Source organism: Ischnura elegans, chromosome 9, assembly GCF_921293095.1.
Source record: "Ischnura elegans chromosome 9, ioIscEleg1.1, whole genome shotgun sequence".
In the NCBI taxonomy this organism is placed as follows: domain Eukaryota; kingdom Metazoa; phylum Arthropoda; class Insecta; order Odonata; family Coenagrionidae; genus Ischnura; species Ischnura elegans.
The window spans coordinates 103,246,624-103,307,571 of NC_060254.1; the positions used below are offsets into that span (position 1 = coordinate 103,246,624).

A 60,948-nucleotide genomic window follows, 5' to 3' on the forward strand; every position below is an offset into this window, starting at 1 on the left:
TAACAGACGAATTCTATGCAAACTTGTGGAGTATCGTAATCTTTTTACTTCCAACAGAAGATAATACGTAAATTATGGCTGTATCAGATGAAGAATAATGCTAACCGTACCGGGGTTAGAAGTTACCGGCATTAATGGTCCTCATTTTATGAGATTATAAATTATAACATCAGCTATTGGGACATATTGATCAAATTAATGCCCAATGCTGTCGCATCTCGCTTTAAAATGTATACAAATGATGAATCAAAAAGGTTAAAGCCAATTCTTTTAATTAATTTCGAGCTTAAAACAACAGTGATATCATTCTCATTTCATGCTAAGCTTTTTTCCTACCTCTACCCTTTCTACTTTCCTACCTACGTGCTACATCCACCCCGAAAAATACTCATCGTAAATATTATCCTACCTCTGGTTGTAATATTTATAATTCCCTATCGTTATATAGGTACTAAAAAACACTCCTATTCTATGTCTTTTTTCATTATTACCTCAGTAGGTAAGCACTCACGTCAATGAATTAAATTTATTTTTATGGTATATCATTTTAAATGATCTCGGAATTTTTTTCTGATTTTTATCCTTCTCCTAATTATTTCTGTATGTTCCATTGTGTACTTAGCTTAATTTTTCTTGGGCGTAGTATTTTTGCTCCTTATTGCCAAGAGAAGTGCGCCAGGTATATTTTACTGCTTCAACAGAATTTCCATGTGTATTTGTGTTTGCTCTTTTTGGGAAACAGAGTATAATCTTCATTCATTCATGAAAGCTTCGTCCAATGTCAAAATATTTGCATAGGATTAAATGTATGATTTTATCGGAAAATCCATCCCTATGAGAAAGATATTTTAATTTCATCCTTATCAAATATATTTACATTTGCATGAACTTTTGGTTAGCCCACAGTCGTTTGCAGAAATTTTCTCCAAGCTTAAAGCTATTTCAGGACCACCAGGATAACATGATATCCCCAGGGATGATGAGACATCCCATCACTTAAAACCCTGCGGAGCAAAAAGCAATCAATCATTTCGGGACACCCTGGCCCTTCGATACCCTTGAGGGTGTCATCGCCTCGAAAAGATGACACTCTATCGGCGAAAGAGGTCGGTGACCCGGAAAGAAAACTCCGGTGGCGATGAAGTAATGATAGAAAGAAATACAGATAAATTACCCCCGAGATGACCCCATACTTTGCTTTCTAACGAGTCTTGACTATTGGAAGGAAGGCGTGGCTCGCATGAACATGACTATGATATGCATGATATCTGTTTCCTGGCTTATATTTTAGAAATATACATATCTTTTAAGTTGGGACTTTTTATTGGTGAATCACTCACTCATACAGCGAATCAACCCGAAGGTTGGCTTGGATAGCTAAGGCTAGAGCTTTCCCTGAACTAAGCCGCAGGGTGTGAATTTTTTACGTTAAGATTGAAAGAAAATTAGCCCGTTTTTGACTCCACGGAGGACATTGTAATTTTGTTGCTAACTAGGATTATAATACTGATAGTGGATTCAGATAGTTTCAAACTCTGATTTTCAGTAGTTTGTTAGTTATAAATTAATTATAAAACAACTTTATCTCATGTATACGTAAAAAACCAATCGTAAGAGTGGAGCGATTTTATATTTACCGAGTTCTAATATTCAGCTGAGAAGACTTAAGATGATCAACTCAGGATTATTTAAATTTATAAAACTACGACATACGGAGACAGCTTTTGTCCACGGAAGTGGGCCCTCTCGGCCTGCTGTGCAGGTCTTTTTCTGCAGAAAAAGCACTGGATTGGCATGGCGACATAGAGAAATAGGTCAGTTCCATTCCCTGGGTCACCTCACACAATGATGATTTTGTTTGGGGTTGTCCGGAGGCTTTACCCGGGATATGAAGCCGGGAGCCCTCGATCAGAAGTCAAGCGCTATACCCACTGGGCTACCAAGCACCCCTCCTGGTGAATAACCTGGTTCAAATCACAACGCAGCCATCTATAGCGCTATTTTTTCAAAAAACATTACGAGCGATAAGTTTATCATAGAAACGATGAAACTTAAAAAACAGAAATGTAAATCAATTTTGATATCATTCTACTTGAATAAATGGTAAAATAATGTTGTCGCTATGTACTAGGCTTGCTCTGGTAGTTTCCAATATCTAATCTAAATCACGTCGGAAAACGATATTTATTACGCAAATGACGTTAATTAAAACATTTCTACTTACTTCTGCTAACAAGTGCGCGTTTTTTTGTTAAGAGAGATTAGTAGGGAGCTCCTACGAACCCAAATTCAAAGCGCTGGGCTAGTGGTACATACTTGCGCAATTGAGTTGCGTCGTTTGGATCAAAAGAGGAATCCATTTTGGACGTACATATTATTTTAAAATTGTCCAAAAGTCTCACCTTCCTCTGCATCGGTCGTAATTTGTCTTATTTGGTACGCATTAATGAGTTATGGCTTAGGCTTTCATCACGAAATTTCAGGGTTTAGACGACCTTGATCAAAATTTGCCTTTTTATAGAATATCTTTGCTTAACTTTAGCAACAGTGGTGTAGCCGGGGGTTCGAACCTCCCCCTCCCACCCGGAAAAAAAACATGATTACTTTGCTTCAGAAAATATTACAAAATATTGAAAAATCATGAATTTACAAAATAATTCTTTGAAAAAAGAATTTTTTCAAATATGGAAAGTTTTACATTTTGTTGAAAACCCTCTACTTAGTACCCTGTTTTCCAAAACTTTCCTCCTTGGTTTTACCCCCTTCCTCCCGAACAAAATTCCTCGCTACACCACGGTCTAGAAACAAATAAACGTTAGAGAAATCAGTGGCATAAAATTTTCAATTTGACATGACAAAAATATCGACAGGGGTAAAAAAATTAAACGTTCATAGCATTAGATTTAACCGAGTTAAGGCTTAGTCAGACGAATATTTTTTCCGTCGCTTCGGAGCAATAGCTGCAGTCATCATTCCAATAATGGCGGAAAAATGACAACTTTCCGCGATCATTATCCGTGATGGCTTCAGGGATAGAAATTCATCACTGTTTCATTCACATGGCACGTCCCTTTTATCGTCCATGAACTCAACGCGGGCACCGTCCTTCAGCAAATAGGGTGGTTTCCTATTATTTTTTTTATTGCCTAAATCGAAAGAGTATTACTCCTGGAGTATTTCACGCTTTCAGATCTTTTAATGACGACATCTATTTTTCGCGATTAAATGAAAAGTGAAAATTTTCAAGCGCGCGAAAACGCGACGGCTAAGTATGGATGCAGAAAAAACTCCGTGAGACGCCATTCTGGTTCCCGCTGTCGCCGTGTGAGGTGACCTTGGGGCAAGGACGTGTGCACCGCTAGGCGCAGGTTGCTGATGCAGGCTGCTAGCAGGTAGCAGAGTACCCTGCTACCTGCTAGTCGGGCTGCTGTTACATACCATGCATATACCAGGCCTTTAGAGGACTCAGGAGGCCTTCCGCTTGATCAGTCTCTTTCCGTGATGCATTAAGCCTGAATCACTATAATTTTTTCTGTTCCTCAGAATGATAGCTCCAGCGATAGGTTTTCAGGAACCAAAAGAGGGATCGCTCAACCCATATATTTCTATATCAGATAGTCATTCCCACCGTCCCTTTTTCCATCGCCTATTCCCTCACTTTCCGCGTTTATAGCTGTCGTTCAAGAGAAAGCCAAGCGTGGCGTTACAATCGCTTCCTCCATCAAAGAAAACGAAAGGCATTGATTGCAATTAGTTACCCACCATTAGTGTATTCATAATATACAAATTATTTGGTTGAAGAAATCCCAGTTTAGACGAATGGCAATCGTCAATTTTACCCTCATTTATAAAAGGCCAGATTGGCGCCCATGCGATGCCGCTCCACGTGACGTCATAGGGACCTAGTTTCTATACGAGTAGATAGGAGTTTTACATCGTCTGAGATTGCCAATGCATGCATCAGGCACAGAGCTCAGGGAAACATGCCTTAAACATAAATAATCAAAATATGAACGTGTGATTGTCTATTTGTCACAAGAAAGAAACTGGGAAAGGAAAAAGGGTATTTTTTCAACGAATTTACGAGTCAAAAATTCTTTTCGTAAAATTGGACGTAAAGTTTTCAGATATTATCGCGGAGGATGTAGAGGGTGTGGCCACAGGCGGATCTATGACCCTTAAAACCCCAAAACCCCTTACCCTTAAAAATGTGCTATATTTTTATTACAGTCCCTTTATCATTGCGTTCGTTTTGTATTACGAGGTATCCTTGAGCCCCCCCCCCCCCCCCAGAAAAAAATCCTGGATACGGCCTTGCTTGTGCCCCTCCAGAAAGAAATTGACTGGCTCCACCCCTGGGTCTGGCCATTTATATTTCCAACTTCCTCATAAGCAGCACATAACGGCCTTTTACAACGCGGTTTTCAACAGTAACGATGCACAACGCAAACACCCATGCCCTCGTTAAGGACGACCTACACAGACGAGTCTCGAACCCGTGACCTTCGGCGGTAAGCGAAGAATCTACCAAACCACCACCGAGGCCGGAAATTAAAAATGTATACTTTTATTCATTAAGCCAGCATTTAAATATTATTTCTCACTATTCCGCTTTCAAGCTCTCAAAATGTGCTATGAGGTGTGCAATTTATATGCTAAAATAATTGGCCGATTTTTCAAACACATAGAGGTCGCTCAAGAGCCCTAAACGCAGTAACAATTAATTCTCTCGAACAAAATACACTAACTCAGTATTAGATTTGTGTTATGCCATTATAAGTTTTCTTGGATATTACACTATCACTTATACAACTGCTTTTTTACATAACGCAACCCAAAATAATAATAATAATTTAAAATTGCATAATATTTTCAAATTATGCAACGACCGCCGTGAATTAGACTCCAGAGAGCAGTTGGAAATTTTAAAAATTATTGAAAGTCAGGGCAGCACTCTGATAAACGAATATCTTTACCCATCCTTGTCCCCTATTCTGGCGTCCGTTTTAAAATTCATCTCTCCCTCCGTTAGGTGACTAGGTAACACTAATAAGATAAATAGATCATAATTTACGCCTGAAGATGATGATAATTCATCGAAACCGGGATCGCGTTATGGGAAAAGCAGTGGTATAAATAATTGTGTAATATGCAAGAAAACTTTTAAGTCTCTCGAGTTGAAAAAGAGTCCTCTCATAAAGATCACGTCAATCGGTTTTCTCTCTCATCAAAACATCACTCCGCTATAACGTCCAAATCACTGGAATGTACAATTTTGTCGTGAAATACAGCCACGCGATACGCCCCAAACGCCGCACCCGCCGTGTGCCCTCGGATTGCGGTCACGGTCAGCTGATATCGCCTTAACATCCAACTCGCAACGCCCCTAAAGAGCCGAAAGTAGGAATGGACGGATTCAGGATTTTTTCCGGATCCGGATTCGGATCCTTGGTTATCGGAGCCGGATCCTTCGGATCGGATATTTTCGGATCTAAATGCATTTTCAAATTACTGCTATTAAACGAAGTCATTATTCAAGTTTCTTCTGGGTAGGTACAACCGAAGGAATGATTTTTAGATTTTCATTCACATTTTAATATTTTTATAAATTAAAAATCATTCTTATAGGCTTTCAAGTTGTTTTTTCAAACATCTTTACATGCTGAGGACCTAAACTGTTACGCTTGGGTGTCGAAATGAAAATAGGAAAAATATTCGGATAAACTACTGACCAGTGGCGTCGGGCAAGAATCGCATGCGAAGGCACATTCGAAGAGAGAATCGGAACTCTTTCCACCCTTATGTGAAAGCACCCTCATGCATGCACTGGTAACGGAAAAAGGGTATTTTTTCAGCGAATTTACGAGCCAAAAATTCTTTTCGTAAAATTGGACGTAAAGTTTTCAGATATTATTGCGGAGGATGTGGAGGGTGTTGCCACAGGCGGATCTAGGGCCCTTAAAACCCCAACACCCCTGATTGCGTTGGCATGCGGGGCGTTGCATTCACTGAAGCTATTATTTAAAATTTCGGATCCAGATCCGATGTCCTCCGCGACTTTGGATCCGATGTATCCGATGAAGGGCAATATCCGCGGATATTTGGATCCGAAGTATCCGATCCGATCATCCCTAGCCGAAGGTACAAGTTCCCGAAAGCAGCACTAGCACTAGATATTTTATTATTTGCACGAACCTAAAGCCTAAACGAACCATCAAACAAAATTGTCGAAAATCTGTACTTGTAAATGTACAGGAAATAATGAAAAAGCGCGGCCGACTCATTGAACAACTTTCATCCATTGAAAAAATCATTGAAAAACTTTCGTTAATTTCACGTAAGACATTAAAAAAAAATTATCGCTGAAAGCCCCTCTATCCACAATCCACGATGAGCTTTAGGAGGTTGGGAAACGGGTACGCCTGCTTATTAAACTAATGCTTACCAACCACTTACCTGTATTTTCACTTTTGGATACTGTGTTTACATCCAACATCTCTCAGTTTCCCTGGGGAATACATTTTTCATCGGCCGACAGGTTATCCCCGCTTTCCTCCTCTAAGCAGATGAAATTGGTGCACAGAGAAGGCGGTAATTCAATTTGCATTTCTGTGAGAAGGTATAATTGCTTACTGATTGGTAAATAGCCGATATAGATAATCAACCATAGCGCTATTTCAGTCAGGCGCGTACATTTTGAAGAGGATGCTTGATATGGATTTGTGTTCGGAGTTGGCTGGGAAACCTAACACACATTAACCGAAGTTTTATGGAAACCGGAAAAGATGCTGCAGCTTAACGTCTCATTCAATGGACGGTGTGCTGCAAGGAGAGGTACCCTCTTTGTTCCACCACACGGAAAATTGACAATTCACTAAAATGTCTGAAAATGGGAATACCTACTCGACCTAGGGCAGTCAGAACAAACCACCATTCTTGCACGACATCGAAGGACACCACGAGCTGAAGGAAAAGGTCAAACAACACCAAGTTCACTTGCACTCGAGCAAACATGCATTGACGATACATCGAGGCCTCAATTTTTCCTAAAATCAGTCGATGCAGTGTTCACAAATGGCTATAGAAGTACCGTAAAGCTTCCAACAACACTTATCCGGAGTACTTCAGTGTGGAAAGATATTGCTGCAGCCAACAATAGAACACAATATAATCGTTCGTCATCACAGATAGGTTAAAATGAGGTCATGCTACACATAGTATTATTTTATAAGCATGTGATACGACAACAATCCATGCTCAACACCTATGGGACATGTCAAACTTATCAGAGAACAAAAGGCACCATCGCGTATTTAGGGAGCTGCCAGATCTCCAAAATTCCTCTTATATCACTCAATGAAATTGATCACGGGTCTTGAGCATGGCGGGATATTGTTGGCTGTTCACCTCTTCGATTAGATCACACTTATCACGAATAGGATGACAAGATGCAATGCGACAGATGCACACTTGTTTTAGTGACACATGAAATGACAGCCCCCCACCTGCGACACTGATGCCTATGCAATGCACGTCGGAGCGAAGAAGAAATGGACTATTGCTTGTTCGAATCACACTGTCGTACCTCCAAAAATTACCGGAAATTATTCACAAAGATCAATGCTGGGTTCCTCTTTTGGAGAATATTATGCACACTACTTCGATGAGTTATCAGTCGGGCTGGCGGAAATCACACCATGCCACAGATTCACTATCATTTGTAAAATAACGTAATCCGTATGATACAACAACGCTCCTTATGCAGCACAAAGCACTAGTGAGGAATATAACTCTCTTTTCGCAGGAACTTGTACCACACTGCCTGAGAAACGAGTCAAGGATTTCTTCGTACCCTAGAGCTCACTTCACACACCACTGTCTACAGAACGCAAAGCAATTTGGACAGCTAGCCAGTCGGAGTAGAAGTGACGGAAGAATGCTGCATTGCTGCAAATCGTCTGTTATCAAAATTCTTTTGGGCGACGATTGTATCTAATGGGACGCAGCAAGCCCCACCAGTCGTCAAACAGAACGTTGAGGCATAAGCCGGATAGTGGGAAAGTCCATGCGGATTAACTTGTTGAATGGGTCGAGCAAAGTGAATGGGTCCAGCAAAGGCCGCGGTCGGCCGTCGTCAACCCTGTTTCATTTCGCGGCGGCTCGAATAGGGTGGTTTACTATTATTTTTTTATTGCCTAAATCGAAAGATTGTTACTCCTGAAGTATGTATTTCACGATTTTAGATTTTTTTAATGATGATATCTATTTTTCGCCATTAAATGAAAAGTGAAAAATTTCAAGCGCGTGAAAACGCGACGCCTACGTATGAATGCTGGGAAAACCCCGTGTGACGTCATTCTGGTTCCGGCTGTCGCCATGTGAGGTCACCTTAGGGCGAGACTTTGAGCGCTGATACGATACAGGCTGCTTGCAGGTAGCAGAGTACTTACCCTCCTATCAGGTAGCGCTTGGCTTAAATAAGGATTATTATTATCCTATCAAAAGAAGGAAACTTTCCGACCATAGGCAGTTTTAATAGGTGATTATTAAGACATGTTTCCCTGAGCTCTGTGACTCATGAATGCATTGGTAATATCAGACGATGTAAAATTCCTATCTACTCATATAGAAACTAGGTCCCTGTGACGTCACGTGGAGTGTCATCGCATGGGCGCCAATCTGGCCTTTTTCGGTTAAAATTGACGATTGCCATTCGTCTGAACTGGGATTTCTAAAACCAAATAATTTGTATATTATGAATACAGTAATGGTGGGTAACGAATCGCAATCAATGCCTTTCGTTTTCTTTGATGAAGGAAACTACTCTATTCGGGACGTGAGTTGTGGCGTAGCGAGGGGGAGGTCCGGGAGATCCGGACCCCCCCAGCCCGAAAAATAAAAACAAAATTTATTTCCTTCATGAAAGAAATCAAAATATTGAGAAAATCACGAATTTACAAAATATTACTTTGACAAATGAAGTTTTATCGATTATGAATAGCGTTAAAGCTGGTTTAAAACCCTTTACTTAGTACCCTGTTTTTCAAAAAAATTTCCACCATGGTTATGGACCCCTCCGAACGAAATTCTTGGTTACCCAACTGGACGTGAGGTGTATATCGGTGTACCGGCAGGCACATCGCTGAGGGGGGATTGGATTTGTGGGCCGAAAATTCCCGAAAAGTCTTCACAATATCGATCCCGGGTCCCTCGTACAGCATGATATTGCCACACGAATTTATTTAGTTTTCAGTCTTTCTTGCTGGAGGGGACACGCGATGCCTTCGATGGACTAACTATCATTTATACATGATGATATAACCAGTATTAGACAACAATCGCTACGCAGAACAAAGCACTGGTAAGGTATGTAGATAAATAAATAAATATATTAGCAATATTTCACGATGACTGTCGTTTTTCAAAGAATTAATCATGCATAACGAGCTCCTTTCACCTTAGGTTTTATTACTGAGTATTGAACTACATTAGGCTCAACAAGCTTGTCTGGATTCCTCTGACAACTCGCTTCTACTTCGCTTTTTAGCATTCGAGGATCGAGTTCGATTAACGAAAGATAGCATGAAATCGGTTCAAGCAGAGAGCAAATACCAGAAAAATGTTAAAATTGTACAACCTGCAATTAGTACCGATATACGGGTAGTGCGTTTATTTAGATACATTTTTTTAAATGTCGGATTTCTATTCATAAGTAGATAGCATATTTTTAAATAGCGCGTGAGCTTACGAAAATATTTTTCTGTCATTTTGGTGTCTTTAAAAAGTATAATGGAAGAAAATGCTGGTGAGGAGCAGTTTGGTTTAAGGGAAGGAAGAGGAACGAGAGATGCCATAGGACTACTGAGGATGGTTAGTGAGAGATATATGGAAAGAGGAAAAGGAATAAGTCTTTGTTTTGTAGACTTGGAAAAGGCTTTCGATAGGGTAAATTGGAAGAAACTGATGGAAAAAATGAAGATGAAGAAAGTTGACTGGAAGGAAATAAGACTAACAAGTGAATTGTATTTGGGACAAAAGGCAGCAGTGAGAGTGAAGGTGAAATACAGAATGTGAGAACCTACAGCTACTTGGGAACTTTGTTAACTGAAGACTGGAAAAGTGTAGGAGAAATAAAAAGAAGGATAGGAATGGCAAAAGAAGTATTCAAGAAGAAGAAAAGAGCATTTTGTAAAAAGGCACTGGAATTAAAATTAAGGAAGAGATTGGTGAAATGCTATGTGTGGAGTGTGTTTATGCATGGATGTGAGACTTGGAGGATGGGGAAGAGAGACAGGGACAGGATTGGGGCGTTTGAGATGTGGTTTTGCAGGAAGATGGAGGGAATACGGTGGACGGATCGAGTTAGGAATGAGCAAGTGTTAAATAGGATAGATGAGAAAAGAACGTTGATGGACAAATAAATCAAAGGAAGGGTAACTGGCTGGGACATTTGATGAGAGGGTATGGACTTTTGAAAGTAGCTTTGAAGGGAACGGTGGAAGCGGTCAGAAGAAGGGGAAGGAGAAGGCTAAAGTTCATTGACAACATAAAAACTGGAGGATATGGAGACTTGAAGGAGATGGCCGGAGACAGGAGGGAATGGAGACAGCATTGGCGCGGGGGACCTGCCGACGGGGAGAACACCACAAGATGATGACACGATATTGTTAATTACATACGTGTGCATACGTGTGCATATCCTTATGTCGTCGAAAGTTACGTGCGGAACCTTACGGAAGGACAGTCTTAGGTCTTTAGGATCTAATATTCGAGTTATTCTGAGCATTTAAAATTTGATTGCAGAAGTATCCAAAAATGAATTTACTAAAATTTTAATAATGTAGTATGTTTATTTCTGTTCACATACACTATTTTTTACCATCTTCAATAGCTTCATAAACCAATTTGGGTCTCGTTGTCTCTAGTCTGGACAATTCATCCGTCTGTAGGAATAAAAAGTATAACTTAGAAGATCTCGGCTTCGGCCAACAAACATGCTTAGGAATAGCATCTAAAAATAAGTAAAGAAGCAATACAAATAGCAGAAAAATGAAACAATATGTGCAGAGTCGACAGTAAAACTGCAATGCAGCCCCGCTAATCCGAACATCAGCTTATTCCAAACAGCTCCGAGACAAGATAAAAAAATACCTTTAGTTATTTACAATACAGAATTTTTTCTTGAATATTTAGGCCTGTACAACAGTGCAATTATTCCATTGTGTGCAAAGTTTAAAAATGAGAACACAATGTAAACAATAAACTACATGCAAATCCAATACCGTTTTTAATGTAAATTAAAGTATTGAAATAAATACTTGCAATTTTCCACGATTATAAAATTTATTCCGACTTAGGTATCAATTTTACCACATGATTTTCAAGGCACAAATGGAGTGTGGTGCGTTTAATTTTCACAAATTTTAAGGTCGTTTTTTGTTTTACAAGGTCTTTTTATTGAAATAATATCAAAAATTTGAAGTGAAATAGCATCAATAAATAGTACTCCGCTTCCTTTATGTCTCTCATTTTAGAATAATACCAAAATTGGAATATTTTGCCATCAACCACGCCTGAGATTCAAGAGGAAGGTGGAAAACAGCTTACAAATAGTATATTCAAGCGCATGTACAGAATATGCAATGTATAGAGTATGATACAAGCGGCGCTCGGCACTTGGAAACACTGCTAGATCAGGAAATGATAAAAACTAGATGTATCATTGATGATACCTTGGGACTTAAGAGGATAAGGGACATTGACAGTACGTGACGGGGACACTGTCACGCGCGGCACCCTGGGAAGGATTCGGGTGCTCGTAACCCTGGGAAAGGCACCGCGTCCGCTATAAACAACTCCAAGTATAGTGAGTAACTTAAGTGACGTACCTACCATGGGACAAGGCGAAATGGCGATCGATACGAGAATATTGCTCCCAGCGAAGACATAAAAGATGATGAGTGATGATGACCGGATCGCTGCGATGAAATGGTAGCAGACACGATATCACTGGAAAGATCGCTACGGACGAGCCAATATGCAAAATACATGGGGAGCGTGCAATGAAGCCAGTTTACCATGTGCAAAATAGATTGAGCTTAATGCTTCTGATATCAAGAGACCCATTCCAGATGTCTATAACTATTCAACCCGAAACAAAAATTGGAATAGCTCCATTTCTTTAGTTTCATTACTTCAGAGTAGTCCACTTTTTCTCCTTTATTCCTCTTTGCAGAAAAGTTTTCCTTCCAAATACCAATTTTCTGCTCCTTGCAGAGGCGCAGCAAGGAATTAAGGCTGGGGGGCGTTAAGGTGCAACTAATACCGGTGTGTGTGGGGGTATGGAATACCCTCCAGGATAAGCGGTATGTGCGAGATTAATAAATTGCGGAATTTTAAGATAAACGGTTCAAAATGGTGAGGTTTACGGCTTTCTCAGGGATATTTAATTAATCCTTACACTATTCTATTAGTATTATCAATCCAAATAAGTAAAATGGATTAAACTTAAAAATTTCTCTAAGCTCTGGGGGAGGGGATTTAACCCCCAAAACCCACCCCTCGCTGCGCCACTGACTCCTTGAACTTAATTTTGAATTTGTAATCGTTCCTCCCTAAGTGCACCTTGAATCAAGCCTTTCCAGACACATTTCCTTTCCAGCCCGCTCTTTTTTAAACGTTTAGTGTACCCCACATAACCTATTTATGGATCTCCCTAATTTCCATCATAGACATCCTAACATAACCATGACTCTGTCACCATTTTTATACCTCCATGTATAGAGTATACCTGGATGCCTTTCTTTGTGCATTGTCAAGCTTTGAAACATCCGTTTTACTTTCAGGACCTACACTGACGTCGACTATGGTAACACAGGACAAACCGTGGTCACGTAGGCCACATCTTTGGTTTCTTTCGTACTTACTCCAGTATTTCTCATGACCTAATGAAGCTTTTTTTATGATTTTCCCACCATATAATTAATATGCATTCCCATTCCAGTTTGGTTGTAAAATAACCCCCAAATTTTTACAATCGTTATAACTACAAATATTCTCCCCGATCCAGAAGTACAACCTATTACCCTTGCTTCTTTTTCTCGTGAACGTTTTTTGTTTGCATTTTCTCGTATTGACATCAATTTTATTGGCCATTATCCATGAGGATATTGAGGTAATTTTGAAGTGTACACCGGTCTTTACTGCATTTGATCATGCAGTAGATTATGTAATCATCCGCAAAAAAACATAATGGAGGAATCGAAAAGAGAAAATATGGATTTGAGAGTTCTATTGAAGGTTTAAAAAAACAGGAATGTATGAGGTAGAATGAAGAGGAAAGTATTTTAACGATAAATTCAAAATGATGAGGCAAATATAATTTTAATGAGTCCCACCGATAGCCTTTTAGAGCCGTTAGACAGTAATGTAAAATATCTTCATGATTATGGGAAATAAAAGATTATTTCTTTTTAAGGTTACCCATTGATTTTCAAACGTCACGAACCGGTTTTCATTGCATAGTTCCACATTTCACTGCATTCAAATACATATGAAACCAAAGTTGTGACTGATGAAGCTAAGTTAACATTATAAATTGCAATTATTTTGTATTCCACTATGGAAAGATTCCACACACTAATGACTGAATTTATTTATTATATATACGTTAAAAATATCTGAATTTTTGGACGTTACAAACGTACTTTTAAAAATAAATGGAAGCAGCCATAAAATTCCAATAAAATAAAATAAGTAAAAATAAAAACTATTCCAAAATATTTGTTTATTAGACACGATTCTACCTGAATAAATAGATAAATAAATAAATAAATTGTTTTAATACTAAAAAAATTCCCCATCAAGTTATTTCTCGAGTTAAATGCACAAATATAAGACGTGTTTTCACTGAATGGAAGCGTCTATTTTAATTCGCCAACGGAAATATAAAGCAGCGTGCGTAATTTTCTTTGAGGTGATGTGAAATAAGGTTTGCTTGGCTGCATTTTCATGTTCACGCTAAATCTTCCAAAACAATCCTCAGGATGGATTCAATTTTTTTCAGCTGATTCAAATGAGTATTCACAAAATGTCTTTATAAGTTAACAAAAACAACAGCCGACGATTGTCAATATTTTCTAACGCGTATAATCATGTCACACGGCCCTGATTGCATCAAATTGTTTATGCCTAAAAGCATTCTTTCAAGAATGGCCTCAACTATCGCTGTCTTCTCATTAGCGAACAATCCACCCAAGAGCTTCCTACGAATTTTCGTAAATAGAGTCGAAATGTGCGATTTGTCGAATACATTACCAGAATCACCTGCATCGGGTGGAAATAAAAACTAACACGTTCGACTTTTGAGCTATAATTTTAATCACAATAAATCATTTGTTCATTCATTTGTCATTTCGGCGCTTGTGCGATGTGTCCGCTTTAATTTTTATTTTTATTTTAGAACTCTAGCCTCGAGTCTGGTGGACAAACATGAGGGATGCATAATACTGGATGGCCAGAGGTAGTGGTCGCTCATCGTCGGAAGAAGTCAGGAGGACTCTCTCAGGTTTGTGGTTGTGTGCTTGCCTTCTTCACCTTCTTCTTGCGGATCCTCCGGCCCAACTGTTCGGCTTCCTTGACGGTGTCCGGCAGGTTCTGGTTGAGCGTCTCCGGGAGCACGAGCGATGAGAAGCCCGCAATCAGTGCCATGAGACCGAATACTATGTACGGAAGACTCGGGCCGTACACAGCCTGTAAGGAGGATAAAAAACGATGAAGATTAAGAAGAGAACGCATCACTCCTAGGGATAGTCGGATCGGATACCTTTACGCTGCTATTATAGCGTATGGGAACCTTACGAAGTAGGACTAATAGCTGAAATCAATCGAGTACAGGGCAGGGCGGCCATATTTGTGATGAGCTGTTACGACAATAAGTGCAGCGTTTCCAGTATGTTACACGAGTTAGGATGGGAATCTTTAGAGGAGCGTCGTATAGATCGAAGTATAGGCTTAACTTACTTAGGAAATTCGAGGAAGATATTTTCTCAGACGACGTGAATCACATCCTTCGTTTACCATCGCACTATAGTAGACGTAATCATGAGAAGAAAATAAAAGAAATAGACTGCAAAACCGAGAGATTTAAAATGTCATACTTCCTTCGTACTACTAAGGAAAGCAACGTTGTCTCAATTGATAGGAGTAATGGGGTCGCTCGCTAGGGTCACTCATTGCATGTTTTTTCATAGATCTAACCTTGCGTGTATTTTCTCTAGGAATTACTAACCATTAGCAAGTTTTTTTATGAATAAGGATGTATATTTTTCTATTTTGCGTAATATTTCTATGACCGTGCGGTGTGCATGCGGCGGTCCTCTTGCATGCTGCATGTTGGTGATTTGTCACCCCTGCCAAACATCCTAGAGGTGGCTTGCAGGGTAGGAGCCGGATCCGAGAGATCCGGCTCCGAAAATCAAGGATCCAATCCGAATCCGGATCCGAAAAAAATCCTGGATCCGTCCATCCCTAATCACTCCCTCTCGGCCAACCTTCTTCCATGCCAATTGATGAAACTTTAACCCTCGTCTGGCGTATTACGTAGATAGATAGACAGGATCCAAATATCCGCGGATATTGCCCTTCATCGGATACATCGGATCCAAAGTCGAGGAAGACATCGGATCTAGATCCGAAATTTTAAATAATAGCTTCAGTGAATAAGGGTGAAAAGAGTTCCGATTCTATATTCGAATGCGCCGTCGCATGCGATTTTGTCCTACTCATGAACCGTTTTGTTTGAAAGCTCTCGCAGAGGTTGCAAGTAGAATTTCAGCCGTGGAAAATAAAAAAAAGGCAAAATACGACTGGCACATAGTGCGACTCTTCCCAAGAGATTGAACAACCATCGGGGGAATCTCAGCGTCAGGAATTTGAAAATGCATTGGAATCCTAAACTCATAAATACTCTACTCAGGATTCTTCACTCCCATGGTTCCATCGATTCCCACCATTCGCAATTAATAGAGGCGTTCCAGTCGTTACGATCAGGGGCGCAGTCAGGAATTAAGGCTAGGGGTGGTTTTAGGCGCAACTAATACTTAGGGGTGTGGGGGTATTGCATACCCACCAGGGTAAGCAGGAATTGCGGGGTCCTCCTCCAGAAAATTTTTAAGAAAAGCGATTCAATATGGCGAGTTTTACGGCTTTCTGAGGGATATTTGATTAATCGTAACACTATCCTATAAGTAGTACTGATCCAAATAAGTAAAATGGATTTAACTTAAAATTTCTCTGAGCTCTGGGGGGGAGGGGTTTATCCCCCAAAACCCCCCTCGATGCGCCACTGGGTAGGATACAGGTAAGTATACCTATTAGCCCGTAAGAGATGCATTACATGTTGAATGTAATCTTTTATTACTCAAAATCAAGCTCAGTTAATTAATATTAATCTTAATTTCATTTATAAAAATTAAAAAGAATCAGGTAAACATTTATGAGTGAAATGTAGTACCTTCAAAACATACGTGTTGGCCCACATAACGTCCTTGTGAATTTGGTGCAATGGTTAAGGTACTGGAATACAATTCTATAATTCTACGTTCGATTCCCACCAGTGGTGATTTTTACATAATTTCCTTCTACTTTTTCTTTTTCAGAAACCTGCTATTCATAATTATATACATGACATTCAATAATAATTTTAATTCTGTGCGAGGAAATGTTTTTGTACACTTGCGACGTCTGATGTTTTCCCATTTTTTCACACGGAAGCTTTCTTTGAATTGCTGCATTTTCGTGTCGCAACACGACACATTATTAAGATACATATATATTTGGTTTCCTTTTATGCCGAAAAATGATGTTGTGAACTCATTCTTACCATTTATGCCAAGTTTTCGAATCGGATTTCGTTATCATTAGAACTTTTAACACCCTGCCGAGAAGGAAAAAAAATAACAGGAAAGGAAAGATATTCTAAGATGATTAGAATTCATAATTCTCTTAATGGTAAAAGCAAAATTTACCAACAAGACGCCTCTCTGGAGCCTCTTGTTAGATGAGTGACAGCTCGCTGAGTGAAAAGATCCCGTCCGTTTGACTGACCGTCCCCAACTCTGGAGGAAGAACCCATTCCCTCCCTGGATCGCTCTATCTGGTTTTCAACGGTTCTTTTCCAATTACTAGAAAACTGGGCTTGAATTGTAAGAGTCCAAAGCCCGTAATTCAATATGAAAGGAATACAAGCACATTTTTGTGTTAAAAATGCACCGTGTTGCGACAAGGAAATTAAATGATTCAAAGAGAGAAATTGGGAAAACATCACATGCCGCCAGAAGCTTCTTCTCAACCCCAGAAGAAGCTCTTTCGCCGATTTTTTATTGCATTTTAACAAAATGTCTATACAAAATTATTCGTAAGACTGCCAAGATCTGTGGCCACCAGCTTCATCCTAGTTATGAAAGGGCTTGGCGCAAAAAAATCTTCATACCCAGATAGGATCCAGTGGAAGAAAAAAAATTTAAAGCGGACCTTCAAGGGCTTCTGAAATACACAGCCTCGCGCATCATAGCATCCCTCAGAATTTTTTTCCATCGTGTTTTGTTTTTATTGTTTCTTTTCATCGGTGCCAATAGAAAATATTTCTAGCTGTAACTTTAGTAACCATTGTTTTTCGCATCCAAGTGTGACTTTCAAGCAAGCAAGCCGACATATATTGCTACATTTTATTAATAATTCATTATGTTGGTTGAATATATTTCGCGTACTTAAGTATATATCAAATGAGAAACCTCTCCATTTTTCGTTTGCCACCCTTTCTTCCCTTCCGTTTCGAAAACTGCGATCGATGATATTAATTCCGTAAAAAGACTCTACATTCCGTCAAAATAACATCATAAACCACGATTCAATACTAACATTTTATTTTTTTATTTTGTTTTATTCCCAAACCAACGAATGCCATTTTATATTGGGTATTCAACAAATTTAACAATTAATTACACGAACAACCAAGTCCTGCATAGGGGAAACCTTTCTTGACGGGACTCGATCCCGCCATTTCTTTTGGTAGGCGAGGACTTTACCCAGCCGCCACCGAAGTCGGCTAAGTGATTTTTCGAAATGCCTGCTTACATAAGCAACATAACATCGTCAGCAATTTCGGATAAGATGTTCGCAAAAGGACCTTTCGCATTCACAGGACTTTTTCTTCAGCGCATGAGAGAGGAACACGGCCCTCATAAGTTGGTTTCTATTCTTTTTAATTGGCTCGCCACCATTTAGGTGTCACATATCAACTCCGACTTCGACCCCTGTTCCAGCGACCCGTATCAAATTTATCATGAGTATCAAATTTCTCCTCGGAGTCGTCGCGGGCGAATTTGGGAGGCGAGTTGCCTTCCCCCCACCCTTTCTCTTCCTTGCTGCGCTCAGGCTTCGGTCTCCATGTCCCGGCGCTGCGGCTAGAGGCCTTCGTGAGCCGTTAAATTGGGTAATTCAAATGCTAGGGCGCCCCCTTAATAGAAAAATATTTTTAATACGATTACCATTACGTTCGTTTTTCTGTGTATGACGGAGTCTCAATCACTTCATTTAATATTAATAACTTTCAAATCAAAATTAAAAGAATATATCTACAGCAATTGTTGTATTTTGTCTTTTACCTTGAATATAAGAAGACCTGTCAGACCCTTTTGCCAGAAATAAATCCTGGAGCCGCCCCTGCCCAAGCCCGTAACAACCAATACTAAATGCCTTCCTAAGTATAGCATCTAATTTCTCGAATTCCATGAACTAAATTAGAAAAGGTTCTATTTTCTGTGCATACGTTCGCACAAGTTGGGTGGTTATAAGGTCCATTTTGGAGTTCATTCACGCGTTCATACGTTTAAGGCCTTTTTACACGCGGAACGTACTTGAACAATCTGACGTATTTACGAAGGCGCAGTCAAAATTGCGTCGTGCAAAACGGTGAATAGCTAGAACACGTGCGAGTATGCGTGGACGTGAGATGGCAAAATAGCCCGTTCTAATTTCGTTCATGCATTCGCGCGATAGGGTGGTTCCCTTTTATTTCAATATTGCCTTAATCGAAAGATTATTACTCCTTGAGTACGTATTTCATGATTTCAGACTTTTTAATGACGATGTATTTTTCGCGATTAAATGAGAAGTGAAAATTTTCAAGCGCGCGAAAACGCGACGGCTAAGCATGAATGCTAGGAAAACCCCATGTGACGTCAATCTGGTTCTCGCTGCCGCCGCGTGAGGTGACATTGGGGCGAGGCTTTGAGCGCTGATACGATGCAGGCTGCTAGCAGGTAGCAGAGCACACTGTTAGCAGGTAGCGCTTGGCTTATATCAGGATTATTGTTACTTACCCTGTAAAACGAAGGAAACTTTCCAAACTTAGGTAATTTTAATGGGTGATTATTAAGAGATGTTTCGCTGAGCTCTGTGCCTCATGCATGCATTGGTAATGTCAAACGATGTAAAACTCCTATCCACTTGTTTATAAACTAGGTCCCTGTGACGTCACGTGGAGTGGAATTGCATGGGCGCCAATCAGGCCTTTTTCAAATGAGGTTAAAATTGACCATTGCCATTCGTCTAAACTGGGATTTCTAAAACCAAATAATTTGTATAATATGAATACACTAATGGTGGATAAGGAATCGCCATAGATCCATTTCGTTTTCTTTCATGAAGGAAACTACCCCATTCCACGCCAATTTAGAAATTAATGCAGTTCTAACCTGCGCAATTCCGTTCCCCGTGTAAAACGGCCTTTGGACATTAACTTGTACGTGTTAATGCATCGTGTAACTAGGCCTCAAGAGAGAATACTAAAGTACTTTAAAATTTAAGATAGGTACGCAAATGTTGAGCAGAGTCCACTCCATCTAACCTGAAAACTTCAAGATGGGAAAGAGTAAGTTTTTAAACAAACATTTTTTAAACAAAGAAATGAGCTGAGCAGTATCATCTTAAATTTTCAGGGCAAAGATATAGTATTTTTTCCAATATTTATCTAAACCACAAGCAGAAAAATTTACCGTCAATCAGTTAATCTCTCAGCTGGTGAACATTTTGATGTCCAGACTCGGGACAACAAATAATATACTACTAACAGACATTTGGAATTTTGACCCAACGACTCCAACAACAGACATTCTGCCATATAAAGTCACTCTTCTACGAGCCTTTTCTTCTATTAGTTTTAATAAATCCAATGTGTTATTATTTCTGTTGAAAATGTCTACAAAATTAAAAATATAAAAAATGAGAAAATAAAACAGAAAAAAATAAAATACTTATTACGAAAACTGGTTATTGCAATACAAAAATATAAAAAAACCTAGATGAAAAAATGGGCAAATTGCAATAATTCACTTACACTATGCATTAATGTATTCAATTCCATGGTTATCATTTAGTATTCAATAGGGATGGTCGCATCGGATACATCGGATCCAAAGTCGCGGAAGACATCCGATCTGGATCCGAAATTTTAAATAATAGCTTCAGAGAATGCAACGAAGATTCAGAACTCGGAATCGGAACTCTTTCCACCCTTATGAGGTGGAAAGAGTTCCGATTCTATCTTGGAATGCGCCGTCGCATGCGATTTTGTCTTACTCATGAACCGTTTTGTTCGAAAGCTCTCGCAGAGGTTAGGTACGTAGGAGATTTTCAGCCGTGGAAAATAAAAAAGGCAAAATACGACTGGCACATAGTGCGACTCTTCCCAAGAGATTGAACAACCATCGGGGGAATCTCAGCGTCAGGAATTTGAAAAGCATTTGGATCCGAAAATATCCAATCCGAAAGATCCGGCTCCGAAAATCAAGGATCCGAACCAAATCCGGATCCGAAAAAAATCCTGGATCCGTCCATCCCTAGTATTTAAGTTTCTGCTGGCTCATACGACACAAAAAGGTGCGCAAAATAATCATTAAAATGCTAACTGGCTCGTTGTGTTTTACAGTTACGATGTTTTACCAGTGGTTACCATGGTTTACCTGCTACGCGTGAGATACTCACCAGTGTGTGATACTAAAGTGAGTTACTCACCAGCAGAGGTGCTTGCGGTGCCAGCATGGATCCGATCCGGCCGAACGTTGAACAGGCCGCCAGCGACGAGCCCCGAAGGCCAGTCGGGAACATTTCCGAGGAGTACGTGTAGAGGATGTTAAACGACGCCGTAATGAAGATCTTCCCGAGGAGGAAAGCCGTAATCGGCAACCAAGACGCTCCACCTGCGGACGAGGTGAGTTGGCACATGTTAGCACATACTCACTGCCCTGGGACTTATTCGGTAGTGAGGGAGTCTAAATGGACACTTCCTTCCACTTCACCTTTGACTCGACGACTATTATTCGCAACATGGCTAAGAGTTGGTGCCAGTGGCGCCGACTCCATGGGGCCTGAGGGGGCCCGAGCCCCCTCAAAAATCGTTATGGGTGTGAGGAAAAAATGTATCAGGCTCTTCGATTTTCCCCGGAGTGTCCAGATATCGAGATTCGAGTTATCAGTGTTCTAATGCTGATCATATGACTCTTCTAAAATGCTTAAAAAACTAAAAACTCACTACTTATAACATTTTCCGGGGTAAGAGCCTCGATTTGGGCCCCCCTAATATTTTTTGTAAGTCGGCATCCCTATTTGGTGCCATAAGCTCATAGCCGGAGCTAAGAGTAAAGCCCGAATGACACTTCCCAATATATTGGTATATGCATTGGATATTGGATTGTGATCCAACTGGCACACACCACTTTCTAATACATTATCATTTTCACAGTATTCGGCAACATTTCTCGCCCAATTTGGAATTTAGAACATGTTCCATGTTCTCGCAGCCAATCTCCAATCAGAACACAACTTTGTTGACTCCTAGTGGCCAAAAAAAAAGGTCTTTGAAAAAAATCCTCTTTGGCTGTAAAAAAATTGGTTTTCCCCCGATAATTCTCTAGAAATTTCTAAAATGTGGACAAAAAAGTTGTTTCACTATTGATTGAAGCGTACAATTCACACGAACGCTTATACAAGGCCAGTGGCGCCGACTCCATGGGGCCTGAGGGGGCCCGAGCCCCCTCAAAAATTCGTTATGGGTGTGAGGAAAAAATGTGTCAGGCTTGTCGATTTTCCCCGGAGTGTCCAGATATCGAGATTCGAGTTATCAGGGTTCTAATGTTGATCATGTGACTCTTATGAAATGCTTCAAAAACTTAAAACTCACTACTTATAAAATTTCCCGGGGCAAGATCCCCGGTTTGGGACCCCCCGAAATTTTTTGTAAGTCGGCATCCTTGGTTAGATTTATAAAAAAACAATTTGTTTAGTAATTTTATATTTAAGATTGGTTAAGACTACTATTTAAGATTAATAAGATCGCAATTTTTCAGAAAGAATAAGGTTTCTCCCGAATGAAGAAGCATTTAGACTGACCAGCGGAGGAAACGAAAGACATTGGTCGGAGAGAGTCAACATCGTCAATACTGTGTAGGGTAAAATAGAATCAAAAATTTATTCATCAATAGGGTGGTTTCCTATTATTTTTTTATTGCCTAAATCGAAAGATTATTACTCCTTGAGTAAGTAATTCACGCTGTTAGATATTTTAATGACGATATCTATTTTTCGCGATTAAACGAAAAGTGAAAATTTTCAAGCGCACGAAAACGCGACGGCTAGGTATGAATGCTGGGAAATCCCCGTGTGACGTCATTCTGGTTGCGGCTGCCGCCGTGTGAGGCCACCATGGGGCGAGGCCTTGAGTGCCGATACGTTGCAGAGTGCTTGCAGGTAGCAGAGTGCTCTGCTAGCAGGAAGCGCTTGGCTAAATTAAGGATTATTAATACCCTATCAAACGAAGAAAACTTTCAAACCTTAGGCAGTTTTAATAGGTGATTATTGAGAAATGTTTCCCTGAGCTCTATGCCTCTTGCATGCATTGGTAATCTCAGACGATGTAAAACTCCTATCTACTCGTATAGAAACTAGGTCTCTGTGATGTCACGTGGAGTGGCATCGCATGAGCGCCAATCTGGCCTTTTTTCAAATGCGGTTAAATTTGATCATTGCCATTGCCGTGTGTATACGGTGAATGTAATAGAAAACCCCCAATAACTCCGCATATAAGTTGTCATGGAAAATAACCAATAATGGGTTGTTGTTTATATTTTGTGGACGAAAGAGACAGAACACGGAAGTTCATATAATCTTTTAGTACTTAAAAAGATAAAGAGGAAGAATAAAGAAGTAAACAAAACTGTAAGTAGTGATAAGATACTTAATTCTATCGCTACAATACCATAATTGGCGACCACGGCAGGACATAGCGCAAGGAGTTTGCGCTCGGGGAAAAAATAAGAATCATGAAGATCGCTGAAATGAAGATTGCCCAGCTGAGGACGGCGCTGGCCCAGCGGGGACTTCTGTCGATAGGAAATAAAGGAGATCTGGAAATACGGCTTCCGCAGTATCTCATTGAATCCGGAGAAAATCACGAGAACTACGAGGTAGGACAAGAAGTAAGTGTAATGTTTATGAAATTAACGGAACAAATGAAGGTTCAATCCGGAAACATTAAATTACAAATCGAAGAAATGAAATCAGATTTAAAAGAAGATATTAAATTTCAAATTGAATCGCAATCCAAAATAATAGAATCAAGAATTGAAGAACTAAGTGAAACATTTAGTGCTAGATTTGAAACTCTGGATGAGAGGATTACCGATATTTATCAGAGAGTTGCTAACTTAGAAATTAATGAACTAAACCTTTACACCAACCTTGAAAAGAAAACATCACGATTAGATGGCTTACAACAAGATGTATCTAAAAGATTATAAAAATTAGAGAATAAATTCTAAAAAATGGTGATTTCCGAAGCAAATATTCCATCAGCTACTGCTGCTGATAGGGCTGCTGCCTGTTGATCCTGAAGTAATTAGGCAAAGCCTACTAGCGTATCACGGTAGATAAGAAGAAGACCCGAAGGTATTTTTGATCAATTCCGATTCATTACTTAAACGGACGAATCTGCCGGAGAATGTTTATGTGCATTTGGTGGCACAACAACTGAAGGGACCAGCGGCTACATGGTGGAATAAAATACAGGGCCTGGGCTTGAATTGGAACGATTTTGGCAAGGAATTATGCCTCAGATTCGATTCTGATGGCGTAAGGTCTGTTGTTAATAGGGAATTCTTAACCGAAACGCAACCTACTGGCATGAGAGCTGGCGCATTTATAATCCAGAAATACCAAATTTTTAAAAGATTGAATCCTCAAAAGGACAGTGGTACTGCTTTACCCAACATCATTGAATTACTCAATGATAAAATGAGACCGTTGGTGAGAGTGGCTAATCTGAAGACATTTTACGAATTAAGGGAAGTCATTAGGAAACTAGAGGAGATTATACGAAGATTAAGAAATCAACAGACGAAAACGCTACTCCTTGAGAAACTGGAGTTCAGAGGAAATGTTTTGGTTGTGGGAAAACTGGTCACATACGAGACCATTGCCCGGAAAACTACTAAGGGGCCATTCTGTCCTGGAGGAGGATGTCCCTGGATTCAACGTCACAAAACCCAAGGTTCTAAGAAGTACAAAAATTAAACACTGGATTACTAAGAATACAATTGGACAGATTGGGATTGACCAGGACAGTTCCCGACCAGCCATAACGATCTGCATCAGAAATAAAACTTATAAATCTCGCATAGAATAATGAACGATTTTGATGACACTGAAATTTCTCCTGGCAACAGAGTTATTGGTGCCGCAAATGATGTACTTCACATATTACAAGGCCGAACATTCCTTAGAGCAAAGTATTCCAACATAGACATTGACATTCCTCCATTAATTATTAAGGATTTTATCAGCGATGTGATCCTTGACCATGACTTCTTAACTAAATATGGAGCTGTTTTAGATTATAATATTAATGAGATATTTTTAGGGAAAGATACCAGGACTAGACTAGCTTGGAGAAACGGAAATATTTCTAAAAGCACGAACGATTGTGGAATCAATCTGGATGAGTTGAAAGTTGGTCCATTAGCATCCGAAGAGAAACAAGCATTGATGAATATTTTCAACCAGTTTCCAGAGGTAATTACAGAGAGCATTGGTTATACTTTTTCCGTAAAACATCCAATTCATTGAAAGAATAATGAACCCATTAAACAGAGACCTTATCCCATGAATCCTGACAAGAGCATTTGTATACAAGAAAATACAGTAAAGAGAGCGAAGGATTAACTGAATCATCAACTTCTCATTGGGTTTCGCCGGTTGTGCTGCCAAAGAAGAAAAACGGGGATTACAGGCTTTTTGTTGACTTTAGAAAGCTTAAATTTCAGACTGTGAGTGATGCCTATCCTATGCCTGATTTGAAGGACTTGTTGAAGAAAGTTAGTGATGCTAAGATATTCAGTACTCTCGACCTAAATTAAGGGTTTTGGCAGGTGGAGAGATGGAAGAAGGCTCAAGAGAAATGACTGCCTTTGCTACTCCTCGTGGTCTCTACCAATTCCGGGTCATGCCATTCGGATTGAAGAATGCTCCCGCCACTTTTATGAGGTTAATGGATGAAGTACTCTCTGGATATATAGGTTATTTTTGTCAAGTTTACCTAGATGTCATTCTTGTCCATAGCAGAAACGGATTTTAAGAACATCTGATTCATCTATCTAAAGTACTGGAAAGACTGAAGATCCATGGACTAACTTGCCAGTTGAAGAAATGCCACTTTGTTAACCCCAAGTTGGAATACCTCGGACATGTTTTAACTCCTGAAGGTCTAGAAAGACAACCAGAAAAGAATAAGGCCATTGAGGAATACAATAAACCAAAAACTAAGAAGCAAGTCCGTCAGTTTTTGGGACTTTGTGGTTGGTACAGTAGTTTTATACCTCATTTTGAAGTAAAAGCTGCTCCACTGACTGATTTACTCAATAAAACAGCTCCCTTCAAATGGACTGAACGTGAACAAAGAGCCTTTGAACACATCAAGGAAAGCATTTGTAATTCTCCAAGGTTGGCACACCCAGACCTCGCAGGAAATTAAATCTACAGACCGATGCTAGCGATCTTGGACTTGGAGCTGTACTATTTCAAGAGACTGAACAAGGTGAGAGGAGGGTTATCGAGTATGCTAACCGGAAGATGTCACCAACGGAGAGGAATTACTGTACAGCTGAGAAGGAGGCTTTAGCAGTGGTTTGGGCTGCTGGGAAGTTTCGAGGCTATCTTGAAGGGAGGAAATTCCAACTCTACACTGACAACTCATCTCTTAAATGGCTAAATGAAGTGGCTGGAACAAAATCAAAATTGATGGGTTGGTCATTGATACTAGCGGACTTTGACATTGACATTTGTCATGTCCCTGGATCAAGCAATCAAGCAGCAGATAGCCTATCAATAAATCCTGTGACTGAACCAAATTCAGGCAGGGAACTAGTGGAGAGGGAAGTTCCGGAGTTAATAAAAGGGAAAAAAGACTTACCGGTTCTTTTGGCTGCTACTTGTGAAAGGAAACATTTCGATATGGACATTATTATGAGATGGCAGAATAATGATAGTGCCTGTAAGAAGATGAAATCTTGGATTAGCCAACGTTGTGCTGATAGCAGAAGTGTTCCTGCTGCTTTCAAGATATGTTATAAGAATCTTCGTCGCGAGAACGATGTCCTTTTATATGTCTCTCATAACTCGGATCAATCACCGGTGCCTATGGTGCCAAGATCTGAAGCTAGGACCATATAAGAGAAGTTCCACAATGAGCCGGAAGCTGGGCATCCAGGATAGGAGGAAACATTCTTATCAATTCGTCGGCGATTCTTCTGGGTACATCTGCGCCAAGACGTGAAGAGGTGTGTGCAAGAGTGTCCAGTATGTGCATGCACCAAGGCGATCAACCAGAAGGCCAGTACCAGTTCAAGAGGAAGACGTCCATATCAACCCTGGGAAGTATTGGCTTTAGACCTGATGGGACCTTATCCTCGGACGACACGTGGGAAGACTGGTGTCCTCGTTGTCACAGATTTGTTCAATAGGTGGGTTGAAACCTTTGCTATTCCCGAGGCAACGTCAGAACGAATACTCTATCTTCTGAAGACTTAGGTATTCAGTTGGTATGGATATGCCAGATGTCTTCTCACCGACAATGGGCCTCAGTTCACTTCAAGGCGATGGTCTCAAGCTTTAGAGGCATGGGGAATTGAACACTGGACTATAGCTCTTTATTATCCTCAGGCAAACCCAACTGAGAGAAGGAACCAGGAATTGAAGAAGATATTGCGGATACACCTCTTCAACGAGAAACATAACAGATGGGACCAGCACCTACATGAGTCTCTTTTTGCCATTAGACAGCGAGTCAACCGCGTCACTGGCAGAGCTATTCTTGGGAAGACCGATTCGATGCACCGGCGACTGGGGAATCGAAGCTGTTGAAGATGAAGAGGATATCCCCTTTATGGCTTGGGTTGAGAATCATCAGGGAAAAGTTAACCAGATGTACAAAGAAGCAACCAAGCGCTCTAAAAAGGAAGCTTAAGCAGTAGACCAGGTTACTGAAGAAGATTTGCAGCCTGGACACCTAGTACTGTGGAGGAACCACCAACCTAGCAACAAGCTTCAGGGGTACCATGTTGGCTTAGCTCCAAAATGGATCGGACCTTTCCAGGTGGAAAATAAACTGGGAAATGGAGTCTATTTGATAGGGACAGACCCTTCTACCAATATTCACCGATCAGAACTGAAATTAATACCCCGACAACTACGGAGGGAAGATGGAGTTCCTGAAGAGGTCCAACAAACAAAAGCTACAGTCATAGAGACGGTCGAACCTAGGTATAACTTAAGGCCTAGGATTGGCCATTAGTTATTGAGGGTTTTGGGGGGATGATTGACGTGGTTATATGGTGAATGTAATAGAAAACCCTCAACAACTCCACATATAAGTTGTCATGGAAAATAACCGATAATGGGTTGTTGCCTATGTTTTGGGGACGAAAGAGATGGAACACGAAAGTTCATATAATCTTTTTGTACTTAAAAAGATAAAGAGGTAAACAAAACTGTAAGTAGTGATAAGATACTTAATTCTATCGCTACAATACGATACCATTTGTCTAAACTGGGATTTCTAAAATCAAATAATTTTTATATTATGAATACACTATTGGTGGGTAACGAATCGCAATCAATGCCTTTCGTTTTCTTTGATGAAGGAAACTACCCAATTCATCCGAAGAAAATTAAACTGACGAGAATTCATCCGATTTGTATCTCTACGTTTCTCATGAAATGAACATTAAAGGATTAAAATCGACCTGGACCTTCTGCAGGGAAAATGCGTCTGCCAACTGCGGTAGAAGCATGTGCGAGAACCGGCGCCGGGCGTGTCACTCCGCACAGCAGCAATGATCTTCCCCGCAATTTTAGCTGACGCAAAAATCATAACTTCGTGAGACACGTCCAAGGTAGTGAACCGGAATTATTTACCTAAACACAGAAAAAGATGCTAATTACTGTGAAAACAAAGAGGAAGGAATCAGAGAGTGTCATCAAAGGGCTTCATTGAGATGGAATGTGAGACTATGCTTTTATACTGATGAAAAAAGGCAAGAGGACTTATCTATCTAAGTTTAGAGAGGAACACATTTAGAAGAGTCATGTGATCAACATTAGAACCCTGATAACTCGAATATCTGGACACACCGGGGAAAATCAACAAGCCTGACTCATTTATTCCTCCTACACATAACGAATTTTCTGAGGGGGCTCGGGCCCCCTCAGGCCCCATGGAGTCGGCGCCACTGAGGAGGCATCATCCCTCTGCTACAAGCACAATTCCAATGCCCCCCGCAATTTGCTACTTGCACTAACTAAGTTGACTTAGCATTGCGACATAAAAATTGGGGGGGGGATCTAGGGGCCCAATTTTGGGGACCTACATGCTCATAGATTCAAGAAAGACACAACGATGATGTTGTAGGGATTGAATCCATATCATCAAAACTGTCTCCCAAAATTGACTTAAATTCGTTGAGCACTGATCAGCAGTATCCTTTGGAAAATTTCAATGCTGTGTTTATTGGGATTTACTCCGAAAATTTGACAAATCACTCCGAGAAAAGTGGCCCATTCCCGCTGGCTTGCCACGGCCAATGAATGAAATGCTGAGGGTCTACGTGTCCACCAGAAATCCAAGCGCAAAATAAATAGTATAATAACTCTAATTCAAAATGTTTACACGTCCGTCTGGTTTTTAGTAAAGCAGGATCATTTCATGTAAGATGGCGCTGTAAATTTGTGGAGGCTCATCAACTGGTTGAGAACACTGCCGGAAGAGCTGAAAGCAGTCCTATATCCGGTTCATGAATATTACAAAAGAGGATCCTCAAGTCGCCCTCTAAATGTGTTGTCATCCACTGCGCATTTAAATAAGTTTACAAAATTCGCCACTCACGTCGCTGACGGACAAAATGATCCGAGTTTCGCTGAGAAATAAGGTATAATCAGTGGCGGCGCGTGAATGTACGCATGTTAGCAAGTGCACACCCAAAGATGAATGAATTATAAAAGAAAACGATGTGTTCCTTTGTAAAGAGAAAGATAAAAATACTGTCCACTCAGAGATGGGATACGAAGTTCCAAACGCTACAGCTATCTCTTGGGCGTATTCACCGCTCTAAAGCCGATGTCCCACGGTCAAATTTGCGTCAAAATATTTGCATCAAAATGTTTGTCCAAATATTTTGATGCAAATATTTTGATACAACTGGACTGGGGGTGTCCCACGATGCATCTCATTTTGATCAAAAACAAACGAAAGACGATATTTATGTAAACAATTTGGAAACTTGTGGAGGTGGAGGATTCTTTCTTTTTTAGGAGGCGAAATTGTCTGAACAGGCCTCTTGAACATTAAAGATGCGAAAAAAAGAAAACAAAAGGAATGCTGAACTTGGCCTTGGCTGGAAAGGAGGTATGAAAGCGTTGGAATAAGCATGCTAAACATGTTGGAGAAGGAGTTGGTTGCCGATGTTCCCGTTTATTATCGATAATAATTGACAAGTGAGGATATTTTCATGTCCCTAATCAGCAAGGTTGAGGGCAGAATAAAACGCCAGGATACAAACGTGAGGCAGTTTATTCCCGCGAGGAAAATGTTATTAATAAATGACGGACATTGTGGTTGAGGAGATGTTATGAATAGTGCTGTAAGCGTGCATTTAAATCACATTTTTCTCTCCTAATCTAGCAGTTTCTAAAATAAGGTCCTTATCCGATAATCATAGTAATAGAAACGGGCAGCTGTAGTGTTCCATAGGTACAATCGTCAGTTCATATTAGTCATTTCTCCAGCTGCTCGCTCGCATTGTATGCCTTCCACAAAGCGTAAAATTCGGCCTCGATACCTAAAGTAAATCTTTTATTATTTCCAAAACATCCCTCCTGGTATTGCGATTCTAAATATCGCTTCCTTTCTATTAGAGATCAACTAATTATTACGGATTTCCTAGTTGAGAGCTTCCATCGCCTATCACTAAGACAAACATTTGCTCATATTTACCTTTAGGGCCACACCAGGCGATGAAATAGACGATCACGAACGTATATACATATTTGAAATAATGTTTTGTGAATTCACTTCGTGGTATGTTGATATTATAAATTTAAAACTAAGCCTTTTAGTATTCCATACAATTTCGATCATACGGTTTCGATCTTTTCAGGTCCTTATCTAGAGGTTTACGATTAAGATAACGACCTGAAAAGGTGGAAACCGGTTGGGTTTTTAATGCATACTGTGTGGAACACAACAAATTTTATTTTTGAGTCCATAATATACATAATTATTAATTAAAATACTCATGCAGACGATAAATAAGTTTAACCTATTTGGCCTGCGTGTCAGCGCTTGGCGATGCTTTTTTGTCAAAGGCTCTGTGATTGGTCGGTTTCATCCAATTGGATGAAAATTTAGAACCTGTCCTATCCATTTGTACAAATTGGTGATTTGTACAAACGATAGGACCAAAAGCCAGTTGGACAAAATTTTGACCGTGGGACAGGGTGCGCGTCAGTTTCATCAAATTTTGATGCAAATATTTTGACGCAAATTTGACCGTGGGACATCGGCTTAAAAGAGTGCGATTCCCTGTCCCGTGTCATCGCGCCGGTCGTATATTCGCTCTACGCGATCGCCTGTGGGTGCTCGGGCGGGACGAGTCGAGCGAGGGGGCATGCCATGTTCAAACGGGTGTTGGGAGCAGACTCAAAACGACGCGAGTGCGCACGCGCATATTTTTGGTGAGTGACTCGCAGGTAGTGCAGCGGTGTAGCTGCCACCCACACTACCTGCGCTCAGGATCCTAGTCCGTCAATGCATTCAATGCCATTTAGCAGCATTCATTTGAGCTTCATACTCTTTTTCATCATCGTGTATCTTCTCTAATGCACACCCTGGATATATAACCACCAGCCGCCTCTGGGTGTAATCAGGGGAGCTAACCGATATTTGCATGCATAATGATGTGATCTATCAAATTAATACCTTTTCAATGCTATTCCTGGCCATTAGCAATATTATTATGCAAAATTTGGAAACAAAAGGGATCGCATTGCACTCATCATCGCGTCGCGGACATTTTTGAAAGCCCATTAAAATGCGATCGAAGTGGCAACAGGGATGTGGCCCTTCTATGGGATGGAATTGGGTCTCCTCTGTGCGATCCGCTTGATCCGGTTATTCAAAGGAACGGATTTTTCGGTCACCCTGAAAATGTACCGCTTGCTATGCAATAGCTGGTGAGCGCGAGGAAGTAGGACGGGATAGGAGGAAAACATATTAGAGTACGCAAGGACATGCGTTTGGCCACCAACCCGAGATGTTTTTTATTGCTAGATTTTAATTTCGACGGAAGCCTCGCTGCTGATAAATTGGGGAGAGACCACAGTACCTCCAGTTATATTATATCTGGCCTTACCGTTGTGGAAATTCAAAATTCGTGTGAGCAATGTTCAACTTTAAAGTTAAATATTCCTTTTATTACCCATGTGGTCGAAAGAATCGTGGAAAAGGACACACAAACCAACAGCGAAAGACGAAGAACGACACAACAGAAAATACTGGAAAGCAGGTAATTGAGTAATTCTTTCGCGATTTAATTCACAGAAGATGCTGAAACATCAGATATTAATTAGAATGACGAAGAAAGACGCACTCAGTGTGAATATTGATGAATTTAGGGCGTGGGAGAGGTGAGCGGGGAGGGGACGCGAGCGGCCTCCATCCAAAATCATATAGTCACAACTCTTGGACATTATAGAAGAGAAGCACGTGCCCATAGTTTGCACACCTTTCTAGTCACTCGGAGGGCCTCTTCATAGATCGTAGGCTCCTTGCCGGCGGTCTCCGATCTAAAAATATCGCGAACATTACGAAAATATTTCATCACTTCTCTAAAAGTTGGAGACGTCGATTTTTTTAACGCCGACGAGGCGCAAAAATATGGACAAGTCGTCTCACTGCGCATTCTTTTTTGCATTTTACCATCTGCCGATTTATATGGTCAAAGATGAGCGCCCTCCTAGCAGTACGCGCAGGAAGAATTTTGCTGTACCCAGGGCGTGGGAGGGAGAGAGGCGTGCGGGGAGGGGACGGGAGCGGCCTGCCGCTCCTCTATCCGGGACGCTGCGTGGGCGTTGGAATATTCTCTTCGCGGGCGCGCGCTCAAATTAGGCATTTTGTGGCTTAACGGTGGCATATACGTCACAATACACGAATTTTTGTAACTAGGGGGTAGTAGCTCAAGCAAAATCTATAGGGAATGACCGTAAAATATTAAATTTTTCGAATTTTGACCCTCCCTAAATAATTATATTTAATATAAATTATTAAAATATATATTTAATATGGAATATTAAAATTTTCAGCCTTTTTTGTCAGTCCCACAATTTTTTTTTCTCTGGGGCAGATGGATTTGGAAAAAATCGATTTTTCCAATCCGTCCTAACACGCACCTCCCTTATGGGGCTGCCCACTTATCCAAACAGTCCAGAACCACAATTGTAACATTTTTTATATCATAAGATGATATTGTCTGTAGGTATATGTGCATAATCAGTTAAAATAAAACTCTTAAAATTTTCATATTTATTACGATAAAAGTAAATGCAGCTCAAGATGTCTTCTGTGCCCCCCAGTGGGATAACCAGAGGGGATGTCTGGGGGATTCAGACCCCCCGATAAATAAAAACATAACACTTTGCCTCAGGAAATGTTAAAAAATATTGAAAATCTTGAATTTACAAAATACTTATTTGAAAAATGAAGGTTTTTCGATTACGAAAAGTGTTAAAATTAATTCAAAACCCTCTGCTTAGTACCCTGTTTTTCAAAAATTTTCCACTAGTTTTAGACCCCCCCACCCCAATAAAACCTCTGTCTATGCCATTGGTGCCCTCTGAGCTATCTCTGTATCTACCACTGTCTCATGAAGAACTATTTACATTATTAATTTATTCCATATTCCAACCTTTAAATTTTCTTAAAGATTTAAAATCAAGGGTTGGAGGCAAATACACCATTGGGTCAGATTAAAAAGAGCATGGGGAAGATTAACTTCAGGGAACTAACGGAATTGACTCAGCATATAAAAGAAGGGATGAAATAGACCAAGGAAATGATTGTAATATCACAGTGGCACTACTAGGTACACGCTGTGGGGGGGGGATGGGTTGGCCTGGGGCCACGACCCCTCCCCCAGGGGGCAGCTGCCTCCCCCCTTTAGAAGCAAAAATCTCAAATGTCTTTAAGGAAAATAATATTTTTTGAAGCAAATAATTTTAAAAACTAATGAAGAGCAGTGATAGTTTCCTTAAAATGTTGATTTCAATCACCTTTTCCATGCTTAAATCTTACCTACATATTGAACAACCACGGCATGCTCCTCTCCCTAGTTTTGATCCTGGGTACACCCTTGAACCCAGCCCAGGAAATTTTTTTCATTTCTCTGAGGCTTTGGAGGGGGGGGTATCTATCCCCTCATCCCCACCATAGTTACGCCTCTGCTATATCATGAATACAAATAGGGTAGTTTCCTTCATCAAAGAAAGGCGCTAATTGCGATTCGTTACCCACCATTAGTATATTCATAATATACAAATTATTTGGTTTTAGAAATTCCAGTTCAGACGAATGGCAACGGTCAATTTTAACCGCATTTGAAAAAGGCCAGATTGGCGCCCATGCGATGCCGCTCCACGTGATGTCACAGGGACCTAGTTTCTATACGAGTAGATGGGAGTTTTACATCGTCTGAGATTACCAATGCATGCATGAGACACAGAGCTCAGGGAAACATGTCATAATAATCACCTATTAAAACTGCCTATGGTCGGAAAGTTTCCTTTGTTTGATAAGGTATTAATAAACCTTATTTAAGCCAAGCGCTATCTGCTAGCAGGGAACTCTGCTACCTGCTGGCAGCCTGCGTCGTATCAGGGCTCATAGCCTTGCTCCAAGGTCACCTCACAGGGCGACAGTCAGAACCAGAATGATGTCACTCAGAGTTTTCCCAGCATTCATACTTAGCCGTCGCTTTTTTGCACGTTTGAAATTTTTCACTTTTCAATTAACAGCAAAAAATAGATATGGTCATTAAAAAATCTAAAAGCGTAAAATATGTACTCCAGGAGTAATAATATTTCGATTTAGGCAATAAAAAATAGTAGGAAAGCACCCTATTAACACTCAGGTTCTGGGAGAGGATCTTACCGTCATCTGGAAGGAAAGGTGTTGCGAGGCAGAGAACACCGGAGAAGACAAAGGTGAGCACGAGCGACCATCTTCTCCCGAGACGCTCCATCATTGGCCAAGAAAGGCCATTGCCTGGCGTCTCCACGAGTGCCGTCACAGCAAAGTTCACGTACATGTTCCCAGACAGTGTCACGGAGCCAAGCGACAGACCAAAGTAAACCATTGTGACAGACATCCTGTCAGTTTGGATGAAAAAAATTTGGGCCATGAAACTTTTAAAGTCTGGCGAAGGAAATTTCAGATTAAAAAAAATTATGATTAATACACTAATGATGTACAATGATAATAATTTATCTCTTTGTTCCAGTTATGTGACATAGAACTCATCATTTACATAAAATAAAAAAATGGCAGCACATAAAATTGAAGTGAAGTAATATACTGTAATGTTATGAAAACAGATAAGCATTGAGTGCATTAGACTTGACATGATTAACATAGAATCAGTACTAAAACAAACTCTCAAAGATTATCATCATCGTTCTCATTTACGCTATAGTGCAATTTGCCATGTAACATTTCACATAGTCTATTTTTGAAAATGGCCAGGGAAGTAATTGATTTCCGGGAACTTTGGAGCTGATTATATATTTTCGAGGCTCGATGAAGAGGACCTGGTTTAAAATATTCCAGGCTGTGCCCAACAACATGAATATAATCTCTAGCACAAGTCATGGGCTAAATAATTACAAACTTTTCCCAAAGGATGCAATGACACTAGTGAAGGCTGTTATATGAAATGCAACTGATTCTGGATGCCCATACCCCATCTCACCATTGAGGTTATCAGTTTATTTTTCAGACTTTCTAGGATGCTTTGTGGTTAAATGGAAAATTTGGAAAAAAAGTTATGTATCATGAATTAGTACTCATTCCTAAGCATTGCATTCTTATTCTCTGCAGCAGTGGCAAAACTATGGGGGGGGGGGGGGGGGGTGAGGGGGTGTATCCCCCCCTGAAGCCTTAGAGAAATGAAAAAATTATGCAAAAATTTTTCTAGATATGATGCATAATAACTGCATCTGCTTAAGATTAAATTTTAAGTGCCAAAATGATGTAAAATGCCTTTTCAGGTAGGTTATTCCATTCACCCTCCCTCATCCCCCCAAAGTCACCTCATCCCTCCCCCAAAGCACATTCCTAATTACGCCACTACTCTGCAGTACACCAGCATTGGTTTTCAAAATACATAAATGCTTCAGTGAAGACCCCAATAAAAACATCGAGAGTTGAGCATGGAAGTAGGTGTGTGAGGCATAAGAAAATTTAATAGTAATAATCTCTTATCTACCGGCCCATCTCCCTTTATCTAATAATAATCCCACCTTTGGAATACCTCTAGTCTATTCTCACCCTCCCTCTTCAGTGATCACATTTCCGTAAAGTGCTCCCCTCAGCATCTGACTCTAAACCAGCCTTTTCTTTACAATCTTACATAATGATGACTTAGGGTTAATGGAATCATGAAAAATCTACATATGTCATTTTATTCAATTCAGAAAAGATTGATTAATGAAAGGTCTGATCTCTACAACCTCTCAAATTGGCTGTACGAAATTTCTCATCAACTTGGCCGAGTAATGCAAAATCATTGTGCTGGTGAGCTGGAAAGGGGACAAATTTCACTGCAGTCACCAAACTGGAAAAGTCACAGACAGACAAACCCACGGCCCAGTTGGAATCCTTTGAGAGGGCATAGGCCTCACTAAGGATACCTGGGAGGCTGCGCTACTTCACAGGGCTGAAGAGATCCAGTTAAGGATTTCAAGTTATGAACACAGATAAACAAGCAAGCAGTTGAAAATCAATCTCCCACAAATTCACTGATTCACTCAAATATCCATAAGGAGAAATAGCTCATGAAAAGCATTGTCAAGATGAAGAGAAGAGAGAAAAAGAAGAAGAGAAGAGATGAGATCAAGAGAGAGAGGAGTGAATAAAAAACTTACTACAACAAGGTTGTGAGAGTGCACACATGAATGCAGTGAAAGAGAATTTATATAATTTTAAGGTAGTTTGAACACTTACCAGCAAATGAAATTTACTATAAGACGTATCATAAGAATTTTTGAAGACATCATTTCCTTCACCATTTTTATGTCAAATGCCTTAGGAACTTCTTCAGGTAATACCTTCAAGATATAGAGTGAAAAAAATGATCAAACACCTTATTAAAGTTGTTTCATCAAGGTAATGTTAGCATAGCTGATTATTGAGTAGATTGCAAAAATTTGAAGGAAAAGTTCACAACTATTTTCAAAAGGATATTCTCATTTAAAATATAATTCCGTGCTTAAAAGAAAAACTAACCATTTCATTAAAACAAAGTACTAAAAGCTGAAATCATTACTGTAGAGGATGGCTTTGCAATACTGTTGGCTCATGCATTCCAAAAGCTTTTACGGTTTATTTTTCATTTTTCTTTCTATTTAAAGATCATTGAGTGAGATATAAATCTAGTTGTAGATAGGCAGTCAGGTGTGTTGATATACTTAATTAGGCAGTGGATAATTATGGACTTTTCACAGAGGAATAAAGAATGCATTGACTTAAGTAACTATCCTTGGAAGACAACAGCCCACAACTGTCTCTTTATTTCTGAAGACACTAACAGTACATATACTTACAGTACATGGTGTAATGGCACATTGGTGGCAAGTGCGCCAAAGTTCAAATAACATATAATCAGCTCAATCACATACAGAAATAACAAGGTGAAGTTAGCAATGAGCCACTTAAACTATATTTTGAGAGGAAATGTTACATTATCAATATCAACATGCATGTATCAGACTCAAAATGTACCATAGGAAAACAAATTAATTCCACTCGTCCAGATTCCCTACATATTCCACCTTCTCTGATTCCTTGATATGCTGAAATTTAACATAATTTCCCAACTTTGGAGCCATGTAACTTTTTATTAATTGTTTTGACATCTTGGTATTTTGACATTGTTCACAATGGTTGCTTGCGATGGTGCAAAATTCAAAAGGAACTGGAGAGGATCCAGTTAAAACATTTTGAATTTTTTTGCGTTTATTTCAGTGGTAGCAATCCAATATTCCTTCAAAGTGTAACTCAATCTTTACCATAAATTATATGATTCTCTATAAGTAGAGATACCCAGTAGTAACAGATTTTCCAGGAGATTAATTTGTTAGAGCCTGAATAAATTTAATCAAATGCAATCTTCGATAAGTCTAGAGCAGGGGTCTCCAAAATACGACCTGCGGAGGGCTTTCATCCGGTCTGCGCACTCGTTTCAAGTAGAGTGCAATTCTCGCTAGTTTAACTCTGTGAGACGCCGCTAGGAGCATTGCAGCGCTTTACTGAATGCCAAAGTCGCCTCCAACTGTTCGTAAATAAGAAATACGCCACCGGATACTACCATAGACGTTGGTATTGAATACTTCAGTCATCAGCAAATTTGCTATCCGGCCCGCGGGGCGATTCGGAACTTGGAATGTGGCCCCCGTGGCCTAGTAAATTGGAGACCCCTGGTCTAGAGTACATATAGCCAATACCAATGCCCTACTTATACTTACTGGCTGGCTGCTTTCACAATCACTCATCTCCATAGGATTCCTAAAAATGGACATTGCTGATTCTGACAACACCACACGATTACATTTTGCCACTTTCTTTACAATGCTAGCTGCTTCCTCATATCTGTCACGGGACATTAACCAGCGCACTGATTCAGGAACCAACCTTTAAAATTTACAACAACTTAGAATCAATATGTTATTAGAAGTTGACCCAACGCGAAAAGTATGCTTACAAAATATATCACATGAAACAAGTATTGGGAGCTATGATTGCCATTTTTAAGAGCTCTCTAGTGTTTCCAGAGATATCGATGAGCCAATGGAAAACAAATCAATTGGTATCCTTTACAATACCCTCACCATTTTGAACACAATTTTGATGATAAAATAGTATGCAACGCATACTTACATTGTTAGTATCTACCAAAATGCTAGAAAAAGTTTCCTCATGAAATACTTTCGTGGCTGACAAGGATCAGCTCTTATTTGATATCCCTCCTGTAACATTCAACTTTGAACATTTACACTTTGCAATCCTTAAAATAGATGCTTTTTTCTACCAAAGTAATTTGGTTTTTCAGTGACTGAAATTCTCTTTATCACCTTGGCATTGCATCGCAAATGTGGATTCATATATGTATCAGGATGCAATATTTATACAGTAACACACATTAATAATTTTCCTAATTCAATAACCTATTGACATTAAAAAAAGCTTTTATCGATATTCTACAGCATGATTGTTAATTTCATTCAAAAAGCCAAAACCATACAACTGGAAAAAAGACATAAATGGTGAATACTCTATGCGTTTCGTTTGATATTAATTTTCAAATATTTAAGACAGTTAGAGCAAAGCAATGTATTTTTGGGGCGTTCAGAGGAATTAAGGCTTCCATGTTAATGTTCACCTCTGTGCTAATTGAACCCACACAACTGAAAATTAGGCTCACTCCAAGAGCTAAGGAGCACTAATCAAAGATTAATATTATTGGGTAAACTTGGAAAATCACTAATTTTAGAGAAAGGAAGAACCAGAAATGTAGCCAAACATTTTCTTTCAATAGGTGATCTAGAAGTAGGTGGGTTGCCTATTCTGACATTTTGTAGCCAATTTTCAACAATCAAAAAATCATACATTTTAATAATAATTTTGTAACAATGAATTTTATTTGCCTAATGGTGAAAGTTAATTTCATTGCTCCCTATTGACAGAAATTACAAATTAAAACTGCATTGAAATATGGATGTTCAGAGGAAAGAAGTCCCTGGGTTACAGGTCTCCTCAGCAGATGTATCATGAGTTGTCACAACAAGATACTTGTGGTTTTCTTCGGCCCTCCTACCCCCCTTCTAGCTACATGACTGTTTAGAACCATCTAATGAGATAAGATGCCAAACAGAAAAGGGAAACGAAATGAAACAAACAACTCACCAGAAATATGCCACAAAGGTAAGTCCGGGAGCATAGAGAGCCAATAACATATGTCTCCAATTAGGCAAGGCCCATGCAACAAGAGCCAAGAATCCATTGGCGATGGAATACACCACATTTATATATACACCACCAAGGGTTCTACGAGTGGGTCCCACCAGTTCCAAGGCTGAAAAAAGAATAGAGTTATTTAAAGACAGCAACACTTTAGAGCACCTTTGATGTCCTGTGCATCATGTTGGTCACAATGAAAAACATGTCATGTAAAAATTAATTTAGTGGAAATGTTGCAACTTCTCATTTGACAAATATTTTAAGGATGATGATGAAATGCAAGGACACTCACCAAGAACAAAAAGGGTTTGGAATACACCACCACCAGTCAATGCCTCCAAGAATTCCATGCAGATGTAGGTGGGGTAATTGGGAGAGAAGGATTTGATCAGTCCACAGATGCTAAAACCAAGCAATGAAAACACCATTACAGGTCGTCGTCCAAATCTGAAAGACACAAATGGAAATGGTCGAGTGAGAAACGTTGGAACTCCATTTTTTCATTTTCAAGGTTTTATTTTTTCCTTTAATTTTCAGTTATTTTGTGTATCCCATTACAAGTGACTCCTGATCTGAATTCTTTCATAGATTTCAATATTTTCCCACATTTAGGTAATTTTATTGAGGATCTCTACCCAGGTGCAAAAGGAGGAATTTGCTGTATTCAGCTTCTCCAAAAAAGTTTCTTCCTCCCATGGCTACAGTGGCATAGCCAGGAATTTCGTTCAGGGGGGGTTCAAAATCAGGGGGGGGAAATTTTTGAAAAACGGTAGTAGTAGTAGTTTAAGTAGACGGTTTTGAACTAATTTTAACACATCTCATAATCGAAAAGCTTCATTTGTTTAAAGAAATATTTTGTAAATTAGTGATTTTTCAATATTTTTTTCTTTTGAGAGAAAATAATTGTGTTACATATTATATTTGGGTGAGTCCGGACCCCCCTCTGGCTACGCGGCTACATGAATGCCCACATTCTGATGGCAGAAAAATATCCACTGGTCATTTTATGAACAGCTGTCTTTTCTACTGCTTCTCAGGGAACTCAATAATCAGCTCTACGCAAGGCTGAAATTTTCAGACAGATTTAAAATAAATTTTATTTTAATATAAATGTTTACAGCATAAATGGGTCGTGAAGGAATCATTGGTCTCAAGAAAACAATGACATGAAACAAGGAAAGAAAATTAGGGATATAATTTTTATAGAGTAATTCAGCATCACTATTTCAGCATATTTTCTACTTTTAAATACATAATCAATATTGGGGCAAATAAGATGGCTCAAGTAATGTTTCTGTTAGCAGAATAACATTTCCTTCTCATTTCTTTTTCATCAATCACTCTCAAAACAATTTTCTCCCAAAAGTAGAATAAAAGATTATCTCCAGACTTAGTATACACAAGAAATATATCTAGATATGTAAGTAACCTTTAAATTTAGAGATTATGTAATTCACAAAATTTATGAATTGGCTTACTGGTAACAAATTTTGGCTCTAATTTCGAGTCTTCCAAAACTTCATTCTTCAAATAAAAAAATCTTAATGCAATGATATTTCTCACGTATGCCCAAAATGTTCTTGTTAAAGGTAAAATATTGTTTTAATAAAAATAAAAAGCTGCAACCACTTATCGTCAACCACTTTTTGAAGTTTTCTGCAGCAATATTTACCCAATAATTCCCCTATTCATTCTCCAGTCAGAGTCTATTAGCAGGTAAAGCTTTATTTGTGAATAATTTTGAGATCCACCCCTCTTATTAGGGTGGTTTCATATTATTTTTTTATTTCCTAAATTGAAAGAGGAGACCTTGGAACGAGGCTTTGAGCGCTGATACGACACAGGATGCTAGCAGGTAGCAGAGGTCCCTGCTAGCAGGTAGCGCTTGGCTTAAATAAGGACTATTAACACCTTATCAAACAAAGGAAACGTTCCGACCACAGGCAGTTTTAATAGGTGCTTATTAAGAGATGTTTCCCTGAAGTGACTCATGCATGCATTGGTAATATCAAAAGATGTAAAACTCCTACTAATATCAAAAGATGTAAAACTACCCATACAGAAACTAGGTCCCTGTGATGTCACGTGGAGTGGCATCTCATGGGCGCTAATCTGGCCTTTTTCAAATGAGGATAAAATTGACCATTGCCATTCCTCTGAAATGGGATTTCTAAATCAAATAATTTGTATATTATGAAAACACTAACGGTGGGTAACAAATCGCAATCAATGCCATTCGTTTTCTTTGATGAAGGAAATTACCCTATTGGAAAGAAAATTTTACATACCGATCAGCCAACATTCCAGCCAAAGGAAGACCAATGAATTGTCCGACAAAGCTCATTGTCCCAATTAATGTTAATTTCCATTTGTTCTCCACACATGTAAGGTTGAACTGCAAAACAATTTTTAAGATAGTCTATAATGAAATGTTTCTGACTCACAAGTGTTTGAGGGATATGCTTTCAAGTTGATCCTCTAAAACGTATCCCCTCTTCAGAAAAATAAACAGCTAAGGTGAGGTGGGGTAAGTGCGACCCCCCTTAAGGAAGATCATATTTCCGTTCTCGAAGCAGGTGGCGGTCGTGCAACATATTCCACACATAGTAAAGAAATCAGAGCCAACAACTTTGTAATACTTATCCCTTAAGTTCTCGTTCCACATGCTTAGGAAATATACCCGTCCATTCATCTCGTAGTCTTAATTGGTTGTGAGGAGACGCTACACCGGAGTTCCCTCAGAATCAATGCATCGGAGGTGTAAGACAAGAACCATATCTTGTTTTCTCTTCTGCATGGATTGGTTTTCCTTGCTTCACTTTGAATTTTGAAACTCAGGTCATTATATTTACATAGTTTAGAAGGGGGGGTCGCACTTTCCCCATCATAACCATCCATTCCTTCCTTCCGGGGCAAGTGCGACCCCGTTGCCTGGGGTAAGTGCGACCCCCTGTGGCACTTACCCCAGGTGGTAGGATGGATTAAATTTTAGTTTTTGTCTAACAGCTCTTGCGTTAAACTTTTATTTTCTGTCTGGCAGTTCTTGCGTTAAACATTCTTATATAAATGTTGCAAAACACCGAAGTTTATAAAACTAGGTCTTTTAATTAGAGTCTTCTCATCAACTTTTATTTTGATGGTTTATCTGATAGCTTATTTCAGTTTGTTAATTGATTATGATAGGACACTGGATATCATATCTTCAGGCGAGGAGAATGTAGATGACATGGTATTAATGCCTGAAACAAGATAGCATGAGACAAAAAAGCTTAACAAATATGGTGACTAACATTCAAAGTGGAGATTGGATTCTGGCTAGATTCAGCAGCAAAAAGTCAGTTGCTCACTATGTTGGGAAAATTCTGGAGATTAATGAATCAGGTGACCCCGTGGTTTGCTTTCTGAGGACATGTTTTGGAACTGAAATAAGTTTCACCTGTCAAAGGAATGAGGATTCCAGCAAAACACCTAGGGAAGGTGTTGTAAAAATATTACCCATGCCCTCTGTCGGCCGTCAAGGAAAGTTAACGTTTTGCCTATCTTTCCCGGGGTACAACTTAAAATAAACAAATAAATATTCAATATTCAATTGGTTGAAGACCATGAGTTTTTCTTCATTTTGCTTTTTTATATTAATAACGTAAGTTACAATGTAGAAGCAATTCTTTGTTCATTACAATCAAGTTTGTATTCAGATTTGTTGTCATATGCAAGATTTATAATTTTTTTATTATTTTTATTTATTCAGATTTTATGCACACTACTTAACTATTTTAAATACACTTTTGAATTAATGTGTAACAGTTGAATACTGTTACTATCATTAAAAAACACATTTAACAACAATTCCATACAGTGCCATAATTAACCAAAAAAAGCAAAAAAACCTACTTACATTACCTAAGATAAGAGTTGACTTCTCAAGAGTGGTTAAACATAATTTGGTACTTTAAAAAGCAATGTACAGCTGAATTTCTGGGCAAATCGCACTTACCGCGTAATGCATAAATATACTGCACATCAGCCATGGGACACACTTGCCCCATGCACGAGGTAAGTGCGATCCCTCAACAAGATTATAAGAAAAAATTTATAAAAATTACCACTTTACAGAGAGAGGATTTTTAATCTAATTATCTTTTTCAGTGATGCACATATATATTATACATTGAATCTCATGTTTTTAGCTAGCCTAGAAATTTTTCCTAAGCTAGTTAAAATTTTTTAGATGCTATTTAGGGGTCGCACTTACCCCACCTTACCTTATGTGTTTCCTTTAACATTCCTGCTCACTGATGACTTGTACGTATTTGACTTGGCCTAGAATGTTACAAAATCCACCTTTTATTTCCACTATTTAGACTTCTAATCATCATATCCATTAGTTGTAATCACTGCATAAGAAGGCTTTTACACAGAGGTTAACAGCAAGTAACAATGAACGATCACAATCATTCATGCTCTGCATAGGGACAACCTACCCAGATAGGCCTTGATTCCCCCAGTGGCGCAGCAAGGGGGATAAAACCCCCCACAAAGCTCAGAGAATGTTAGGTCCATTTTACTTAATTGGATTAATATTACTTTTAGAATAGTGTAAGGAGTAATAAAATATCCCTAAGAAAGCCATAAAACTCACAATTTTTAACCATTTATTTTAAAATGTTTTGGGGGAGGGCCCCCGGCACCTCCCGTTTCCCCTGAGGGGTATTCCATACCCCCCAACACCCTCAGTATTAGTTTTGCCTAACCCCCCCCCCTAGCCTTAATTCCTAGCTGCACCGCTGGAATTCACAACCTTTGGTTTGACAGGTGAGGACCTTAACCCACCGCCTCTGAGGCCACTGCAGGTGAGCCTATTGTTGATTTCTTATTCCAACAAATGACTGACTGACATATCCAATGATATTATCCATTCATTCAATACCTAATAAAGACTAATTCATGGCTGAGTAACTGATTTTTTATTTCTTTTTGCTGTTTTACTCCACTTTTCCATTGGCATTTTCATCTTGGGTATGGACGGCAAATTTACTTTTGACTGATCAAAGTTGGTAGGGATTGAAGTTAAGAGAGTTCTTCTGGGTCAAATTAACATATTTGGGGGACTGCGGGTAGTAAAGGCAACAGGACCCCACAGCATATACATGAGAAAAGGACAGGGATGCCAACTTACAAAAAATATTGGGGGGGCCCAAACTGGGATCTTTCCCCAGGAAATTTTATAAGTAGTGAGTTTTAAGTTTTTTAAGCATTTTAGAATAGTAATATGATCAACATTAGAACCCTGATAAGTTGGATCTCGATATCTGGACACTACGGGGAAAATCAATAAGCCTGACACATTTTTCCCTCACACCTATAACAAATTTTTGAGGGGGCTCAGGCCCCACGGAGTGGGCGCCACTGGAAAAGGATTTGCAGTTGCAAGTGAATTATTACAGGTACTGGTTAGGGTAGGTTTACATGCGGCATTTTGTGAATCATGCACCAGTGTGCGGCATTTTGTGAATCATGCCTCTCTCGAATGTACACTCTCTCAAGTTCACAACAAATTCCACTACTTTTCATTTCATCCTTATTTTTTTGCTGTAGTTTCCCTGTACTATATATTGTTAACTCTAAAATGTAGAGCAACAACAAGAGAATGTACAGTACACTAAACCCAAGTTACATCTTTGGTTGGCCCTTTGTTGGCAGATGGTGGGTCACAACTGTTGGTCCACAGTATGATTTGGCCACATCACCAACAACACCCAAACTAACGATTCCCCAATATTGAGCCTACAGAGGATCGTAGTCGGGCCTTATTCCCAAAACTTGACCGACCAGTCTGCAATGATGCACCTACTGATAGCCCTTTCAAATTCTGCCTACCGCGAATGCACTTAACATTTCGCGCTTTTAGATTTTTAAATTACGATATCTTATATTTTTCGCGATTAAATGAAAAGTGAAAAATTTCAAGCGCGCGAAAACGCGACGGCTAAGTATGAATGCTGGGAAAAGCCCGTGTGACGTCGAGCTGCTGCTGTGTGCGGCCACCTCGGTGCTAGGCTATGAACGCCGCTACGATGCAGGCTGCTTACTGCCGAGCATGGCGGTAGCGTAGATTAACCTGAAAGCAGGTAGCGCTTGGTTTAGCGCATACCAATGTTCTTCAAAAATTGGTAAGTACGTAAAACATACATATAAATTTTCCGTGATCTCGCGATTTCCGAGTGACAACCAACGTACATGGAATGAGTTTGAGTGTCTACTTCTGTGGGACGAAAAGTTTTCTCCAATCTTCGACATACTGTTTACCGCAGTCACTCATATCAAACGGTAAATTATTCAGTGAAATCAGTGGCTTCGATACAAAGCATTTTCCTTTTATCTCCAGGCCTATAGAAGCATTTTCAGTTCTTTTTGGGCATGACTACCTAATTTATAATTCGGAATTTGCCTTCCGGCAATATTAGGCACTTGACATCCTTGAAAACAAAATACACATTTAAGCTTATCTTTGCGGTTATTTTTGAAGCCATTATTGACTCCTTTTTCATCTTTTCCCGGAGCATCAATTTACGAAATCACAATGAATTATGATCGCTTAGGTCAGATTTTGGAAAGCAAGATATTAAAAATTAAGGACATCAATTGGGCCACTATGCTGAAAGTAAACAGTGGAAACAATCGCAGCAGTAACGATATTGTGCCGCTTTGAGATAAGAGGTCCTTCAGAATGCATTTATTCGCATTAACTCGACTGGAGGATCTTTATCACAAGATAAGGGTTCAAACTGGCATATCCACTGAGAAAGAAAAAGGCAAAAAAACTGGGAGTCAAATGTACACAGATGCCGGAGATTAAGCAATTTTGGCACCTCAAAAAAAAAAGAAACATGACGATTCTTAAAAGCTTTGACGAAACATCATACTGCCAGATGCCATTTAAAGTAGCGTAAGAGAGTCCGAAAATCTTAATGGGACCGATGAAATGGTGGGAAGTTTATAATGGCCTTTGTCAGGCGGCAATTAAAGTTTTGTCACGCGACTAAAATCAATTACGTGGATATCACGAAAACTTAAGCTGAGAGGAAAATAAATTTTGTTTAACAATTGGATATTTTTATTTCCTTCTTGACCTCTTATTTACACCTAAAATTGTAATTTTTGGTGCAAGAGTAAATTTATTGAATACAAGAGTTGATAAAACATACACATTAAACCAAGGATGCCGACTTACAAAAAATATTGGGGGGGGGGGGGACCCAAACCGGGGATCGTGCCCCGAGAAATTTTATAAGTAGTGAGTTTTAAGTTTTTTAAGCATTTTAGAAGAGTCATATGATCAACATTAGAACCCTGATAATTCGAATATCGATATCTGGATACTCCGGGAAAATTGACAAGCTTGACACATTTTTCCTCACACCCATAACGAATTTTTGATGGGGCTCGGGCCCCCTCACGCCCCATGGAGTCGGTGCCACTGCATTAAACTTTGGTCAAATACATGTAAGACTCAACGCTGAAATCACACTTACGGCCGGATTCAATTAAGTTTTTAGAAGTTGTAATTACCTGATCGCCAATCGAGAGATCTGGGTTCGAGTTCCAGACACGCTAAATGCTTTTTTATCATGGCGTATTTCATCCTTCGTGTATAAAAATATGCTAGAAATTTCATTCGAATGATCATTCGAACACAGGAAATTTCCGTAGTACACGGTGAATGATGGTCGTTCGCAAGTTCATTCGGATGAAAAGTCACCGCGTAAAGCGGCCTTTAGACTAGCACGCCATCCGGCGTTGCTCGAGAGGGGGGAGGGGGAAACTTGTAATGTGGAATTAATGGTCACATAGCAGGTGAAGGAACAAAGCAGATATTGTGATGGTATACCTACATGTGTAACAGCAAACAATTGAAACAATTATTTCCGTAAACCGCGCACTGGATCAAATTACACTATTATATTTGTAATACCAATCCAATCAAGTAAAATGGATCAAAATTAAAAATTTCTCCGAGCTCTGGGGTGGGTTTTATCCCCCAAAAACCCCCCTCGCTGCGCCACTGTAAGGATGAATAAAATATCCCTCAGAAAGCCGTAAAATTCACCATTTTGAACAATTTATCTTAAAATTCCGCAATTTATAAATCTCGCACCTACCGCTTATCCTGGTGGATATTCCATACCCCCACACACCCCGGTATTAGTTGCACCTAAACCCTGATTCCTAGCTGCGTCCCTGGTATAAATCAGTCTTACTCACGGTATTCACGATGGTAACGACTTCTCCTCGGAACACGTAATCGTGGCATTCCTGAGTCACGTTCGTGTAAAATCCACTAGCCGGACAGCTTCCGTTCGTGAAGTCAGCCTCGTGGTTCACGGCGTATCTCTTGCACTCGGAGGGTTTTCCGTCAGTGAAGGGCAGCGCGTGACTCAGCCACGAAGGCGAATATGGGTCCGACCGGTTCTCGCATTCTGGCACTAAACACCTGAACGGAGAAATTAAAAAAAGAAATGAAACCATGAAACGGTGGGTGCCTTTGATCAGGGATGTCAATAGAAACAAAAACAAAAGACCAGAAAATTTTCCATAGTTTCGTTACCAGGAGCAAAATGTAGAAACGAAAGGAAATGGATTTAATCCCGGGGGGGTTAAACTCTGCATCGAAACGAAATCGGATTCAAAACTAAACTTCGGGTCGAAACTAAACTTAACTTCTGGGATGAAAAGAAACGCAGATAATGTTTCGCACCGGAGGGACGTCGTGCTTCACCTTCGAACAGTTTAGCTTCGAACAGTTTAGTTACAGACCCACACACCGAGTACTAAGTATGGTTGAATGAAGTAGAGGTTCGGCCTACCGCCATTAGATGCAAGGAGCACTCACATTTTTACCACTAACATGAGAGCGGTGAACGCAAACTTGTTATTTGATTTTTAACCTCAATGTTTTAACCTCTCTATATTCTGTCATGAAATGGGTCGAAACTATTCCCTCTTATCCCCCTCCACTCAACTTCAGAGATCTAACTGTAACTATGAGCAGAGGAGTTTCGATTAATTTAGTTTCTTTCCTGGGAGTAAAGCTTCGTCCCGGGTCAAAACTCAACTCCTTGGTGATTTTAATTTTTGCAGGAACGGAACTAAACCTACTAGTAGGCCTCGTATTTTCGTTTCCCTCCGGGTCGAAGCGAAACATTTACGTTCCGTTTCACTGACCATCCCTGCTTTTAAGTCAGAATAATGCCATGCATACATTTAAATGGTGATAATAACGGAGTTACTCATTAGCAACGGGTTCAAGGCCAATAAATACATGCAAAGCCGTAAATTATATCGGAAATTCCATTCCTCTTATATGCCTATTGAAGTGATGATTGCGCTGACGCTTGGTGAATGACCAGCGTTCTTATCTTATGTTGTACCACAAACTTAAAATGAATGTCAGAGTAATAGTGGCCTTTGATAAATGCATCGCATGCACGACCTTTTAAACTACCACAATCGCTTGCAGCTTATCCGTAGGGAAATGCAGCAAACGTTTTTGAGTGACTCCGTTCATTACACATAGAAAACTTTGCAAATAAGAGACTCGCAAATGAATAGAAAACATGGATTTTTGGCGTAATGATCGTGTGTCAAGGAATATCTTGTTGGAAAATATGAATACATAAATTTGGTGATGCATGTATTTCCTATGTATTTGTGATACTGGGTGTATCGATACCTTTGATCGATTCTATCGATTGTTAATTGTCGGTGCGGTCTGGTTGGTAACCAGTAAATAAGTTGGTGTTCTTGAAGTTTAACTGTTTCTTCTCTCGCTTGTGTCACGTCAATGACTGTTTAATTAATAAAAGCAAAGTCACGCAAATTCTATATATAAATCATTCAACATATCTATCTCCGCAAATGTCCTCGAATAACAGAAATAATCCGGAGTCAGTGTAACCGAGTGTCAGAATAAGAGAATGGCTTTGGGAATGAATTTGGGAAGCCCCACCCCCGTAATTCTTGGAGAAATCTTGAATAGTGGCAAAGATGGTGGCTCTTCCAAGGAAATTTTCATTTCATCAGACCAACAAAAAACTGTTCATACAAAAGAAATGGAAGAATAACTAAAATCCACTTGTCTATAAGCTGTTACATTAACGCAGAGAGAAATTGTTTACCAACAAGGAACTCTTGAAAGTAGTCAACCGCCACCTTCCAAAATATAACAACATTAATCTGCTCCTGCTTTGACCCATGGTAACCATGTTCTCGACAACAAATATTGCAAAATCTGCTTTTCTTTGGGAAATCAGTTTTACCTTCGATTTCTGCCATGCAAATTACCAATAGGATAGTTTCCTTCATCAAAGAAAACGAAAGGCATTGATTGCGATTCGTTACCCACCATTAGTGTATTCATAATATACAAATTATTTGGTTTTAGAAATCCTAGTTTAGACGAATGGCAATGGTAAATTTTACCCTCATTTATAAAAGGCCAGATTGGCGCCCATGCGATGCCGCTCCACGTGACATCACAGGGACCTAGTTTCTATACGAGTAGATAGGAGTTTTACATCGTCTGAGATTACCAAGGCGTGCATGTGGAACAAAGCAAAGGGAAACATCTCTTAATAATCACCTATTAAAACTGCCTAAGGCCGGAAAGTTTCCCTCTTATGATAGGGTATTAATAACCCTTATTAAAGCCTAGCGCTACCTGCTAGCAGGGTTCTCTGCTACCAGCTAGCAGCCATAATCGCAGCGGAGCACATATCCTCGACCTAAGGTTACCTCACACGGCGGCAGCGGGAACCAGAATGAAGTGTCGCAGGGTCACAGGCTTTTCCCAACATTCATAATTAGACGTCGCGTTTTCGCGCGCTTGAAAATTTTCACTTTTCATTTAACCGCGGAAAAATAGATACCGTCATTTAAAAATCTATAAGCGTGAAGTACGTAGGTACTCCAGGAGTAATAATCTTTCGAATTAGGCAATAAAAAATATCATGAAACCACCCTATTTCCAAGTTATGGTAATCATCCCTGATTAATACTAATTACAAGCTCGTATGCACTCTAATGGCAGGTTTTATAGTCAAATCACTCGACAGTCTCTGACGAAGAAATTTATTTCAATCAGTGTTTGAGCATCTTGGAAGGGGACTCTCGTTAGGTATGAAAATCATGCAAGCACCGTGAATAGAGGAAGCCATATTTACTTAGATCGATTATCATCAATAGCAGACTCTTCGTTATCGATTTAAGTATCATCGATGTAGATCCATTTAAAGTGTTTTTGGAAATGGACACAAAGTCGTAATAGCTACTGCATGTAGGTCACAAGGCCGTATCAAGATAGGAGGATGGAGACCATGCGATTACATTCATGGAAATACCTTGTACGCTACGAAAAAATTTTGATCTCTTCAAAGTACAGTGATACAAATCCAATACAATCGCATCCTAGGATTCCTTTTCACATGTGAGCATTGGAACGAAGGGGATTACAGAGAGGAGACTAAGGACTGTTCTGCTGATTTTTGATTTTGTTGCCACTTTGAGCGTATTTATCATAGAAATAACTGAAACTAAAAAAGGAAACGTAGAAAGTACAAATAAAAGTACCAAGAAATCTAACTTTGGGGGGGTCTGGTTGTTGTGGTGGCTAGACTGTTGGCTTCCCACCTCGTGGGCTCGGGTTCGAATCCCGGCGGTGGCAGAGAATTGTCAGAGACAGCGCGATCCCTGCTTGAATGTTGTGTGAAGGACATTTCAAGAGAAAACACTCCGTCCGTCGGATGGGACGTTAAGCCGTGGTCCCCTTGGCGCCTTTCGTTAAAAGCAGGCTAATGCCGACGCCGGGTTTCTCTCCACCCTTCCTTCCAAACTCTTCCCTTTATAACCTAATCTATCGGTCGCTCCCACAAATACCATGCCTATACCATCAAACTTTGGGCCCGGTGGAACACCCGAGAACTCCTCCAACTTCCCCTAGAAATTATGAAGGTGGCGGCCGCTGCCCCCCACGCCCACTCGCCGCCCACTGCCTCTCACTATGACTGATGACCGGATGAAGAGAATGGAGCGCCATTTAACTGCGGTTCGCACACATATATGAATGTAGCACAATGAATGGGACAAGGCCAGTCACACCGAAGCGAATTCCAATTTTCGTCCACCAATTCATTACCCGGCAGCGCGGTAACCTAGTGAGGAGAGCACCTGGCTGCTGAGCTTAGCATTTTAGAAGAGTCATATGATCAACATTAGATCCCTGATCACTCGAATCTCGATATCTGGACACTCCGGGGAAAATCGACAAGCCTGACACATTTTTTCCTCACATCTGTAACGAATTTTTGGGGGGGCTCGGGCCCCCTCAGGCCCCATGGAGTCGGCGCCACTGATATTGTATCGACTGCCTTCACTATGAATGCGGGTGGTTCGCGTGCTCATTGACCATTCGTGGTTGCATACTAGCTGAAGAGCGTATGCCTCACCCTGAGGCAGATTTCGCGAGGCCTTCGCAGCGAGCAGCCTCGCCCTGTGGATACCGGCCTTTACGGTGCGTGGTGCTGAATGATATTTCATGAAATGCATCGGACGTCAGTCAATGCTCCAAGGTCGCGCGCGGGGGCTTCGGCAATCCATTGATGGGGATGCAGCAAGGCCAGGCCTTGACCTCGAAAGTCTTACTGATACGAAAATGAGCTCTCGCACGAAAGCCGAGATAATTTCATATCCGAGCGAGAGGTACCGGGATCGATACCCGGCCCCTCCACATTCTTTGCCGACCTTGGTGGCGACGGGGTAAAATCCTCGCCTGCCAAACAAGAGGTCGCGGGTTCGAATCAAGCCTGGATAGGTTGCCCCTATTCAGGGCATGGTCGCTCGTACATGAGTATGTGTTATCTTTGTTGAACAACCCAATGTAAAATGGTCAACATGTCCTCTATTCCGTGGTATGAAAATAAATAAAATAATTTCCAGTTCTACCCTCAAATAATGCTGCACCAAGTATCGCTCAAAAAGCGGAATTTTATGATGGCATAGTCTTGTATATAACATCAGTTTAAATAAATCTTCCTTAAACTTTGCATGCGACTTCATTCTTTTTTATTACTATAAAATTAAAGGTAACTCAAGATATTTTTGCGCCCCCTCTCCTCAAGTTTTTTTTCTGTACATCCGCTACTGTGTGCACCCGTGTGTAGGGACAGGAAAAAATTGTCTCGCGCGCTTGAAAATTTTCACTTTTCATTTAATCGCGAAAAATAGATATCGTCATTAAAAAATCTAAAAGCGTGAAATACGTACTCCAGGGGTAATAATCTTTCGATTTAGGCAGTATAAAAATGATAGGAAACCACCCTATTGAGAACAAAAGACGAGGAATGCTAAGTAAAGGGATCGTTTTTCTGATGCCCGTCCACATGCAGCCGATTGACCTCAGGATCTCATTACAATATATGGTGGGGAACAATTTGATCGTCCCTTACACATTCCAGACCTAGTACTAAGTGACAACCGCATTTCTTTTCATCTGAAGAAACACGGAGGAGGTCAGGTTCATGGTGACGATGAAAGCGTAAAAACGACAATTTTGCAGTGGCAATCAACTCAGGCGGCAATTGTCTATCACGACGGTACACAAAATATTGACAAGATAAGAGCCTTAATTAACGGAAATTGTGTGGAAAAGTAGTTTAACGTGTGGGATTGTATGTAAAAATAAAATTGTTACAAAAATTTTTCTGTTTTTTTTTTAATATTAAAAAACGGAATTATTTTAATTTTTTATAAAACGCCCCTCGTATTTATAGGCATTGCTTATTACGCTGGTGAGATGAAAACTTTGATTAGAAAGTCGCCGATAAACTTTGAATGTTTTCTTTTCTTCCATCTTTTCAATTTTCCAGAAACTACAACCCCTCCTTAATCCGTCACTGCCTTGATTTATATTTTTCCCATATATATAAGAAGCTAGTTGAATTCGGAAACTATTTAATGAAGAAACTTGCATTCGCTCTAACCACTATTGGAGAATCATTATATCAGAAATGGGGATGGAATAAACTAAATTAGAACTGACACAATTATGATTTGCCCAATTGAGCGAGGCCTTCGTCACGCTGCCCTGTAGCCTGCTTTTCCTTTCGCAGAGGTCAATTGTGCAGCTGACAAAAGAATGAGCAGAAGAAAAGCAGAAGGAAATCGTTCCGCTGGTATCAATCAAAGAATTAGTTCCACCAACTTTAACAGATCATCGAACGACTCAACTACCGAACTAGGAAGGAAGAATGGACATCTTGACACATTCCTCTGCGACACTTTCTGTAATGGTGTCTCATGTAAGTGCCATTCATATTTTAACCAATCCATGGAAGCTTAGTTAAATGATGGTGTAAATGGTGTATGTCGCTAATCATTGAATAAAAAGTCCTTGCTCCAAACCTGACCATCGTATGAATCATTGTATGAGGCACCTTCGATACTTGCCCCTTACGCGATTTTTTATCCAAACATTATGCAATTACTCAGAATTCCGAGGAATAAAATTACCCCAAAATAATTCCCAATACTTTAAACACACACATTGCATTACATAGCAAGATATTTCTTAAATATATTTGGGCGGATGCTGGTGCAAAAAAATTGCTGCTTTCTACCGAACTGAATCTTTATCCACCGGGTCACTGACTCACACGGTGCTTATAACATATTCCATCAAACAAAGCTAACAGTTAGTATTGGATTCATTCTTTGATAGAAATATTTGTCGAGCTTTTAACGTCCTGATGGCATCAGAAATATTGGAAAGGAATGCAAAAACGTGCAGAGAAAAATGGAAAATAGATTGGACATAGTATTAATTACCTGCATTTAAAAAGAATAATTACTTGCACCGGATAAATTCTTAGACCAATCTCACCGTACTAGGTGTATGGGAATTAAAATTATCGATGAGATCAGGGTTATACATACCTTCAATGGCGTTTCACAAAAAATATTATGATAAAAATAAAGACAATTTTAATCAATAAGAGTTATTATTTTGGAGACAATGAATCTGGCATAGATTCTGTACTGAATTGATAGCACAATTATTTTGATGCTGTGATATACTGATGTTATGTTAAGAATTATGAATCATATTGTATGTATTTGTATTCCATGCATGTATTTGGATGTATGATTTTTTTTACATTTTGCTATATTCTATTTGGATTTATGCTTTTTGTTTAATCTTATATTTTGTTATATTATGTCTATAATGCAGGTAGCTGCAAGCTACCGACATTATGTTAAGTCAAATGTAATGCGCGAGTAAATGATTGAATGACTAGCAATAACTTGGACCTAGCAAGTCGTTAAGGCCTGGTTACACGGTGCATTAACCCGTACGGGTTAATGTCTAAATGTATGAACGCGAGAATGAACGGAAAAATTCACCGTGTAACCACCCCAAAATGTACAAATGCATGAACACGTGAACGGAAAATAGAACCTGTTCTAATTTCGTTCATGCATTCGCACAAGTTGATAACAGAGCCAGCTGGTGGGGAACGACATATTTAGTTGTCATCTGCAGGGCTATTCCACGGCCGTCTTGGCTATTCAGTAACTCTTTACGCGTATTTGTTCATTTGTACTGTATCGTAAGTGCTTGAATCCTACCACAAACTCACCATTTGCATCTACACTAATATTCGTATAGATTATCCCTGTATGTATGCCGGACATACCAAGTTTATGCCTATGGTATCTTATTGGTTGTATTATGCCGGAACAAAACAATCGATGAGGTTATAACAGAGTTTTCAACACCTCATTTGTGAAATACAACGGCTATCCTACGACTAATAGAACACATTTAAACATTTTTTATATCATACGAATTAACGACAATTCTACCTTTTATACGTCCGAGGTGGGAATGTGCTGGCCCACCACAAAAATTCGACTCACATTACGCAAGTTCATAAATCGACAAGACCTCTAAATTAACATCTTTTCCATCAACAGCAAATATCTTCTTAACTTTATAATCGTCCCGGACAAAAGTAGAACAAAGTATTAAAAATATCTACTCTCATACATCATCTACACTCAGTGAAACAGATGACAGAAAAATGTGTAGTAGACACGGCTTAAAAACAAGATGCGACTACAAATTTTCAGCCTAAGTATTAACTTTGATAACGGTTTGAAATAAATAGAGTACTATTGAGATATAGCATTAAGCGAGCGATAACGATAAATGTTAAATATAAATAAATATTACTGGCACGAAATGAAACAACTTCGGCAACTACAATGAAAACCACTGTTTACACGGCAGCGCAAATATATTACCAGTATGTGAAATTTCCTGGTCCTACAGGAAACAACGAAAAGGGAATTATTTTCTGGTAGGTATCGTCTACTTCCTACCTAATGATACTGTTTACAGATTTAAATTTGCGAACTGTAAAGGGAATAAACAAAAACTAAACGCCTCGCGTTACGAGAAAATGTGTGAAAACTTGTGCGAACGCATGTACCGTGTAACCGCTCATTCATGCTTCTCGTTCACGCAAACGTCCATGAATTCAGACATGCAAACAGGCACGCATTCATACATTAACCCGTACGGGTTAATGCACCGTGTAACCAGGCCTTTACACTAACTAGTACTCCAGTTCTTGAGCCGCAAAGGCTGTCAAGTAAAAGAGACAGCTGACGAAAGGAACGGTGAAACACTGTGTAGAAAGTATACTCTTACTAATCTAAGCCTGCATCTCTCATTTGAATATTTCACCTCAGAATTTTCAGAGATATAAAATTTTTCTCTGCAAGATACAGGCTAATGATGACTAAGGTTATTTTTATACACGAGATGGGTTCAGGAAATTACGGGAGTAGAAGTTTTTTGTCAAAAATATTTATTTATTCGTTTACGTTAATGCTGTCACCTTCAAAATAGTCCCATTAGAATTCCTCCAATCCTCGAAACACTTCTCAAACTCGATCTTTGGGGAAGCCTTTATCTCTATCAGCGATTTCGTTTGATGTGCTGGTTAATTAATTTAACATGCTGGTAAAACGACGGTCCTTAAGGTTCTCTTTATTGGTGGAAGTAAGACCAAGTAACACGGAGCCATTTCTGGCGAATATAGAGGCTGGGGCATCGTTGCAATATTGTTTTCGGCCAAAAATTCACAATAAAGTAATCAATTCAGAGCTTAAAATCGCCGGGATCATACGTCTACCCTTGGCGGCTGACATAGACAAAGTAAACAACGAATACAGCTGAAAATTTTATCATACTTGCATGCATAGCAGCATGAAAAAATTGGAAAATCGGACTCCCCAAACCAGCGAAATTTGAAAAATCCCTTTATTTTCTGAACACACATCATTTCGTGAAATTGTCAAATGTAAAGAGGATAATGTAAGCTTTATGTAAGTATTAACCATTCCTCGCGAAAGAGACAAGATATGAAAGTCCTAGAAGGAGTGATGCGTTGCATTTCTACATATAAAGGCCTGTTTCCACGATACCACTGGCGTAACTACGGGGGGATGAGGGGATGGATCACCCCCTCCCCCAAAGCCTCAGAGAAAAAAATAAACTGTTGCCTAGTTTTGACCCATAATAACTGCATCTGCTTCATATCTAGGGATTTGATCGTTGGATTATTCTTCCTCATAGAATCGCTGGAACAGCAATAGGGTGGTTTCCTATTATTTTAATTGCCTAAATCGAAAGATTATTACTCCTGGAGTACGTATTTCATTCTTTTAAATTTTTGAATGACGAAATCTATTTTCGCGATTAAATTAAAATTGAAAATTTTCAAGCGCGCGTAAACGCAACGGCTAAGTATAAATACTGGGAAAACCCCGTGCCTCCAATACTGGGAAAACCCCCCCCATACATGCATGCCTCCATTATATTATAACAGACACGATCTTGGTTTGCTTAAAATAACTAAATACACTTTAAGTAAAATAACTAAATACTTTTAAAATGTCGGAAAATTGCCCAACACGGGAGTTAGGGATTGGTTATTAATGGCTAGTACTATTAGTGTTAAGAAAACTCTTCTTCTGTCAACACCAAGTGATATTATAGCAGACAACGATCGTGGTTGGCCCAATTCAAATCGAGCCAATCCCTTTCACCGACCTGTAGTCCGGCTCGCCTGCCGCGAAAGCGTAGGTCAACGAGACAGCCGACGAGAGGAACAGCGGGAAGAAGAGGAGGAGGTAATTGATCAGCTGGTATCGACCAAAGTGTCCCAGCTCGTCCAGGACTCCGTCGAAGTCTGCAGTCATTTCGCTGGATTATGTCGCCTATCCGTGGAGGAGGAATCTGCGACTCACAGCGGCGGTGGTCATCCGGGGGGAAGTTCGCGCGGAGGCTGGTAGGGGGGAATCGTGGATGAGTTGCGGACGAACGCTGTGTGACTGTTCTGTTCAAGTCGCTCGGGAGACGGCGCGCGACAAAGCGCAATGATCGTATGGAACGGTGTGCGGTGAGCGAGCGACTGACGAAAAGCGAAGGCTTCCCATATCTCCTTTGAGTGTGCCTCGTTCTATCTGCTAGTCCCTCCGTCTCCCCCCTACACCTCCCTCGTCGTCACTCGAGTCTCATCAATGGGGTGGTCGTCGGCCCAATTTTTATTGGCTCGATTGAATGTTTATGCCATCCCCAGGAAGATGTGTGCGTGTGTTGAATAAGCTGGGACTTCTCTGCCCCCTCCTTGGTAGATGAGGTTTGAATGGGGACCGAGTCTTTTCACTATCAGGGTCGAGGTAATTTTTTTCAAATGCCATTCGCACTTGAAAGCGGACTAATAGAAAACAGTTATCTACTTTGATGCTAACCTTTGTTCAACATTCGTTGTTGGATCTCGATTTTTTTGATAGTTCATCTTTCGTTATTGAATTGTTTATATTTCGACTGATGTTTTCTTTTTCAAACGTACAGTTTTTTGGTGAAATAAGCGAACGTATTTAATTCATGACATCCCAGGCATCAAAAATTAATTAATTAAAATATATGGAGCATTTCAATTTTATTAAATTATTATTTATTTAACATTTTTAAGAAATTACCAGCTTCTTTTTTTATTGTGCCTCTCATCTCCTCATTTACGTAATAAGCCTTGAAATTGGAAAAGCTGAAACGTCGCCACACATGTTTTTTTATACAAAAGTACCTAAATCTCAAGTATTCTTGTTTATAAAAATGAAAACAAGAGTTCGAGAACAAAATAACGGAAGAGTTTTTAGGGTGATTATAGCATTTAGCCTTTTAAATTACGGCATGATTTTGTGGTAAAGTTCCATTACAAACAAAAAAAATTTTTTCGAAGGGAAATATAATGCGTAACACACGCTTACAAAGGCACAATGGAAAAAAATGAATGCTATAACGGATTACAAAAGTCGAAAAAATATGTTTAAATATATCAAAATATTTCTTTTTCTCTTGACCTCTTGTTTATATTTAAATATGAACTCTTGAAAAGGTAATCTATTAAAAACATACTTGCAGACTTATCGGACATTTATTTTTAATCTTCAAGGCTTATTTTATGGAAAGATGGAAGGTACAGTAAATAATAAAGTGGACAAGTTTTAACAATTAATTTAGCAGAGCAAATACATCAAAGACTTTATTTAGAGCAAAGGTTTGTAACATGCTTATGAACCACAAAAAAGCATTTTTTCCGTTCATGCTGTATCCTTGCCCACCCGTTCTTCCTCTGCCGTCTCCTCCCTTCCTCGTCTGGACCCGTAACTCAATGGTCTTAACACTTCAATAGTAACAATACACTTTAACAAACCGAACGACCTTCATCCGTCGTGTCGTCACTTTGTCTGTACTAATAATGCATTTTCATATGTTGATGCCACAGTAAAACATTTAAAGGCAAATAGAAAAGAATTTTCTTTGATTTAGTTATCTGTTACCTCACTCTTATTTAAACTAACAATAAGATAAGGGGTTGGTTTTATTATAATTTTAATGTCAGCTAATATGCTGTTTTACTTATTCCGATGATGAAATAAAACTTTAAATTAAATTCTCCATATTTTTCCCCCCACAGTCTTTATAATATCGTTCATCATCACCAGTTAGGGGAAATACCGCACAGGGCGGTACCTATTGCTCCAGCTGGTGTACGGGATTGCCCTGGCACTCTGGACAATGCCGTACAGTGTAAGGGTTTTGTAAAATAGGTTTACCACTCAAATTAAGTTAAATATTGCAAATATGAATCAAAGAATTGGTGAGAAATCGAATTCCCTTCAAAATAGTATGATTGTCTCTTTCGCTGAAGTTTTCAATTGAAATAAAAATGCCTAAATGTACTCTATTACCCCGCTCTCTCCTAATTCATTATTCATTGTGCGACTTAATGAGGTTGGGGTGTCTTCCACCTCCGTAATCAACCTGTTCTCTTGTGGTGTGCCGAGTTACAGAAATTACCTCAAACCCTTCTGCCATTACCTCTTGTTTCTGCTTCTGGTACAGAAAGTGCCTGGTGTGATTTTCTGGGATCGTGAGAATGATGCCATGAACTATTACATTCTATGTCTCGCAGGTATTTTCCCATCACTTGGGGAATCGATAGAAAAATCAATTCAGCGTAATTTTTACTTAATAGCGTGATAGAACTACTGCTTGAGTGTAGGCACATTAGATTGCCAACCTGTTTGGAAACATTTTAGTGGATTTCATTTTTTTCTTGTTTGGGAAATGGAAATTTAGATTAGAGTAGAATAAGTGCTGACAAAAGATATCACTGGGGTACTTTTAATAATACTATCAGGTATCAGTGGCGCAGAGAGGGGGGGGTTTTGGGGGATAAACCCCCCCCCCACCCCAGAGCTCATACATTTTTTAAAGTTTAATCTATTTTATTTATTTGGATTAATATTAGTTATGGAATAGTGTAAAGATTAATAAAATATCCCTCAGAAGGCTGTTAAACTCACCAATTTTAACCATTTAACTTTATTTTTTTCTGGCGGAGGGCCCTCGCACCTCCCGCTTACCCTGG

The 60,948-nt window shown here is 39.6% G+C and overlaps 1 protein-coding gene across 2 annotated transcripts; it reads right to left on the bottom strand.

The window, feature by feature from the left end:
* Positions 1 to 10,830: 10,830 nt before the first annotated feature.
* Positions 10,831 to 58,418, bottom strand: LOC124165828 (organic cation transporter protein-like). Of its 2 annotated transcripts, none has more exons than XM_046543355.1 (11): positions 58,062 to 58,418; positions 48,152 to 48,380; positions 42,178 to 42,284; positions 40,182 to 40,291; positions 39,836 to 40,004; positions 38,398 to 38,563; positions 36,878 to 36,981; positions 34,808 to 35,025; positions 21,076 to 21,260; positions 14,587 to 14,751; positions 10,831 to 10,943 (listed from the first exon to the last, which is right to left on the bottom strand). In XM_046543355.1, exons 1-11 carry the CDS (start codon positions 58,208 to 58,210, stop codon positions 10,869 to 10,871), a joined length of 1,677 nt encoding a protein of 558 aa, XP_046399311.1. In that variant the 5' UTR covers positions 58,211 to 58,418; the 3' UTR covers positions 10,831 to 10,868. The 2 variants fall into 2 exon arrangements, with proteins under 2 accessions (XP_046399311.1, XP_046399310.1); XM_046543354.1 differs by having other exon boundaries at positions 40,182 to 40,336.
* Between the last annotated feature and the right edge of the window lie 2,530 nt (positions 58,419 to 60,948).

What these genes read in the sequence shown, in the direction of transcription:
- LOC124165828 (XM_046543354.1), bottom strand. Translation starts at nt 58,210, where the DNA reads ATGACTGCAGACTTCGACGGAGTCCTGGACGAGCTGGGACACTTTGGT. An exon ending in CCAAACCCTTTTTGTTCTTG is followed by an intron (nt 40,005 to 40,181) that starts GTGAGTGTCCTT and finishes TTCTTTTTTCAG; the next exon opens with CCTTGGAACTGGTGGGACCC. An exon ending in ACCTTTGTGGCATATTTCTG is followed by an intron (nt 38,564 to 39,835) that starts GTGAGTTGTTTG and finishes TAAATTTTAAAG; the next exon opens with GTTGGTTCCTGAATCAGTGC.